General features: G+C 42.9%; 2 protein-coding genes across 2 annotated transcripts; one reads left to right on the forward strand and one right to left on the reverse strand.

The window, feature by feature from the left end:
- The first annotated feature begins 32,263 nt into the window (after positions 1–32,263).
- Positions 32,264–40,194, forward strand: PGRMC1 (progesterone receptor membrane component 1). Its single transcript, XM_029241387.1, has 3 exons — positions 32,264–32,684; positions 36,010–36,165; positions 38,897–40,194. The coding sequence occupies exons 1-3, from the start codon at positions 32,360–32,362 to the stop codon at positions 38,998–39,000; spliced, it is 585 nt and encodes a 194-aa protein (XP_029097220.1). The 5' UTR covers positions 32,264–32,359; the 3' UTR covers positions 39,001–40,194.
- Positions 40,195–44,845: 4,651 nt separating this feature from the next.
- LOC114906526 (A-kinase anchor protein 17B) lies at positions 44,846–53,800 on the reverse strand. The gene is made up of 4 exons (XM_029241357.1): positions 53,048–53,800; positions 51,452–51,579; positions 49,803–50,070; positions 44,846–46,492 (listed from the first exon to the last, which is right to left on the reverse strand). Exons 1-4 carry the CDS (start codon positions 53,798–53,800, stop codon positions 44,846–44,848), a joined length of 2,796 nt encoding a protein of 931 aa, XP_029097190.1.
- Between the last annotated feature and the right edge of the window lie 14,444 nt (positions 53,801–68,244).

Here is a 68,244-nt window from a genome sequence, read left to right on the forward strand (position 1 = left end):
CCACCCAGTCCCAGAAACTGACCTGGAGACTTTCCGGACCACCCAGTTCCAGAAACTGACCTGGGGACTTTCCACCCGGCCCAGCCTTCCCACCTTTCGAGGGACGGGACTAACCGTCCCCCACGATACCCGAAAAGACTACCAAATAAGGAATAACCTGCACCCTCCCGGATTCTCTTTCCCTTCTCCCCCTGTAAATTCTGCCCAAACCCTTGCCCGGGCTCGACTTCTCTGGCCCCTTTCTCTTGGACCAGTGAACCTCACCCTGGAGCGTACCCAAATAAAGCTTGTTTAAGCTCTCCTCCGTTTTTGGTGCCGTTCCTTACAGGAATTAGCAAGACAAAGGCTAGGCTAGGCCGGGCTGGACTAAGCTAAGGCCAGAGAGGGGTCTAGAGCAGATGGTTGAGATAGCATGGTGTGTGTGTGGAGGGTAGTAGTTACCCCAGGTTGTTGAATATTTCCCCAGCTTCAGGAGGGAAGAAATAAAAAGATGAGGGCAGAGTGGTAGGCAGGAGCCTGCTCACAAAGAGCCTTGTGTGCCAAGCTAGGAAGGGCATTCTTTATCCTGAAGGGTTGCAGGTCTTGAAACACCCCAAGAAACACCTGGGGGACTTGTTAAAATGCAGATGGCCTGTCCCTGCTCCCAAAGGTGCTGATTCACTTGGTCTGAACTTGAGGCCCAGGCATCTATATTTTCTTCTTTAGACTGTTAGTATGGTGGATTACATTGGTTGCTTTTCAAATTAGAATCTGCCTTACATTATCAGATAACTCCACTTGGTTGTGGCATATTCTTTTTCTACGTTGCTGAATTCTATTTACTAATATATTGCTGAAAATTGTTGCATCTGTATTCATGAGGAATACGGGTCTGTAGTTTGATTGATTGATTGATTTTTGGACCATCTTTATCTGGTTTTGTTATCAGGCCGATGCTGGCCTCATAAAATGAGTTGAGAAGTGTTCCTTTCTCTTCTGTTTTCTGAAAGAAATTAGGTAGAACTGGTGTTATTTCTCCTTTAAATGTTTGGTAGAATTCACCAAGGAAGCCATCTGGGACTGGGCTATTCTTGGTGGAATGTTTTAAATTAGTAATTTAATTTCTTTAATAATTATAGAACTATTCAGGCTATTTAATTCTTCTTGGGTGAGTTTCAGTGGTTTGTGATTTTCAAGGAACTGGAACATTTCATCTGAATTGTCAAATTTATGATATAGAATTGTTGGAGGTATTCCCTTATTATTCCTACGATGTCTGCAGTATCTGTATTGGTATCCCATTTCATTCCTGATGTTAGTAATTTGTCTTCTTTCTTTTTCTTTGTTAGTCTTACTGGATCCAGTCTGTCATTTTCATTGATCTTTTCAAAGAATCTGCTATTGTTGTCATTGCTTTTTCTCTGTTGTTTTTTTGTTTTCAATTTCATTTTTTATTTCCTTATTTCGCTTGTTTTGGATTATTTTGCTCTTTTTGTAGTTTCTTGAGGAGGAAGATTAGATCATTGATTTGATACCTTTCTTCTTTTCTTATATAAGAATGTGATGTAAGTTTCCCTCTCAGCACCGCTTTAGCTGCATCCCACAATTTTTGATATGTTGTACTTTCATTTTCATTCAGTTCAAAATATTTTCTAATTTTCCTTGAATCTTATTCTCTGACCCCTGGATTACTCAGAAATCTGTTGTTTAGTTTCCAAGTATTTAGAAATTTTCCTCTTTCTGTTACTGATTTCTAGTTTGATTCCATTGTCATCAGGGAACTTACTCTGTATGATTTAAATTCTTTTAAATTTACTGAGGTTTATTTATAACACAAGATACAACCCATCGTGATGCATGTTCTATGTACACTAGAAAAAATATGTGTATTTTGTGGGAGTGGGTGGAATGTTCTATATATGTCAACTAGATCAAGTTGGTTGATGATGCTGAATTCTTCTATACCCTTGCTGATTTTGCCTGAGGCATCAACATTTTAAACCAGATTTGGGGAAATGAAATGCAGCCCTCACTTAAGACCCACTGCTCTGGGGACTGAGTAGAGGATGTTGAAAATCTGATTTAAGGGCACCAGGAAAAAGAACTCCCTGACCCCAAGTCTCTCCCACACAAGTACAGAATGTAATGGTTTCACTGACCTAAAGCTCCATGTTCCCTGGGAGGAAGCACTTGGGATTAGATACATTTAGCTGATTAAGTCTTTTCCACCCACAGAGCAGGATGTAGAGATTGGTTGGCCCCTAAGAGAGTATTGATTGGGGGAAGGGACCACAAGCAGGGGAAGCATTACACTGGAGTTTCTATTATAATTGTTTCTATTACAGCTTTGCCTAAGGACTGACCCCTGGTTCTGTGGACCTGGAGGAGCCTGGTGGGAAGGCCCTCAGAATGCTGGAAGCTCCCATAGTGCAGGTGGGAATGAAGGAAACCTAGATTTTCCTCAACTGGCCTGGCCTGGCCTGGGCCTCCACCCCAGGATGGTCCTGCCCAGCCCGATGCCCATGCTCATCTGAGCACAGTTCTCTGAGGTGCAGGTAGCCTGGAAAGTCAAAGCCAAAGGATCAAAGATAGCACCTTCCTTCCTTTCTTCCCTGGGGCAGCACAAGTAAGGGCCACGATTTCCTCCTAGCATGTACTGTTTGCTTGTTCCAGCCCCAAGGAGCACACTGCCCTCTACTCCTCTCTGAGCACGGGACCCACAAGCCCCCAGCCCCACACCCCCAAATGCAGTTTTCCCTGGGAGCAGCAAGGTGGGGGCAACAGTGTGAGAAATTGTGAGGGAGAAATTGTGCATGGAGAACCCCAACTTTTAGCCAGATCTCTCCACTCCTCTTCTCCCTTCCTCCTCCCAAAATATGGCTGGAACAAAGATATGGGCTCCCAAGGAACCAGGTACAGGAAGGGGAGGTGGAGACCAGAAGAGAAAGCAATCAAAGGTAGTGGTTCTTAACCATCAATGGGTCCCAGAGTCTTTTGAAAATTTGATAAAATAGTTTTGGACTTTCTTCCCAGAAAAAAAAATGCCCCTGGGATGGACCCACAGTTATGCCTTCAGTTTTGGGGTGTTTGCAACTACCTAAGGAGTAATCCTTGGGCCCCACTCTAAGATCTTCTGGATTAGAGCAAGTGGCAACCTGTATGTTCTTCTTCCCCTTCAGGGGACAGAAAGCTTCTTTTCTCTCTGACCCCCCCAAAGCATTCTCCTCTCCATCTTCTTGAGTAGCCAAGATGTTATATCCAATGACAAAAGACAATAGGCAGAGTCTTAAGGGACTCCAAATAGCTAAAACAATCTTGAAAAAGAAAAACAAAACTGAAGACATATTTCCTGATTTCAAAACATATTAAAAAGTTACAGTAATTAAAACAATGTGGTATTGGCATAAACACTAATGGAATAAAATAGAGAGTTCAAAAATAAACCCTTGCATATAGGTTTTTTGACAAGGGTGCCAAAACCATTCAATGGGGGAAAGGACAATCTTTTCAACTAATAATGCTGAATAGTGCTGGGAAACTGGGTATCCACCTGCAAAAGAATGAAGTTGGACCCTTACCTAGCACCATATACAAAATTTAACTCAAAACAGATCAAGGACCTAAATGTAAGATCTAAAACAATAAGACTCTTAGAAGAAAGCATAAGACAAGTTTCATCACATTGGATTTGGCAATGATTTCTTGGATATGACACCAAAGGCACAGATAATAAAAGAAAATAAAAAGACAACCTGAGTTTCATGAAATTTTAAAAAGTTTGTGCATCAAGAGACACTATCAATAGAGTAAAAAGGAAACCCACAGAATGGGAGAAAATATTTGCAAATCATATATCTGATAAGGGGTTAATATCCAGAATATATAGAGAACTCCTAAAACTCAACAAAAAGAAACCCAGTGCAAAAACGGGCAGCAGATCTAAACAGACATTTTTCCAAAGAAAACATACAGGTGGCCAACAGGCAAATGAAAAGATGCTCAACACCACTAATCATCAGGGAAACACAAATCAGAACCACGATGAGATAGCACCTCACACCTGTCAGAATGGCTATTGTCAAAAACAAAACAAAACAAAACAAAACACAGAAAGCAGTTTTGGTGAGGATGTGGAGAAATTGGATCCCTTGTGCACTGTTGGTGGGAATGTAAAATGGTACAGCCACTGTGGAAAACAGTATGATATTTCCTCAGAAAATTAAAAATAAGAACTACCATATGATCCAGCAATTCTACTTTTGGTATATACCCAAAATAATTGAAAGCAGGATCTTGAAGAGATACTTGTATACCCATGTTCATAGCAGCATTAGTAACAAGCTAAAACGTGGAAACAACCCATATGTCCATTGATGGATGAAGGGATAAGAAAACTGTGGTATATACATACAATGGAATATCTTTCAAACTTTTTTTTAAAAAAGGAAATTCTGCAAGGTGCTACAATGCGGATAAACCTTGAGAACATTATACTAAGTGAAATAAGCCAATCATAAAAAGATAAATACTGTATGATTCCACTTGTGTGAGGTACTTGGAGTAGTCAAATTCATAAAGAAAGAAAATAGAATGGTGGTTGTCAGGGACTTGGGGAAGGGGAGAATTGGGAGTTATTGCTTAATGGATATAGAGTTTCAGTTTTACAAGATGAAAGGAGTTCTGGGGGTAAATGGTGGTGATGTTTGCACAACTGTGTGAATGTATTTAATACCACTGAACTCTGCACTTAAAAATGGTCAAGATGGTAAGTTTTATGTTGTGCATTTTACCACAATCTTTTTTAAAGACAGTAGGCAGACAGGAAGGCCATAGCTAGCTATTCACCTAGCATTTGATCGTGAAAGAACGATTCTCTCTCTCTTAGTTTCATGTCCTCCAGCCCACTTTTGATCTCATTGATTTGTACTTCCAGTCCTTAGCCATTTGGGTTTTAGCCATTTGAGTTGTTTCCAGGATGCAAAATCCATTGATTTTCTAGGTATCACTATGTCTGGAGACAGATGATGCCTAGGATATCTTCCATGACTTCAGATTTGTGCAAAGTAAGATATAAGGAGTAAGTTACAAGGGTGAAATGTTGCTACACACTTGAAGTTGGTCGCAGTACCAAAGGAACTTAGAAAACGTACTATATAGGGCTTGAGGGGTGAGGGGAGGAATAAAAAGGGTTTGGTGGGGCCTCTGAATCCCTGTTAACGTAACTTCTATTTATCCCACAGGGGCAATGTAATAACCCCAAGATCAAAATGCATCTTGCATCATTTTATGATGTCACTTACTTTATCTCTTTAACTGATGCATCTCAGGCTTTCTCAAACCAAGAACATCCTTTGTTTTACCAGGCGAGAGGAACAAAAGAATTGACGTGGCTCTCCTACTCCACCTCACCTCTCAGCCCAGTGAGCATTTTCTCGGGGAACATTCCAAGGATTGTGGCTAAGTGAGAACAAAGACCTGATCTGCATCTCTCTCTTCCCTTTGCCATGTTCAGATCATTCAGTAACTGTTATCCTAGTTACTGAAGTTACTGCTCCTGAAGTTACTGAAGCTCCTGCTCAGACCCAGACAAATACAAGTAGTTGTAGCCAAGGAGCTCTATCTCCTAGGGCTTGGAGGTACCTCTGAACGCGAGGAAAGAATCCATCTCCCTGAGGATTCATTGGGTATCTCATCAGATTCCTGTCTGTGTATGTATATTTCCACCACATGCTGACTTCTGTGCTCTAGTGGCCCTGAAGGATAAACAAAGACTGTGGTCAAGTTGGGGGAAGCAGTTGGATACTGTGATGACCTGGAATGTTTGGGACATACACCTTGCACCTTAGGATACTGGCCTCAGACCCTGGAGCCAGATAAGGGCTCCGTTTCACACAGTGCAGTAAATGAAACCATTTCAGGACGAGATCTGAAATACCACCCTGTATCTCACTCAGCGATGCAGTTTTTCTTTTTAAAAAATTTACATTTTCATTTGCTTTTGAAATCGTGAGGGTATTTCTATGGTTGAAAACTCAAAAGGTACAAAAGAGCATCCAGGGAGAAGCCTCTCTCCCACGTCTGTCCCACTCAGGGTCCCTCACCTGAGGCAAGCACTAGGACCAGTTTCTTCTACGTCCTTCCATTGACACTTTGCTTCGTTCTTTATTACCTCCTCTCCAAGTTCAGATTGGGATTTTTTTTTCAGCATTTCTAGTTTGTTCCTGCAAACACGGGAGGGCTTGCTCTTCACTCGTAATCAGAGGTCACAAAACAAGTCTTTCCTTTGCAAAGCACCGCTCTGCATGGCTTGCTATTGCTTGGACTGAATTTTAAGCACTTCGATTCTCTTCCACAAGAACTAACGCTTTGTACCCTGCTCTAGGCCCTGTGAAGGACCCCAAGGTGACTAAAGCCTTGGTCCTGACCCGAGGGAACTTCTTTGTTAGTTGGGGACACAAGACTACCCATCCAAAGTAAATGGCTAGAGCAGATGGGGTGCACTGGGGATTCGTGGGACTGGTATCTGGAAAGCCTCGAATACTAGGAAGAGAAGTTTGACCACAGTATTGTTGGTCTTCAGTAACTTGGTGATTAAATGTCTTTGGAGTCAGAAAAGATCTAGGCTGGAATGCCAAGTTTGGTGCTTGATCAATTCTCTTAACCTCTCAGAGGCCCAGTTTCTTTCTCTGCAATATAAGGATAATCATTTGCTACCATGGGCTTGTTTAGAGGATTAGATGAGATGGTAAAGATGCAGCACTTGGCATGCAATGGATACTCAAAAAGTGCATTGATTGTACTTATTTGTAGGAGTATCTACATGAAACTTGGGCCCACAAGGACTGTGTGTATATGTATGAGTGTGTGTGTGTGTGTGTGTGTGTGTGTGTGTGTAAGAAGTACTGACAGTTAAGATTAGGAGCATAATCATGACATGGTAAAATTAATGTTCAACGGGGGTCATTTAAGAGCAGCGTGGAGGCTGGTGTGGAAAGAGGCAGGACTAGAGGCAGAGAGTCCAGTAAAGACTGTCATCAAGGTGACAGATTCTGAGGCCTGGTGCCTTGGTGGGTATAGAGGAAAGGGATGAGTTAAGGGTGACCAAAGGGCTTCCAGCCAGGGGACCTGTGATACTGCCTTTAAGAGAAGAAGGAAAGGGACCCAGTCTGGAGGGAAAAAATAGGGTGGTACGTGCCAGCTGTGTCCTTGGGACAGCAAGACGCCAAATTGAAGCAAAACCTTCTACTGAAGTAGGTAGCTTGAGACTGATTCCTGTAAATGAAAGGAATACAACTGGAAAGGTTGCTGAGCCTTAGGGGATGCTGAGATAGGGCAGATCACACTGGGCCAGTTCCGCAGTTTTCTGATCCTCCAATGTATTCAGCAGAAGAAATCTGCCTAAAAGGAGAGAGGGAGAAGCAGAACATGTGTCATTAAATGGTGCTTTGATATTAGGGGCTGTCTGGATTGCCATGGTGACGAAGATAAGGAACATGGCTTTTACCATCAATCATATTTCAGGTTTGCGTTCCTTTGTGCTGCCTGGTAACAAAGGTTCTGAGCAGCTCTGTTTGCCTCATAGTCTGAACTAGGTGAGGGATAGACCTGGGGCTGCATCCTGACAGTTTGTGGAGAAGGATTTGGAAGGGCTCAGCTACACCACACTGCCCGGTGAGCACTGGCCTGGGGAAAGCCCCATGGTTCCACCATCCTTGGTCTCTCTGGATTGGGAAAGAGAGTGATGCTCTTCATGATACCAACTTTTCAAGTCCTCATTACTCTAGGTACATTCCTAACTCCCCTGTCGTGATGGCCTGAGTGGCATCTTCTCTTGGGCTTGTTGCCTAGAGGATGATGTGGATAAAAGTGCTCAGAGGCACATTACAGGGACGTGACATGAGACCAGAAAGGGCACATATTGTCTGATTCCATTTGTATGAAAGGTCCAGAATAGGCAAATCCATCGAGACAGAAAGTAGATTAGTGGTTGCCAGGGGCTGGGGGAGGAGGGAATAGAGAGTGACTGCCCATGGGTACAGGATTTCCTTTTAGAGTGATGAAATGTTCTGGAATTAGATAGTGGTGATGGTTGAACAGCTCTGAATATACTAAAAACCACTGAATTATATACTTTAAAGGAATGAACATTACGAGAGGTGAATTATTTCTCAATCAAGCTGTTATTTCAAAGAAATGATCTTAACCCTGGTGGTCCAGTGGTTAAGACTCCATGCCCCCAATGCAGGGGACCCTGGTTCGATCCCTTGTCAGGGAACTAAGATCCCACGTGCCACAATGAAGATCTGGCGAGCTGCAACTAAGACCCAGGGCAGCGAAAAAAAAAGACCAGATAGACGTCTGTATTCACGTCACATACGAAGCCCATAAATATGTATACACACTGAAGGGTAACTGGATTTTCACTGTCAAATTGCTCTTAAGAGTTGGTATACTATATTAATATTTAGCCGTTGCTTTTATGTTTTCTAAATGCTCCTTTGCTAAAACTAAGAAACCCTAGGGATGGGATAACGGTGGGTGGGTGGAGGACTGTTTTCTCTGATGATGAGGTTACTGGAAAAAAAAAAAAACGCCTTAAACGAAACCTATCAAAACAAAACCAAAGCCCAAGGAACCCCATGAAAGTGATTAGTGTGTACATTTCAAGTAACCTAAGGTTTCATTGGCCTTGGCAATATTGCAGAGGAATCTTGCCATAGGATCAACTGTGCTCACCCCATCTCCCCGGGATTCTAGGCATGAACACGTTTTTCCTCAACATCTGGCTGACATTTCATTCACCTCCCCATTTTGAATGTGCTGTCAAGGGTGTTTTCAATGCCCAGTCAGCATACATCCTCATCCACACTGCAATGAATATTTGCCCTCAGGGCTATATGAAATTCAGCTCAGCAAATGTTTATTGAGTGCCTGCCAAGCGCAAGGCACCTAGAACAACAAGATGGCTCCTCAGGCTATCTTCTTCCCCTGGCTGCACAATCTCTCTCCAGAGCAGTGTTTACTGGATGCCAAAATACTCCAGTGAAAAGGAAGAGGCATGATGAGCACGTGCCAAAATCAGGCTCCATTCCTGTCCCAGGCTAGCTCTGCTGCTGGGTCAGGCTGAGAGTCCTGAAACAACTCTGTGGGACAGTTCATAGTCATGCTTGACCACTGTCATGATGTGGTGGTTTTAAGTTGTACCCAGGAGATGTGCCTGGCCAGTCATTTGGACACTGCTGTCAACTCTGGCATCTGCCTCAAGAACTTATAAAACCAATGCAAGGCTGTATTTACAAAGCTCCCAGGCCCTTGGCATGGCTTTGCCACAAACCCAATGTGTGACCTTGACTAAATCACACCACTCTGCCCCTCTGGTGCGTTTCCTTTGTAAAATGAGGGAGAAGAGTGTGAGTAATTGTTATCTATGGGTCTTTCTCTTTTTAAAATTAATTAATTAATTAATATTTATTTTTGGCTGCATTGGGTCTTCGTTGCTGTACACGGGCTTTCTCTAGTTGCGGCGAGCGAGGGCTACTCTTTGTTTCGGTGCGCGGGCTTCTCATTGCTGTGGCTTCTCTTGTAACGGAGCACGGGCTCTAGGCGCATGGGCTCAGTAGCTGTGGCTCGCGGGCTCCAGAGCGCAGGCTCAGTAGCTGTGGCGCACGGGCTTAGTGCTCCGCGGCATGTGGGATCTTCCCAGACCAGGGGTTGAACCTGTGTCCCCTGCATTGGCAGGCGGGTTCTTAACCACTGCGCCACTAGGGAAGTCCCCTTTATGGGTTTTTCTAACGTGACCATCTTATGGGTTATAGAACCATAGCCAATGAGGTGTATCAACCTAGAAGGGCAGCCAGGAGGGGGTTAACGCTGAGACCAGGCTTGGGAGTCAGTGGGATACTTCCCAGAGACCAAGAAAAAAGGGGCAGGAGGCAACAGGTTGTGACAGATTCAGTTACAGGTTGATTTCCACAGAGAAATAAGCTGATGATCTGGGGCAGGAGGCAGTATTTCTGCTTGCCCTGGATTAAGAAGCAAGCCAAGGGAAATGGGGCTTGTTTGGGTGACTGGTTAGAAACTTTTCTTAAGTTCATAATGGTCAAAATAACCCCAGGGGGGTTGACCTTAGATGTTGTCTGTGTTTAGGAGTGTCGGCAACATAAAGACTCCTTTGCCCTCATCAAATACCTCTTTTCCCAGCTTACTGTTACAGAACCAAAACAAAGCAAGATGAAAAACCCACACACAATCAACAAATCTCAAGATGATAGTAACATTCATGGGGGGGAGGGGCTTACAGTGTGCCAGGCTCTTTGCTAAGAACTTTATTTCCATCCAATATCTCATTTAATCCTCCCACCCACTCTCTGAGGTAGGGGCTATTACCACAGTAATAGCAGATGAGGAAATTGAGGCCCCTAGTCCGTGTTCAGCACTCTTCCAGGGACTCTGGGGGGATACCGGATAGTAGATTCCCGAAAATCTGGAATGGTTCTGTGAACAAAAATTGTGTCGGATGTTTAGGGTAAAGTCACTGAAAGGATCTGCAAGAACTGAAGGAGAGTATGGATAGTTTGCGACTGGTAAGATTTCATTTTCTAGCTTGAGGATAAATTTTCAATGTTTAGACTAGATTGTCCCAGAAAAAAACAGAATCATAACTCATCTCTTGTAATTTACGTAGGAGACTGAATGTGCCTTCAGCTGTTTTATCGTGCTTCCTGCAATGACCATCTTTCACTCTCTGGAAAGCAGAGGGGTAGCATGTGACCTCCTGTCTCTGTGCATCTTCAATGACCGGCTTTGCCTCCAAAATGAAGAAATGGACACCTTCCCTGGGAAAAGAGAATACGTATTTCCAAACATGGAAGGAAGAAGACAGGACGGCACCCGCCCCCAGCCTCCCTGCCCCCTTGCCCCGACCCTAGCCCTGACCCCTGAGCGGGGTCAAGAGCGGACTGCCCGTGCTTCAAACACTCCGTGTTCTTTCCATGTCTGTGCCTTTGAACAGGCTGTTGTCGAGGCTTCTCACTCTCTTCCCCTTCTCCACAGACAAGTTTGAAATTCAGCTAAGATCCCGCTCAAATACTGTCGCTGCATCTTGTGAACCCCATCATCCGTGCCCCCACATACTTCAGCAGACTGGATTTCCCTCCCATCCCCCTGTGCACCAAGGAGAGGACGGGGCTATGGCAAGATACGGTCAATGCATGCAGCGCGGACTCCCCAGCTGGACCCATCTCTTCAACTGTGCACTTTCCCCAAACACACACACACACACACACACACACACACACACACATCTTACAGAGTACAGTATTGTGGTTACGTGGGTGAGCTCAGGATTCAGACGGCCTGGGTTTGAGTCCCAGCTTTGTCACTAACTAAGTGAATGACCTTCGGAAAATAACTGACCCACTCTGTGACTCAGTCACCTCATCTCTACAATGGGAATAATAACAGTACTTCTCTCACGGAGTCATTTTAAGGATCAAATGCGAGGATATATAGAAAGTGCACAGAGAGCACAGTGCCTGGCGTATAGTAATTCCTCAGTCAGTGGTACTTGGTATTATTATTACACAGGGCTTGGCACCTAAAAGGATGCCAGATACATATCTGAGTGAGTGGTTCACTCAGTAAGGCTTTCGGGGTTTAAATTAGGGATGGGTCAGGGTCAGCTGGGCTACTCAAGGAAGCTGCTTCCCCTGACCTCATTAGTCTCTCACTGCACCCTGTTCTTTTCCTTCAGTGTACACATCACAGTTGGTAATTACACATATATTTGTATATTTGTTTGGTGCCAGTCTTTCCCAAGAAACTAAACTCCATGAGGCCAGGGCCCATGTGTGTTTTCACCACCATTATATCTCCTGTACCTGGAACAGTACCGGGAAGATGGCAGGTGCTCAAGAAATAGTCTTTGAATTAATGAATAAATGAAAGAAGAATTCAGGAGCGATGTGGGATGTAGGTGGCCCCGGAAGATGGTTAAGAATTGAGTAGGTGGGCAAGAAGGCTTCCAAATGGAAGGAAATCCTGAGAAAACTGAGCTTGTATGAGGCACTTGGGGGGAATACAGCCAGTAGCTCCATTTGGCTGGAAGAGCAAGAGACTGTTCCCATAGCTCAGGTCATATACGGGGTAGCAAGATAGGAGATTAGTGGGAGGAGGTAGGGAGTGGCATTGAATGCCTGGCCGCTCAGGGATTCATTCTGTTGGCTAAGGCTTTGGCCTCTATCAACATGCAAATATTCCTGGGAATAGTATGTATTATCAGCCAAGTACAATTGAGTATAAGTTCATTTACTTACTCTTTGCATTACAGAAAACTTTGCTTAGAGGGGAACGTGATGATACCAAGAGGCCACTGGAAAGAGAAAATAGTGCCCCTGAGATGATCCAAAAGCATATGAAGAGGGAGGTGAAGACGAAATTTATCCATCTCCAGTGTTGCCTTGGTCCAAAACCTGAACCTCAAATTGTATATAAATCATTTCATTGAAAAATGACTCTTCTTTATAAAAGGTATTGATGGAGAGTAGGAGTGGCCTGTGTGATAAGAGGAAGTTTTTGATCACTGATTCAATCTCTTTACTTGTTATAGGTCTGTTCAACTTTTCTGTTTTTTCTTGAGTCAGTTTTGGTAATGTGTGTGTTTCTAAGAGCTTGTCCGTTTCGTCTAGATTGTCTAACTTATTATTGTACATTTTCCTGTGTCATTAAAAGTCCTTTGTAAGTATCATTTTTGATAGCTGCATAGTATTCTATTGTATGGCTGTCCCATTTTTTTTTTTTTTTTTTTGCGGTACGCGGGCCTCTCACTGCTGTGGCCTCCCCCGTTGCGGAGCACAGGCTCCGGACGCGCAGGCTCAGTGGCCATGGCTCACGGGCCCAGCCGCTCCGCGGCATGTGGGATCTTCCCGGACTGGGGCACGAACCCGCGTCCCCTGCATCGGCAGGCGGACTCTCAACCACTGCACCGCCAGGGAACCCCCCATGTTTTATTTAACCGTTCTCCTAATGGTTCTCCTCAGGTTATTCAGAGCTGAAATGAATGTCTTTGTACAAAATCTCTGTCTGTATTACTAGTTCCTTAAGATAAATCCCTAGACAAGGAGTTTCTGGGACAAAAGCCTGAAGTTTTCTTAAGGTTTTTAATGCATCTTGCCAATTTGCCATCCCCAAAGGTCAGACAAATTTGTTGTTCTCATCAGTGCATGCAAGTGCTTTATAATGTTAGGGGTTGTGATTTTTAAAACATCTTTGCCGATTTGATGGGTGAGAAATGCCATCTTATTTTTAGCTGTTATTTAAAAATTTCAAGTGGGGTCAAAATTTGTTAATATTTCATTACACGTTTGTATTTCTTCATATGTGATTCATCTATTCAGTTCTTTATCCATTTGTTTGTCTTTGTTCTTTTAGTGTCTTTCTTATTGATTCGTATTGTCTCTTTATCAATTATCTTCAGTATTTATTGCAAGAATTTTCAGGGGGGTTTTGCCTCTAAATTTGTATATGCTGTTTCTTGGTGTCCAGAGGCTTAATTTTTAGGTAGGCATACCAATCAGTTTCTTCCTTCATGAGCTCTTCTATCCTATGTATGCCTAAAAGTACTTCCCCACCCAGGAATCAGATGGATAATCTCATTTCCTCCCTCTTAAAAATTTATCTTTTATACATGCAGAATTGATTTCAGTGTTTGATGTGATTATTTTTCCCCAAATCGCAAGTCATCCCAGCACTGTTTATTGAATAATCCTTCCCTTTCCCAATGATTTTTGATCTTTCCTTTTACCTTATAAATTCATATATATGTATGCATACATATGTACACGCACACACATCTATTTTTGTTTCGTTTTTGTGGGCTGTCTATTCTGTTTCATTGATTTGTCTCTTCTTGCACTACAGTCACACTCTTTTAAATGCTGTGGGGTTCTTTTGTTTGTCTTTTTTTAATATATATAACAGTTATTAGAATAGATTTCTTTTTTAGTTCAAATTTTATGATGTTTACTTATAAAAGAATTCAATGAGAATGATGATGCTACTTTGACAAACAAAATTTTATTTATTTAATTCTGTGGTTTTATAATATGTTTTTGATAGCATTACTCCTCTGACTTGAACTTTTCTTAGCTATTTATGCTAGTTTTCTTTTCAGATAAATATTACATTTTGTCGGGAGGGCCGGTTCCTTCCCAGAGCCCACGTAAGTTATACGAATTGGGGGCTGCCTAATTCACCTACTTGGATCATTAAACAGCATGCTCATAATGAACAAAGCAAGAGCCCACATGAGCCAGGCTCCAGTTGTGCCTTTAGCTGTCATACCTCCTTTACCTCCTAGAGGGAGAGATCTAAAGAGGGAAGAAGATTTTGGCCACAGTTGCCTGAAGAGCTGAAATGAAAAGGAATAGTTCACCATGCCCACCACTTTCAAAGTCTACTTTTCCCTCTCTCCAAAGTGGAATTACTCTCTCAAGGGACAGATTATTTTTTATTTCATTTACCTTAATTTTACTATCCACATGATGGAACTACACATATAAAAGCTCTTGGATTTGTCTCTGTCTGTGGAACATGAACCAGTTACTCAGCCTCTCTGAACCTCAGGTCCCTGAACCATAAAATGGCAGAAAGGACCTCATTACGCAAGATGCCTGGCCCAGAATCTGACTCAGAGTAGGCAACCAGTAAATGGCAGCTATAGCATAGTTATGAGAGCTAGGAGAGCATGTGGGTTAAGACTGCAGGCTCTGCCTGCGCTCTAGGGCCCGCGAGCCACAACTACTGAAGCCCGCGTGCCACAACTACTGAAGCCCGCGTGCCTAGAGCCCGTGCTCCACGACAAGAGAAGCCACTGCAATGAGAAGCCTGCGCACTGCAACGAATAGTAGCCCCGCTCGCCGCAACTAGAGAAAGACCGTGCGCAGCAACAAAGACCCAACGCAGCCCAAAATAAATAAATAAATTTATTAAAAAAAAAAAGACTACAGACTCTAGGGCCATATTTCTTGGGTTCAAATTTTATTTTTAGCGCTAATTAATGTTCTGATCTTGGACAAGTTACTAAACCTGAACATGTTTTGGTTTCCTCTTCTGCAAAATGTGGGTAATGAACGTACTTGCTTTACTGGTTGTAAGGAATGAGTTCATTCTAGAAAACACTTAGAACAGTTTCTGGCACATATTAAGCACTCAGTTAATGTTAGCTACTCCTGTTGGCAGTGCCCTTGGTAGTGGTCTTACTGTCCTAAGCCTAGTTATTTGGCCACTTACACAATCAAGACTGTATTACCTCATAGCACCATCTAGTGCTTATCTGGGGAGACTCCACATCTATCTTTTAAGCAACAGTCATTTGCTTGAGAGAATATTTTAAAGGGAAAAAAAAAAGAAGAACCATTTTTAGGAATACAAAAAAATTTTTTTGAAATATCTTATCTTGATTTCAATATTTCTCTAGTCTATCTGGGCTTGTATTTATAACAGTCAGAATTGTTGACTGCAAACAACAGCAACAGATTGACTGAATTAAGCAAATTATTGGGCATTTCACAGAAACAACAGGAAGGCAGATGAACCAAGCTAAGGAAATGGGCAGGAAGCCAGGGAGGCTTGGCAGTGGTGATCCCAGCTAAGGTCATGCCACAGGACCAGCTTGGCTAGCATGTCACTACTGGCAACAGCTATGTCCACTGCTTCTAGATACCATCACCACAAATCTTTGGTGCCTCTGGACTCTGCTGATCCCACGTTGGTTGCTGGGGCCTCTGCTAGATGCAGTTTCTATGAATAAATTCAAAACTTCCACTTTTTGTATAAATCTCTCAGGATTCAAAGTCTTTGATGAGAGCCTGAGTCCCCTGTTGGTGCCCTAACTGCTCCAAGGCGTATGGATGAAGAGGCGATATATGCTTCCCTTGGTTTCCATGGTGGGAGTTGAGGCTTTGCTTTCCAGATTCACAATGAGGGATTACCTCAAAAAAGAAGAGGGCTTGACTAACACCACATTAGAAATCAACTATACTCCAATAAAATTTTTTTTAAAAAGAAGAAGGAGAAGAGGGCTTGGATAGTGACCTCAGGGAGGGTTGCCAGATAAAATACAAGACACCCAGTTAAATTTGAATTCAGGGGAAAAAAAGAATGCTTTTTTTATAGTATAAGTATGCAAATATTGCATACTGAGAGCAAAAACTTGAGAAGACAATCATGCCTAGTTTGAGGGAGGAGGGAGACAAGTACCCTTATTGACTGCCAGTAGGCGCGTGCATTAGCACACCCAAGTGGATTAGTCATGGGTCTCCAGAGAAACAGAACCAATGTGTATATAAGAGATTTATTATAGGAATTGGCTCACGTGACTATGGAGGCTGAGAAGTCCCACAATCTACCTTGTGCAAACTGGAGACCCAGGACAGCCAGTGGTGTAATTCCAGTCCGAGTCCAAAGGCCTGAGAACCAGGGGCACTGATGGGGTAAATCTCAGTTCAAGGGCAGAAGAAGACCAATGTCCCAGCTCAAGCAGGCAGGAAGGCGTGGGGGTGAGGAGCGAATCCTTCCTTCCTCTGTTTTGTTCTCTTCTTCAATGGATTGGATCATCAGCCCACTGCCTCTGGGGAGGGCAATCTGCTTCGAAGAGCCCACCAATTCAAATTCAATCTCATCCGGAAACACTGTCACAGATACATCCAGAAATAATGTTTAATCTGGGCACCCCTTGGCCCAGTCAAGCTGACACATAAGATCAACCGTCGCACCAAGTGCATTAAAAATATTCACAATTTCTGACCCAGTAATTCTATTTTTAGAACTCATCCTAGCCTTTGACCCAGAAGTTGAATTTTAAGGAATTTATCCTAAGGAAATGATCAGAAACAGGCAAAATAATTTGTATGCATAGTACTCATCAAAAAAAAATTGGAAATAAGCCTAAATATGCAACTAGGAGAATGGTGAAATAAATGATGGTTAATACATATGACGGTATCTTACGCAGTCAGTAAAATTATGTTTATGAAGCATTTTAGCTATGTGGAAAACTCTGACAAAGGAATGTTCAGAGATAAAAGCAGGGCAGATAATTGCAGATATAACTCACTAGCTATGTAATCTTCGGCAACCTAACCTCTATCTGCTTACTCATCAGTAAAATGGGGATAATATAACGACAGAACATAGAATGGTACCTCGCACGCACAAAGCATTAGCTGGTGTGCGTGTGTGTGCGCGCGCGCACACACGTGCATTTGAGGAGAGAGAGAGAGGAAGAGAAATGGTGGTCAAGAGAAAGTTGTAATAATGGCAACAACCCAACTCAGGGTTCCTATATCTCAGCAAGTCTCTTGGATGTTGGGAAGCAGTTTATGGTGGTGATGGCAGTGGCTCAGCTTCCCTGGATTGCAGCTACGGGGCTGTGTTCTTGAGGTAAATAGTCCTGGTAGAGGCTTCCTGATTGCCCACTTCCCTGACTGGGGCAGAGGCACCTCTGGTGGGCATATGTAGCTACAGCATCCTGGAAGTCATTCCTGCCGCCCCACTCCTCCAGCTCTTCCAGTGATTTTGTGAGTACTTAATTCCCTGTGTTGAATTCCTTCTTCAAAATAACTAAACAGTTTCTGTTTCTTACCACTGAACTCTGACTAATACAAGGATGAAATAGAAAGACTTGTTTGGGACATGGAAAGATTCTGATGCCTACTGATGTCAGGTATGCCTAACTGGATAGAAGAGTCTGAAGTCTGGGATAAAACCAGAGTAAATAGTTTAAGTATGTGAGTCGTAAGTCTATGAATCACATTTTAAGTCGTAGGACTGGATGATGGATGAAGTTATCTAGGGAGAGAGTGAGGACAGATGCTGGCCCCGGACATACCTGGTGCACTCCAACATTTAAAGATCTGCTAGGGATTTCCCTGGTGGTCCAGTGGTTAAGACTTTGCCTTCCAATGCAGAGCTAAGATCCCACATGCCTCGCAACCAAAAAAAAAAAAAAACCACCAAAATATAAAAGCAGAAGCAATATTGTAACAAATTCAATAAAGACTTTAAAAATGGTCCACATCCACATATATACAATGGATATTGCTCAGCCATAAAAAGAAACGAAATTGAGTTATTTGTAATGAGGTGGATGGACCTAGAGACTGTCATGCAGAGTGAAGTAAGTCAGAAAGAGAAAAACAAATACTGTATGCTAACACATATATATGGAATCTAAAAAAAAAAAAAGGTTCTGAAGAACCTAGGGGCAGGACAGGAATAAAGATGCAGATGTAGAGAATGGACTTGAGGACACGGGGAGGGGGAAGGGTAAGCTGGGACGAAGTGAGAAAGTAACATTGACATATATACACTACCAAACGTAAAATAGATAGCTAGTGGGAAGCAGCTGCATAGCACAGGGAGATCAGCTCGGTGCTTTGTGACCGCCAGGAGGGGTGGGATGGGGAGGGGGGGAGGGAGGGAGACGCGAGAGGGAGGAGGTATGGGGATATATGTATACATATAGCTGATTCGCTTTGTTATAAAGCAGAAACTAACACCATATTGTAAACCAATTATACTCCAATAAAGATGTTTAAAAAAATGGTTGACATCAAAAAAATCTTTTAAAAAAAATCTCGTAAGAGAGGTGGAAATCGTAAAAAGAAAAAAAAAAGGCTGAGAAGGAGTAGCCAGTGAGAAAGGAGAAAAACCATCAGAGTATGTGTATCCCAGAAACCAAGTAAGTAAGGAAAGCATCTTGAGGGGCAGAGATCAATTCTGTCAAATGCTGTTGAGAGACTAAGTCAAGGTTACAGAAATGTCCCTGGGATAGGGAGCATAGACAAGAATGGTTTTGAAGGAGTGATGGGGGCAAAAGCCCAACGGAGTGGGTGGAAGAGAGAATGGGAGGCGAGGGTGTGGAGATGGTGTGTGTGAACAGACAACCCTTGTGAGAAGTTTGGAGATCTAGGGAGCAGATAAATGGGGCAGTAGCTGGAAGGAAGATCTGGGGTCAAGGAAAGGGGTTTTATAAGAGAAGAAACACCAGAGCGTGTTTATTTGCACAGAGGTATGATCAAGTAGAGAGGATGATATGTATATGCAGGAGAGAGGGGGTGGATAACTGTGGCAGCCAAGGTCTTGAGAGTATGTGAGGGAAATGGATTCAGAGTCCAAGGGGAAGGTCCTTGATAGGAGGAAGGATACTGCACTGCACCAAGGAGGTAAACAGAGAATGTAGACAGAGATGGGGGCGGTTGGTGGTGGGAAGATGATGGAATTTCCATCTAACTGCTTCTACTTTCTTACTGAAATACAGTGCAAGGTCATAGGTGGAGAATGAGAATAGAGGGAATATGGGAGGTTTGAGGAGTGGAGGTGGTGTGAGATACTGCTCCCGGAGAATGAGAGCCAGAGCCGGAGAGAGTGAGAGAGTGGGAGAAGGAGAGTGGCAGTGACTGTAGAACATAACTGTTGGACTGCATTGTCCATTTGTGAATTATAGTCAAAAATTTTCCAGTGAGCCCCTCCCCATTCCCCACCCCCAGGCAGCTGCTGATCTGCTTTCTGTTATTACATATCAGATTGCCTTTTCTGGAGATTTGTACTGATGGAATCACATGTATGCCTTTTTGTCCCAAAATATTTCATATTTTGATGCTGTTGCAAACGATAACTTTTTCGTTTCAATTTTTGAGTGTTTGTTGCTATTATATAGAAATAAAATTGAGATTTTTTTTCATAAATTTATTTATTTTATTTATCTTTGGCTGCGTTGGGTCTTTGTTGCTGCACACGGGCTTTCTCTAGTTGCGGTGAGCGGGGGCTACTCTTCGTTGTGGTGCGCGGGCTTCTCATTGCGGTGGCTTCTCTTGTTGTGGAGCACGGGCTCTAGGCACGCAGGCTTCAGTAGTTGTGGCGCACGGGCTTAGTTGCTCCGAGGCATGTGGGATCTTCCTGGACCAGGGCTGGAACCCATGTGCCCTGCATTCAGATTCTTAACCACTGTGCCACCAGGGAAGCCCAAAATTGAGATTTATTTGTCAATTTTGTATCCTTCAACCTTGTTAAACTCACTCATAAGTTCTAGGAGCTTATTTGTAGCATCCATTGGATTTTCTATACAAATGATTGTGTCATCTGTGAATAAAAACAGTTTTACTTCTTATTTTCCAAAAAAATTTCTTTCAAGTGAGACCAGCCACTAGAGTATGATGCCTTCTGCTACAATGTCCAGTTGTTTATGTGCAATTAGGGAATAAGGGGATGATTGGGTTTAACCAGAGTTGTGCTTTCAAAAAGGTCTAGTGTGTGATCAAGAGAGAGGGTGGCTGAAGGGGGGGGGGCGGGGGGGTGTAGAGGAAAAGGTCGTTGGAGCTGAAGAACATCAAGGAAGTGGGAGGGGAGGTGTGGGATGGTTCAGCCATGTGGATGTTAAAGGCACCGCATAACCTTGGGCAGGACAACTGAGCCTGGAGGAAAAGTCTCCCTCAATACAATTTACACACCTCCCGCTGCAGGCTTCTGGGAACTGAAGGGGTCCAGGGCTTAGATCCTGGATACTCTAGGACTCTGCCTCCATGCCCAGTGTGGGGCCAAGCTGCGGGGATCTAGCACTCTCCGGGGCTGGCCTGCACTCATGCCTCCCCCCCGCCCAGAGCCCTCCACCCTCAGACAATCCGGCTCTAAGCTCTCAATAACCTAGACTTTTTGAAAACAAATGCCTGTTCACTCTCCTCCTGAGGCAAGTAAGGTCCAGACCTCCATGTCACAGGCCTTGGCCGCTCTTTGTGGCAAGATTGAGTAAGGGAGAGAAAAACAAATTTTACTTAGTGATGAAGCTACAGCAGAGAAAACAGGCAACAGTTAGATTATGCTGCCGCACAGAAAAAAAAATCAAAGAAGGAATAATTCCCACATTTTAACACTATATATTTCTGGTTGGTGGTATAGTGGAATCACACCTATACGCATGCAGAGGTATGGAGTGTGTGTATGTATGTGTGTGTGTGTGTGTCGGTAGACACACACAAGCACAAGGAAATAAAGGAAATTTGTCTTTGACACCTACTGTCTGCCACTTATTTGATGATTCCTCCCATTTTATTGGAGTCTCTTGTCCCAGGGCCACTCCTGCCCCTCTACATTCCCTTAGCTACAGAGGATGCCCACTGTGTGCTCTGTGAAGCAGAACTCTCCCTGTTTCTACCCCTACTCACCAGTTCTCTTTTAAGTGACAATGGATGCGAATGGGTTAACGAGATTAAAAACAACCTACTGTTGCTTTAGCAAACCACTGAGTTTCCTAGGCAACATAATGCCTGGATGTCTCCTGTTTCTTCCTGTTTCTAAAAACCCCTATGGAAGGAATGGTGAAAATATTAATCTTGGCTAACACTCAAGTCCCTGCTCTTCCCCCCAACTACTCCCCACTTTACTCCCCCAGCAGTTGACCTTGCCTCCTGCTTCATGGAAAACATTGAGGCTGTCAGGTGTGAATTCCCTCTGCCTTGAGGTCCCCGCACCTTTCTCCCCCTCCTCTTAAAGGATGAAGTACAATCCCTGCCTCCGATCCCTACCCCTGTTGCCTTGGATTTCATCCTCTTCTGCTTCACTTCCTGCCACAGGGTTGATTAATATCCCCTCTCTTCTGTATTTTCCAACCTCTAAACACCTACTAGCTCTGTGACTACAGCCTGAGTCTATCACAGCTCTCAGAAAAACAAATCAAACCAAGAAATCCAACTGCCCTCTGTCCTCCATCTCCCTCCCTTTAGTCAAGCTCCTCAAGCTTATTGTTTGAGAGCTGGATCTCCTCAATCCTCACATCCCACTCACTCCCTAGGCCCCTGGAACCAGGCTTTGGTCTTTCTCACGCTCCCACACTCACAGGACTGTGGCACAGGTAAACTGGGACTTCCAAGTGGCCTAGTCCAGTTTACTCTTGAATCTTCATTTTTCTTGATCCCTCTGCAGCACTGTGAACCTCTCCCTCCAGGAAACTGTCTCCCCTCCCTTTGCTTCTGTCAGACCACACTCTCCTAGTCATCTGTCAGTCACTGGGAGTTTGTTTGGGTTTTTTAAAAAATATATTTATTTATTTACTTATTTATTGATTGATTTATCGTTGCAGCACGCAGGGTCTTTTCGTTGTGGCGCGCAGGCTCTTGAGTTGTGGCTCACAAGCTCTAGAGCATGCGGGGTCAGTAGTTGAAGTGCACAGGCTTAGTTGCTCCGCGGCATGTGGGATCTTAGTTCCCCAACTTAGTTCCCCAACCGCGTCCCCTGCATTGAAAGGCGGATTCTTAACCACTGGATCACCAGGGAAGTCCCCCATTACTGGGAGTTTTTAATCTCAATCTCCTTGGTGGGTCCTTCTTCCTGTACCTCTTCCTAAAATGGCAGTCTTCCCCCAAGATTCTGCCTTGGCCCTCAGTTTCTTTCTACAACTGGCTAACAACCTATAGATGTCAGGCAAGTAATTTGAATGAGTCATGCGAGGATGGTGGATACGTGACAATGTAGTACACGCCGGAATTCACAAAGAAACCTGCTCTCTCTTTTTTTTTTTTTTTGAAGCAATAGTAACAACCCTCTTCCCCTCTTCTCTATCTTTCCCCTTCCATTTTCAATGGAGTCATGGGTACAAAAAACATTTGACTCCTCTTTACTATTAAGAAAAACAGAGCAAATATGCTAAAAGACGACTGATACTTGGTCTCGGCATTGGGGATACAGTAGGGAGCAGCTGGCTTCCTGTAGGTGCGCCCTCTGAGGGAGGCAGCTGCCAATTGGCTCTGTCAACTGTTGCACACGCGGATCTAATGCCACATCGTCCAACTTTTGCTTTTTTTAACATCTTTATTGGAGTATAATTGCTTTACAATGGTGTGTTAGTTTCTGCTGTATAACAAAGTGAATCAGCTATACATATACATATATCCCCATACCCCCTCCCTCTTGCGTCTCCCTCCCACTCTCCCTATCCCACCCCTCTAGGTGGACACAAAGCACCGAGCTGATCTCCCTGTGCTATGCGGCTGCTTCCCACTAGGTAGCTATTTTATGTTTGGTAGTCTATACATGTCCATGCCACTCTCTCACCCCGTCACAGTTCATCCCTCCCCCTCCACATATCCGCAAGTCCATTCTCTAGTATGTCTGTGTCTTTATTCCTGTCTTACCCCTAGGTTCTTCATGACATATTTTTTCTTAGATTCCATATATATGTGTTAGCATATGGTATTTATCTTTCGCTTTCTGACTTACTTCACTCTGTATGACACACTCTAGGTCCATCCACCTCACTACAAATAACTCAATTTCGTTTCTTTTTATGGCTGAGTAATATTCCATTGTATATATGTGCCACATCTTCTTTATCCATTCATCTGTCGACGGACACTTAGGTTGCTTCCATGTCCTGCGTATTGTAAATAGAGCTGCAATGAACACTGTGGTCCATGACTCTTTTTGAATTATGGTTTTCTCAGGGTATATGCCCAGTAGTGGGATTGCTGGGTCGTATGGTACTTCTATTTTCAGTTTTTTAAAGAAATCTCCAGATCGTCCAACTTTTTAAGAGAAGTCAGAAATATGGGTTTTATGTAAAAATCTTTCGGTTAAGTGTTTACATCTAATATTTTTTAAAGTAACATAAATGCGAGGGTCAAATAAGCATGGATTGGAGCCAGTTCTTGTCACAGGGACAACAATTTTCAGCCTTGGGTTAGCACACTGTGCATTGAACCTTGGCAGCACCTCTGCCCTATGTTCTCCCTGGTGATCCGATTCAACGCCAGTGATTTATTTCAACTCCCACTCGCAGTCTGATCCCTCCTGCCTTTATCTCTCCAGTCCAGACCCCTAGCGTGAGCCCCAAGCCCCAGTACTCCACTGGCTACATTACTACATCTCTCCAGCATGTTCCTTCTGCCTGTGCTTTTCTCTTTTTTGTATATTTTAGAATTTTAAAATTTTATATTGGAGCATAGTTGATTAACAATGTTGTGTTAGTTTCAGGTGTACAGCAAAGTGATTCACTTATACACATACATGTATGTATTCTTTTTCAAATTCTTTTCCCATTTAGGTTATTACAGAATACTGAGCAGCATTCCCTGTGCTATACAGTAGGTCCTTGTTGGTTATCTATTTTAAATATATCTGCCGGTGCTTTTCAAACATTAATGTGCAGGTGACTCATGTGGGGTCTTGTTAAAATGGAGATTCTGATTCGGTGGGTCTGGGATACTGCCCAAGATCGTGCATTTCTAACAGGCTCCCGGCCAACGCTGCTGGTCCATGAACCACACTTTAAGACACAGCCCCCATCTGAAGACAAGGTCCTTTCTGCAAGTTTGCTCTCCCCCCGCATACCTCCTCTTGGCGGATGATAGAGCTTCTGTGCACACACCCAGCCAAGGGTTTGGGACGTAAATTGGATGTAGAGAGAGTAGGAGAAGTAGAGGAGGAATCCTAAGCTCTGTCCCATCCAACTCCTTAACATCGATCCTGTTCATCCCTGCACGTGTGCCCACACTGTCACAGCCTTGATTGACGCCCTCGTGCTCTCCTGCGGCTAGGCCCCTCACTGGTGTCCCTGCTCTAGCATTCGCCCCTCCAGTGCATCCTCAATTGTCCTACCGGTATGATATTTCTAAAAAGTGAAATGATCTCATGGAAAGCCTGGGCCAGACTTGTGGGTTTAAATCCCAGCTCTGCCTCTTAACTAACTGTGTGACTTTGGGCAGGTAACTTCACCTCTATGTATATCGGTTTCCTCATCTATAAAAAGAGAATGATAGTAGAACCTAATTCGTTGTGAGATCAATGAGGCAATACTTGTAAAGTGTTTGTAGCACTCAATAAATGCACGTGTGAGCTGTGATGTTGGCTATGTCACTCCTATAGCTTCAGTAAAGTTGGAGTGTTGAGGGTAAGCAGGAAGTAGAAAGACATAAAGCAGGAGGTAGGTATGCTGAGGTCAGATCACGGAAGGTTAGAGCCTCAAGTTGGGGTCCCTGGGAAAACAGGCTCCGTGATGGAGGTTAGTGCAAAGGAAATTTATTCGTGAGTGTTCTTGGGTTCTGTGCCTGAATGGTCAGGCCAAGAAGCAGGATCAGGCAGAGGGAGAAGTTGAGCTGAGGTGAGGTCACAATACAGCCTCAGTCACTCCCGCAGGGAGTGCCCCACACGCCATCTGCCTCAGAGTGTTTTATGCAAAGCCCAAGAGTTATCCAACCACTAAAAAGAAATGATAATTAGGTAACGAGATAGAGGTGCTAATTATCGCTACAATGGCAAATATATTACAATATATAAATGTATCAAATTGACGTTGCTGTATACCTTAAATTTACACGAGGTTATAAGTCAAATATATTTCAATAAAAAAAGGAGCACAAGCGTTATTCCATACAAAGGGTTTAGAACATTGCCTGGCACATAATAAGTGCTCAAATAAGTGCCCAAGTAATGTTAGCTATTACTAACGATGCAGATTCTCAGACTTTACTTTAGACCTACTGACTCAGAATCTTTGAGGGCTGATCCTAGGAATAGACATTTTATAAGTACCTTCTCCCCTCTCCAGATTATTCCAATGCTCACCGAAGCTTGAGAACCACTGGTTTCCCTAGAAAAATCATCAATTTCCTTGTCCATCTGGAGAACATTTTCAAGACTCAGCTCAAATGTCACCTCTTGTACAAAACCTTCCTGGATCAGACCTCCCATCCCTCCTTTGCCTGCCTCCCTCTTACCGTGTGTAGACCACGATCACAGCATCTATGACACTTTGACTGTCTGTCTCCCCTTACTAGACAGTGAGCTCCTTCCTTGGGGGCAAAGACTTTGAATCCCCAGCACCTACCACAGAGCCTAGCATGAAACAGGAATTCAAGAGAGGATGGTCAAGAGGATGTGACGGCGTGAGCCATGGCCGCTGAGCCTGCGCGTCCGGAGTCTGTGCTCCGCAACGGGAGAGGCCACAACAGTGAGAGGCCCGCGTAACGCAAAAAAAAAAAAAAAAAGAGGATGTGACGGGCAGACCCATTTTGGGTCTCTTTAGAATCTCAGCACCAAGTGCTGCCTACTCTAGTCTCTGAAATTGAAAGTGTGGCATCCATATACTCCTGTTAAGACATAGTTGGCAACTTTGGAATTTTTAAAAATTTTATTGACGTATAGTTGATTTGGAATTTTGTATTTATCCCTTAAAAGTTTGAACTTTGTATTGCTTTTTATAATAATAAAAGAAATTTATGCTCACTATATAAAAAAGTAAGCAAAAATTACCCATAATCTCACAACCCAGAGATAACTGTTACTAACTTTTATGTGTATTTCCTTCATATTTTTCTCTATACATGTATATTTAACATAATGGGTTGCCATGTTCAAATCAAGTCCACAAAAGAAAAGGGAACCCTCCTACACTGTTGGTGGGAATGTAAGTTGGTGCAGCCACTATGGAAAACAGTATGGAGGTTCCTCAGAAAACTAAAAATAAAGCTACGATATGATCCAGCAATCCCACTCCTGGCATATACCTGGACAAAACTATAATTCAAAAAGATACATGCACCCCTATGTTCATAGCGGCACTATTCACAATAGCCAAGACATGGAAATAGCCTAAATGTCCACCGATAGATGAATGGATAAAGAAGATGTGGTACATATATACAATGGAATATTACTCGGCCATAAAAAAGGACAAAGTAATGCCATTTGCAGCAACCTGGATGCAACTAGAGATTATCATACTAAGTGAAATAAGTCAAAGAGAAAGACAAATACCATATGATATCACTCATATGTGGAATCTAAAATATGACACAAATGAACCTATCTACAAAACAGAAACAGACTCACGGACATATAGAACAGACTTGTAGTTGCCAAAGGGGAGGGAGGAGGGAAAGGGATGGACTGAGAGTTTGGGGTTAGGAGATGCAAACTATTACATTTAAAATGGATAAACAACAAGGTCCTACTCTACAGCACAGGGAACTATACCCAATCTCTTGGGATAAACCATAATGGAAAAGAATATTTAAAAGTAATGTATATATGTGTATACCTGAGCCACTTTGCTGTACAGCAGAAATTAGCACAACATTGTAAATCAACTATACTTCAATGAAAAGAAATTTTAAAAAGACAAATCAAGTCCACAAATATTTATTGAGCTCCTACTATATGCCAGCCACTAGTCTAAGCACAGGGGATACAGCAGCGAAGGAAATAAACAAAATCTCTGTTCTCATGTAACTCACAGTCACGTTGGAGGAGATGACCAAAAAAGTGAGTAAACGATACTGCGATGGAGAAAAATAAATTTGAGAAGGAAGGAAGGAGAGTTGGGGGAGGGTGTTTTGAGATTTGAAAGCGGTGAGGGAATGATCCATGAGGCTATCTGGGGAGGAACAGTCCAGCAAAAGGAATCATAAGTACGGAGGAATTGGAATATGCCCGATTGTTCAAGGGCCAGCGAGGTGGCCACTGTGGCTGGAGCACAGTGACCAGGGAAGGAAGTGGGAATGAGGTCCCAAAGCCTTAAAGGTAAAGGCAGGGTGGGGCGGTGCAAACCCTGTAGGGCCTTTAGGCGGCTGTAAGAACTTTGGGCTTTTATTCTGAGTGAGATGGAGAGCATCTCTGGATACTTAACATGGTTTCCAGTTCTCTGCTACCATGTATTGGGCTTTGTGATTTTTCTGTACAAATCACTACTCATATCTCTGAGTACTTCCCTAGGAAAAATTTCTAGAAGATAAATTCTTTGGTCACAGGGTACAAATACTTTGAGGCTCTTGTTGCATATTGCCAAGACTGCTTTCTAGAAAGTCTGCATCCACTTACAATGTAATTTATTTTTTTGATCTTTAAAATCAGTTTTTTTAATTGGAGTAGAGTTGCTTTACACTGCTGTGCTAGTTTCTGCTGTACAGCAAAGTGAATCAGCCATACGTATACATACATCCCCTCTTTTTTGGATTTCCTTCCCATTTAGGTCACCACAGAGCACCGAGTAGAGGCCCCTGTGCTATACAGTAGGTTCTCATTAGTTATCTATTTTATTACAATATAATCGAATTCAACAAACATTTATTGATCACCCTACTACATGGCAGACAGGAAATACACTGGTGAACAAGATGACTCTTTCATCCTAGCAATTTCACTCTGGCCAGCATTGTGTCAGAGCGCTTGCCAACACTGAGTTCTTAAAAAGCTTCAAGCAACAAAAGGTAGAAAAGAATGCTCCAATAATTTGAATGATGAGAAATGATATGTTGCTATTACGTTCCTTTGGGTTTATTTGATTATGAGTGAGGTTGAATTCCTTCCTACACCTTTTCTAGCTAATAGCCAATTGTCCTATTTTTCTTTAAGAGTTCTTTAAAACCTTTGAAAATAATTTAAAGGAGGCAAGAGGTTTGGAAACATTAAAAGATTTAACATATATCTTGGGAAATAAGTAGTTCTCAGGTCAAATACATAGGCTTTAGACACTGATTTGAAGAAAAGAATATCTATAATGCGACTCTCATGTTCTGGAGAGGGCTTTTTAGTCAGGAGCACCTGGCTTATTTCCAGAGAACTTGAGAATTGTCACTCTGTACGAGACCTTCCCACTGAGCGCTGTGACATGAGCTGGAATGGTAGGAGGCTTGCCTTCAACAATCTCAACATCTCAGTGTTTACCTAATAGCCCGCTTTATTGAACATCAAATCTGCTTGGAAAGCATTTATATTTTCAAGCTGTATCACTTCTTGAGGTTTTCAATGGCACAAATTTTCTAACCTCTGTATGAAGTAGGACTTTAATCCATTAACCCTCCGAGGGTGTACCCTGCTACGGAGGTATAGCAGGAAGGACACTGGACTGTGATAAGTGAGAATTTTTAACCCCCCTAGCCCTCCATAAAAACATTTCCCCCCACTTTTTATTGAGATATAAGTGACATATAGCATTGTGTAAGTTTAAGGTGCATGACATATTGATTTGTTACATTCATATTGTTATAGATTGCCACTGTCGTGTTAGCTAAAACCTCTGTCACCTCACATAATTATCATTTCTTCTAGTGGTGGGAACAATTAAGATCTAGTCTCTTAGCAAGTTTAACGTTTATAATATGATTTTGTTGTCTACGATCACTGTACTGCATATTAGATCTCCAGGACTTATTTATCTACTAGTTGCAAATATGTGTCCTTAAACATCTCTCCTATCTCCCCACCCCCAGCCCCTGGTAACCATCATTCCACAATCTGTTTTTTTAAGTTTAGTTTAGTTTTGTTATTTTTTTTTCAGATTCCACATATCAGTGATATCACACAGTATTTGTCTTTCTCTGTCTGACATTTTCCCCACTTTTAATAGCGGTTACCTTTGAGGAGAGAACCAGGGGTGAGAAGAGGGGATTTAATTTACCTTTTGTATCTTTCCATAGTTTGAATTTTATAAACTTAAACAAATATAACTTTCAAAACTGTCCAACATGGTTTATCTGGGTGGGAGCTAATGGCCTGTTCTTATTTTTTACTTTGTATCTCTGTTTGTCAGGAAAAAAACCCCCTGAAGAATCATTTATTATTTTAAAAATTTCCGTAGTTTTGTAAAACAAAATCTGTGTGTCTCATATGTCTGCAGGCATATAGACCAAACTGCTAATGTGTGGGCCGGATTTAAAGATTGTTTGGGGAGCTGGGAGGGGGAGAAACGAGTTTCACTTTTTACTTTATACACTTACATACTGTTTAGGTTTGTTGTAGTGAACATGTATTATAATACATTCTACATTTTTTCAGAGAAGAAATAATAAACCATTTTCCCCCCTGAGGCTAAAAGGGACATGTGCTCATTCTGGAAAATGTAGACTAATATAAAGAAGAAGCTAACAATCACAACAGTTAACATTTGAGCATGTTTCCTTTCGGGCTTCCTTTTATGCATTTTTTTTTACATAGTTGAGTGCATGCTGTGTATAGCTTTGTATCCTGTTTTTCTCTCTTAAGACTAAAACACAAGCACTTTCCTGTGTCATGCATGATAACATTTGGATGGCTACATCATACACCATTTTATGGTTTTGTCACAATCCAAGTGGATTAGTCAGCTATTTCTTGAAGTTGAACATTTAGGTTGTTTTCAGTATTTCCATATTACAAATGATTCTTTGATGAGCATCTTAGCAATGAAATCTTCATTTGCATTTCTAAATGTGTCCTTGGGATAGATTCCTAGCGGTGGAATTACTGAACCAAAGAGTAGATTTCCAGAAGTGGGATCAGTGGATTGAAAATATTTTTATGGATAACAAAAGGTTATACCAATTTCTACTCCCCCCAACAGTGTACAAGAGTCTAGCGCACAGCTCTCTGGCCAGCATTGTATATCACCCCAACCTTTTTTTTATTGTATATCACCACAACGTTTTTTGTGTGTGTGTCTTTTATCCTTTCTATAGGAACGTGGTAGGTGACAGTGTCATCTCCATTTTTCATTGCTATTGAGACTGAACATTTTTCATATGCTTATCCATCATTGGTATCCCTTCTTCCGTGAACTCCCTATTTCAATTTTTGCCCATTCATTGACTAGACTCTTAGGTTTTTCTTGTCAATCGAAATGAGCTCTTAAAAGATATTAACCCTTTGCCATATTTGCTGCAAATGTAAATATTTTTCACAAGTTTTTTGGTTTTTTAAATGTCTTGGCCATACACAGTTTTTTTTTTTTAAAGATAATTAGGTTCTAACTACAGCCGAGTGCCCCCAGTTTCAGCCTGTTTCCCCTTGATTAAATTGAAGAGGTTTTACGGAAGATCTGGAAAGGCCATTTCAGCTAATCCTAAATTTAGATCTGTGAATAAAAGTGTGTGGGCCCGATTTAAAGATTGTTCAGTTCATATGCACTTTTTAAACGATTTAAGAAGATGGGGTGGGGGCAGGGATGGAAGCAGTTTGTGCCAGAAATTTTTCAAATTCTGAGGTAAGAAGCCAATTCTCTCCAGTCTCCTGCCTGTTGGGAGGGGGAGTAAATTTTGTGCAAGAACTCTTGATGGAAAAGTACTGCTCTGGGCTGCAGATGTGTACATGGCTTGGTTTTAATTATTTTTTCCCCCTTCTCTCTATCCTTGCTTCCGCTCCCCTCCCCCTGCCACCATAAAGAGGGCGGCCAGATTAGGGCTCTGAAGGGTATAGATTCTGCTTCCTCCGTAAGGCCGCTCCTGTGCAGCCGGTTAGCACATCAAAGGCCGGATGAAATACCGAGGAAACGAAGGGACCAAACCTAGGATCCTTCCAAACTCCCACCTTCCTCTGGGCTCCAGCACAGGGCTATTGTGACTGCCAAGGACAGCTCGACCGACTTCAAATAGAAGAACGCTGCCAAACAAAGAAACTCTGGTCATTATTCTGAGCAAAACAAACAAAAACAAACAAACAAAAAAACACAACAGAACGTTGCTTGCTGATGCAAGAGCAAATCAGTGATTGCAATGAGATTGAGCAAATCAGTGACTACAAAAGGATTTAGTGTTCCAAAAACGAACCCAAAGCAAATCGGACGATCCGATCTGTTTTCCCCAGATATTGGGAGAGCTGTCAGATGAGGCCTGTGCACTGACTTTAGCTATCCCGGGGGTGTCTTCCCCACAGCATCTGGTGGGGGGAGGATTGGAGAAAGGTCGTCAAGGGCAGCGAATGGGGATTCCCAAGGTGAAAATGGGTAGTCTGGGTCTCTAGGGTGGGAAAGGAGCTCAAGGAGTGAGTTTCCCGTCTCCTAAGAGAGCCTCGTGGTCCCGAGGGTTGGCCGGGGAAAGATGAGTCTTCGGATTGGAAGGCGGGGAGAAGCTTAAAGCAGGGGAAATGGAGTTGAAGTGTTTGGCTCGCATCAGGTGGCGGACGGGGCCTCACACAGAACCTGGCAAGGCCGAGCGGGTCGGTGTGCGACGAGCAACTGGGGGTGCGGAGGAGGGCAGCGTGCTGCGTCGCGGTTAGCTAGAGGATGGCGTGGGGATGGCGTGAGGCTGGGGCCAGGCCTCGCAGGTATTGCTGAGGGGTGTGTTCCGCAATCTCGGCGGCTGGGTATGCAGGATCCGGCTGGGGGAGGGGAGCCACCATCCCGAGGTAAGGTGGGGGGCCTGACCTAGGCGGGGCCCGACTGAGCAGCGCCGGGAGCTTCGGAGCCCGTGGGGAGGCGGGGCTGAGAGGCTCCGCCCATCCGGCCCCGCCACCGCCTGGCTCCGCCTCCTCCGCTGGCTAGTCCCTGTCCGCCGGGCCCCGCGCGCCACTAGCTCGCGGAGAGGGAGGAGAAAGCCAGTTCCGGAGCCCTCCCTGTCCCGGCCCAACCTTTGCTCTAGCGATAATGGCTGCCGAGGATGTGGCGGCGACCGGCGCCGACCCGAGCGAGCTAGAGGGCGGCGGGCTGCTGCACGAGATTTTCACGTCGCCGCTCAACCTGCTGCTGCTCGGCCTCTGCATCTTCCTGCTTTACAAGATCGTGCGCGGGGACCAGCCGACGGCCAGCGACAGCGACGACGACGAGCCGCCCCCGCTGCCCCGCCTTAAGCGGCGCGACTTCACCCCTGCCGAGCTGCGGCGCTTCGACGGCGTCCAGGACCCGCGTATACTCATGGCCATCAACGGCAAGGTGTTCGACGTGACCAAAGGCCGCAAGTTCTACGGGCCTGGTACGGCGGCCGGCCGGGGGCCCCAAAGACAAAAGAAGGGGCCCCGGCACGGGGCTGGGTCCCGGAGAGGCGAGGGGGAGAGGGGCGCCCCGGGGAGGTGGGGGCGGAATGGCGGCAAGCCGGGGAGGGCGGGGCAGGGCGGCTCCCCGGGCGGGCAGGGGACAAGAGGCGTCCTAGAAGGGCTGCGGGCCAGTGGGGGACGCAGAATTCCCGGTCCGCGCCGCCAGCCCCGGCGTGGGCTGGAGGAAGACGGCTGAAGCGCTTAAGCCGGGGGCGGGTGGGTGAGGTCGCCGCGAGGCTGGAAGGCGGAGGCCGGGGGTGGTGGCACAGCAGAGCGCAGTGTTGGGGGGTTTCGAAGGTATCGGGTTTGAGGGTTCCTGGAAGGAGGGGATGGTGTCCGGCTGGAGAAAGGAAATGAGGGTGTCTCGAGGGAAACCTGACGGGGGGGAGGGCGGGAGGAGGTAGGGAGGTCCAGCCTTGGAGGGGACGCGAAGGCCGATGACGCCAGGACTAGCCATGGTGGAATGTGAGGTTCTGGGAGAAGGGAATCGGAGATGGGATTAGCAGCAGGTAGGAGCATTGTGCGTGGCGGTGAGTGATGTGTGTGTGCGTATTCAGTGTATGCGGCTTGTCAGTCGTGTGAGTGTGTGTGCGTGAGCGCGCGTGCGCTAGGAATGTGGCATGTGTCAGGTATGTGTGTGGCATGTGTTTGGTATGTGTGTGCGCGCGTGCTGTGTGTGGCAGACGGGGAAAGCTGGGAAGTGAACAAGGGAGGCTCCATGGGGGAAGGGAGCTGGATGAGGAAGGCTGAGTGTAGCGGACGACAGGAATGTGGCAAGACGAGAAGGTAGCACAGTATTATACTCCGTAGCAGGAGAGAAAGGACTAGAAGCCAAAAAAAAAAAAAATTAAAATGGAGGGAGGGAGAAATGGGAGGATCCGGAGAAACAAGAGGGGTAGGGCTATGACGGCCGCTGGGTGTGGGGATTTCAGGAAAAGCCAACCGGAGGGGAAATGAGGGGTGGGTGACTGCTGAGCTGTTGGAGGGGGACAGGCTTGACGGGGCCTTGGAGATGAGGCTTTTCCAAGCTTGGTTGCGGATCAGAATCACCTGATGCGCTTGAGGTACAATACAGATTCCTGGCCTAATCTCCATAACCGCGGGAGGGGGGGGGAAGATCGAGGAATCTGCATTTTAACAACCCACCCCCAGGCAAATTCGAGAAGAATCCAAGTTTGCAAAGTTCTGCTTTATAGAATGTTTGGATCAGAGGAGGAAGAAGAGATTTTAGCTCCTCCAATATGGATGCCTCTAAAAATAAGGGGGCTCAGGGAGTATGGCCACAGGTCTGGAGATGAGGGAGAGGATAGCAGACAGTGACCTGCCTTCATTCCCGCTCCTGGTCTGTTTTACTTTCCCAGTCCAGCTCATCAAAATCAGATGTGCTAAGGTTCTTAAGGAACTCTCCCACTTAGCAGTTTTTCCTCGTGGAGGATTTTAGAAGACCTGCTTTCTGTAGGCATGTAAAGGTCAAGATAATTTGAAAACCACACCTACATTATTTGTCACTTAAAGTGGCACACCTAAAGGCATTATCAGTCAGCATAATCGTGTTAATATCTGTTCTTACTGAGCTACACCGTAAAGCGGTTGAAACGTGTGCCTGGAGCATCATCATATGATTGTAGTCTGCAAAGTCACTGAGAGGAACGTAGGCCTGTGTACGGAGCCCAAAACTGGGAGTCAGGCAACCTGGGTTCTCCGCCTGGTTGGATCACTGACCAGCTGTGTGACCTGGAGCAAAGCATTGTTCCCATAGCCCATAGTTCCCCCTCTTTAAAATGATAAGGATGGCCCATTGTGAGAACTCTCGGTCTCTACCTACACTATTGTCCAGTGAGGCCATGAATATGTGACAACATCATTTGGAAATTATACTTGATGTTATAAAGGATTCCTAAAAATTATTCATTGTTTTTAATGATATTATTGTATGCCTGGCACTTTTGTGGGTGCTGGGAATATAGCAGTGAACAAAACAGGCACAAATCTGCTGGAGCTTACATTCTAGTGACTATACATTCTGGTGAATAATATATATACTCCAAAGACTTTCAATGCTCCCCTCAGATTAAGTATTCTGTGACCATAATTTCTGAAATGGTGAGGTCCAAACCCGTACACTTGGCCTGTTTACCTTCTCTAGTGGAAATGGTAGTATGTAATGATGATTAAAAATAACCATTTTTCTTTGGCATTTTAAAGTTGATCATACATTTCATCTAATTTGTAAAAATAAAAGAATCCTGGTGGATTGAGGTTTCAGGTGGCCAGGTCGTAATGAAACTTGCTCTGTTCTCATACTTGGCATGGTGGTTACCTACAAACTTTTCCATGTCAGACTTGCTACTCAGTCCACCTTTGGGGAAACAACACATTGTTTAAAGTACACTGGCTTCTCTTCATTTACTTGTGCAATATTTACATGTCTAAAAATCCACTTTAAGTACCTACAGAATGATTCACTGCTCTCTTAGACAAAAATTTAGTATCATATATAATAGCATAATACTACATATAATAGCATTCAGCTATCGTATAGAATTTTCACAGTCTTCAAGCCCACCCAAAACAGGGTGACAGACCTGAGCCCCGTGCCATCTCTTCTTTGTTGACACTGAAGATTATGTAACCTGTGGATAGATTTCTGAACCACTGATATTCATGAAATGATTTCTCCTGCAGATGCCACATGTTAATGTTTAACACGGTCTAGTCTTGCAACCAAAGATCTCTATAAGACGCTCTTGACTCATTAAATCGTATCAGAGTATGTTTATAAGAAGATGTTTTCATTTACACTTTAGTGTTTCTTATCTTCAGAATCCGTAACTTTCACTGATGCAGCCCAAGTGCCTAGAACAGAGCCAGGCTCCAGGTTCAATATCCAGAAGTTGAATTCTGACCCACGAACTCACTATTATCTTGGATCATTCCCTACTAACACCTTCCCCCCCCAGGAGATAATCATTTATGGCTTTTTTATTAGCTGTTTGAAAATCACAAGAAATGAATGCTAACGTATAGCATTTTGATGTAGTTTTAGTTGTTTAAAAGTTTAATGACAACAGGTCTTTCAGTATCCACTAGGTAATGATCAAAGGATCAACATCACTTATGGTTTCCAAATGGAATCTGTCATTCAAAAAGCAGGCTCTCCATGTTAATGGGTAAGGAAGCCATTTTCTGTGTGTGAACCACAGAGAAATTGACTGCCTAATAAATAATCGACTTTGGTTTTGTTTTGTTGTTTTGTTTTTAAAGAGGGGCCATACGGGGTCTTTGCCGGAAGAGACGCATCCAGGGGCCTTGCCACATTTTGCCTGGATAAGGAAGCACTGAAGGACGAGTACGATGACCTTTCTGACCTCACTCCTGCCCAGCAGGAGACCCTGAATGACTGGGACTCTCAGTTCACTTGTAAGCGGTTGTTTTTTGTTTCTTTAATTGTGCCTGGATCAAATTTCTACCAGTAATGGGATTCACGGCAGTACAATAGTTATTACTAAGCAGGCTACAACTGGGAAGCATTTTGATAGGCTCCTGAATCTTGGACGGATCAAGTTCATGGCTTGAAGTAATTGCAGCAGTGCTGAGTCACTTGCCGTGATTGCATACCAATTTCTAGCTAGTTCTCTGTGGAAACCTGGGTTTCTGTTTTTTTAAATTTTTGAGAGGTTTGCATAGATTTCACAATAGGATTTGGTGCTTGGTGTGCAGGGGAAAGGAGAGTGGCCGTCTTGGCTACAGAAAGAGGGAATTTTCATAAGCCCTCACTTGTAGAACTTGCCGTTTAAAAGCAGCCCACATTTCTGTTAAAGAATGAGAGACTTGTATTCTACAAAACAGCTTCTCTTTGAATCTAATTGAGCCCAACTATAGGCCTCATCTACAAATGATGCTTATAATCTGCCCAGCAACAATGGTGTCCGCGTTTTTAAGAAGAAAGCAAAAAGGAGACACTTGTTTCCTAGCTTATGGTATGGGCTGAGGTCTTTGGGGGGAAGTAAGGATGGGGGTTAAGTTGATATTTTGAGATTTGGGGAAGTGGCTTTTGTCCAACCCAAGTGTTTGATGATCACTTTAGCAATATTTCACTGCTAAGAATTTGAATGATAATTTTTCCCAGCTTTGAAACAGTATATAAAGACAGTGACCACTTCCTTGAGGGGGATTTTTCATTGTAAATGTCATTTTCTATTTGCCATTCTCTATAATCTGTTAAATATTATTGGCTTTTTTGGCTAAGCCCAACCATTTTCTTTGAAAACAATGCTGACTTCAGAGAGTTCTGGATTAATAATTAGCCAGGTATGGCTCTACCTTTAGAGTCTGGATCCCAAGCAGACTAATAGCTTTCAAGTCCAGAGGCAAGTCTTTTTACTCTGAAAACATAATTCAGCTATCTAACAGTCCCTCATTTTTTGCATCTTCAGGATGCCTTTGTAACAATAGATTCTTCTATATGAAACCAATGAGTCGTAATTCATAACTTACAAAGCTCCATTTTCTAGGGCTTGCCTTCATCAGTGGGGTAAAAAGTGTGGTTCCCCCAACCCCTTAAACTAAGGCTAGCCCCAAATACTGTTGTGACACTTCAGCTACACTCAGAGCTGGCGTGGATTCCCCTTAAGGCGGGTCTCTGAGGCGCCACCCGGCTTTTATTTGTCTTGCACAGTCCCAAGCATCCTAGGGACTTTTATAAAATGTTCAAATAGGGAAGTTCCAATTGTTCCTGACGATTATTTCACACCAAAGTAGCTCCGGTTGCCTGGTTAAACAGATTGGTTACCCCTCTAATTCCTACCGATACTCAGAAAGAGGAGTTCTTTTGGCCTCTGACACTGAGATGATTAACCCTACGTTAGCTTGGCCCTAATAATACAGGCAATATGGTGGTTGTCTGCTGACTCCATCCCTTCTCAGGTCCCTTACGTTCTGGTTGCCCTCTTAAATCTATTTTCTCCAACGTCTCCAGTGCTCTCTGGCCTCTGTTAGCACTTCCCTTTAACCACGTATAGCTGTTGCCCCGTGTTGGGGGAGAATTCCGTCTCCTGCTCGCCCCTTCACCCACTAGACTGTTATCACTCCTTCCCTTCACTGTCAGACAGCCATCTAGTAATCCGCGGTTGTCCCTAACCATTGCTCCATCCCTCCTTGCTCCCTGCAGTATGGTTTCTACCCCCACGATTCCATTGAACCTTCTTTCTCAAACGTTTCCAGGGACCTGCTTCTTGCCAATGCTAATTTCACTTCTCCGGTCCCTGTTGTCAGTCTCCAGTCACGTGCCCCTCCAGAGTGGCTCCCTCTCCAGAGTCCCCATTTCGGTCCACGGAATCTCCAGTTTTCACTTCATTTACTCATGTTTCCAGCTTCCTTTACGTGTCTCATATCCTTCCCTTCCCATCCCCACGGACACCCCCTCCTCCTGGCTCTTGTTCCTCCGCATGTGGATCCACCCGCTGGCCTCCTGGTCACCCTGCTCCTGGGCTCTCCTAACCATAATCTGCCGTGCCCTCTATACACAGTGATACCGTAGTGGCCACAGCACTGTTTTACCCTGTCATTCCTTTGTCGTAAACTTTCAACGCCCTTTGCCACACCTGTGGGACAAGTCCGGACTCCTCAGGCTGGCTTTCCACATCTGTCTCAGGATTTCCCCACCCTGTTTGGCTAGCGCTACTCCCAGTCTACTCCTGCCAACTTGGTCTCTTTATTGCTCCCCCAGATACATTCGGGCGCACCTGCATGCCTTTGTGTGTGGTACTTGAAATTTCTGGAAACCCCTCCCTCCCCAAGTCCTTCTACACATTTTCCAAAGCATATCCTTCTCCCACAAAGTGTTCTGCAACCCTTCCACCTAACTCATAACAAGCCCTTGCTCTGCTAAACCTCCTATGCACTAACACAACTCATTCTGACATTACCTTGCACATTCGTTGTCAGGCATCGCTACCTGTTCTATATTTCTGTCTGCTGCACAAAACTCTAACTCCCTGGGACTTGGCTGGGACTGTGGTATAAAGCACCTTCAGGAAGCCCAACGTGCTATTGTGTCATTCGTAGGCCTCTCACAAATGCTTTCAAATGAAATGTCATGATTTTCTCGAAAGCGTGAGAGTGACCGCTGTGTCTTCCTCTCTCCTTCCAGTCAAGTATCATCACGTGGGCAAACTGCTGAAGGAGGGGGAGGAGCCCGCTGTGTACTCAGATGAGGAGGAGCCAAAGGATGAGAGTGCGCGGAAAAGTGATTAAAAGCCTGCAGTGGACGCATATCTATTTTTGTATTTTGCAGAATCATTTGTAACATTCCAGTCTGTCTTTAAAACACGGTGATTTCAATATTTAGAAAAGTTTTGAACTTGCTGTACATTTTTTAAATTAACATCACTAGTGACACTGATAAAGCTAACTTCTGTCTTAGAATGCATGATATGTTTGTGTGTCACAAATCCAGAAAGTGAACTGCAGTGCTGTAATACAAATGTTATTACTGTTTTTCTTCTATCTGTAGTCAGTACAGGCTGCATTTGAATTTGTTTTTTCCTGAGAGACAGGTAAGATGTGGGTATTTGCCCCAAACAGGTAAAAATGTTAAATGTGCAAAGTCCTTCAAGCATCAAGGAACAAAGGATCAACTTTTAGTCATGATGTTCTCTGAAGACAGCAAATCCCTTATTTCTCAATTGACTTAACTGCATGATTTCTGTTTTATCTACCTCTAAAGCAAATCTGCAGTGTTCCACAGGCTTTGGTATTGATTAAAGAGAGGTGTCCAGTAACAAAACGAAATCTCAAAGCTGGGCTCAATTGCAAGAAATCTACTTTCTTTGTTTCCAGTCTGCATCACTGTCCTTGTCCTCCTTGGGACCCTCAGATGCCCTCACTAACATAGTAATCTACAGTGAGGATTAAAACAGGATGTGAACATTCAAAAGCAAGCTTTGGAAAAAATCAGCTGGCTTGCCTAAAAACCTAAAACACATGAATAAGACTGTAGGACTATCTTCCCAGTCCCCACGTTCATGGTTATTTTACATGGTTGGACGTGAGAGAGGGGCATGCAGAACAGGAACAGGTGATTGCTCTCCTAAGAGCCTTCACACCCCTGAAGAATAAGGAAACCGAATACATCACTAGCCAAGTGGTTTTTAAAGTGTATTCATAAAGTAACAGTTATTCTTCTCTTGTTACAAAACTATAGCCACTGCAAGAGTAGTAGTCAAGTGTCTTGGTCTTTGATATTGGTCTTTTGGTTAACAATAAACTTAGCTTAAGTAGACTGTACAGTTGTGTGAGTTTGTAAAAGTATTATATGAACAATTAGTGAGGTTTCTTGTAGTTGAATAGTCATTGTATTTTCTTGTGAACTGTGTTTAATGGTTTTACCTCAAATCAGAAAACAAAACGAAGTGCTTTGGTCAGTTAATAAAATGGTTTTACCCAGTATAGTGTGGTGGGTTGCCCTGTTTTTTTAAACCTTAATCTGAGTAACCAGCTTCAAGAGTTTCACTTTTGAGTGACTTTTTTTGTATTCCGAAAGAGACAAGTAAAGGGGCAGAACTTTACAGAGGCCTCACACCACAAACCAAATACCAGCTTGTCCTGTTAAAAAAATAGTGAATTGAATTTATTTTTTGTGACTTGTCAAATTCTGCCTCTTTAAGTCAGAACTTAATAAACTCAGAGGCAGACTTCCACCTTGAGGTCTACGGCAAGGTCACTAAGGAGTAACTCTAGTGAAGACTGTTACCGAGTGCCAAGGCAGGTTTTGTTTTTGCTGTCATCGGATTAGTAAAGTGTTCAGAAATCCTTATAGTAGTAAAGTTGATTCACTTTGTGCCGAAAGAAAGATATCAGATTTGCACGTGCAGCTGGTTGTATAAACACAGACAACCTATTACCCTGAATATTAGTGTTCTGCCATTTTAGTGTTAAAATTGGCAGACTTTTCTTACAAAGGAGGTACTCCCTGAATCAAAGAGGGCTCAAAAGCTTTCCAGCTTTTACGTTCTCAAACCATATTGCCTGTTTTTGTTGTCTTTAAATGTGTCCTTTTCCCCAACTAGTTTTCATTCAACAAATATTCGAGTTGCCTGTTTTGTGCCAAGCAACCTGTTAGGCCATATGCTATGGGGGAAGGGGAGGGAGAGAGGAATTGGGCCACCTTTGCAGCCTGAAATCTCATTTAGATGTGAAGATTAGGCTGTTCCCTTTACTAAGTTAAACAGTTGTCTGATGCCAGGAGGAAAACATCCAGAGCCTGGTTAAAAGCTTCAATCCCAAATAGCCGGATTCCCCTCCATTCAGAACTAAATCAACATTGTATTGATTACAGGTAAAGTGATATTACCATCAGGCAGGACTTTGATCTAAAAACTCAAATCCAGTTCGCATAGTCGTAAGCCATACTATGTAAAAGGCGCCATTTAAGAAGATGAGGGAGTGGTGATTTCAGCAGGGGAAGGGTCCGCTGTTTGCTCCCCACCTGCTTGCTTCTGGCCCCTGCCCAGTACACTGTTCTCAGTCCCAGCATCTATGGGTCAGAAGCAGCATTCACTATGCGTTTGTGGTATCTGTGGCCTCTCTACACAATGTCCTGTTCACCTTACCTCAGAGGGCCAAACTTCATGCAAATCTTCAATCCAGAACAAGCAAGAACAGCCCTTGCTGTCTCAGAAAGAGCTCTTTGAACCCAACAAGAACCCTTTCAGCTCTAAAGTGCCCAGTTGTTCTCTAAGGTACAGTCTGCCTTTGTTAGGGATGCTTAGAGGCGGTTTGCTGTACATTTCATGTGAAAATACAGCTAAAGCTTGCAGGGTCAAAGACTGATCACTGAAGCCCCTCGTGTCTCTGACTTGTTTCTGGATGTTGAGTAACTTCAACACTTCTACCAAGGCAAGGCCTGAAGGGATGAGATGAAATTCTGTGGAGTCCATTTTGCTACCTTTATAAAGAACTGATAAAACCTTTGCTGAAGGGAGAATAGTCTTGAGTCCAAATACCATGATTTTAATTTATCCAAGATGAAAACACAACTGTGGTTTCATGAGCTCTGACAGGCAATTACCATAAACTGGGGAAGTTGCCTCGAAACCATTGAAACCAGACATATATTTTCAGAGAATGTTACTGCAGGTGTGCAACCTTCTAGCCAGTACATGCGGTCAATGAACAAAGACTCTATGACAACTTTATTTTTAATATATCTGAAAATCAAGTATGTATTATTTCTCTACCAATGCAAATGACAAAAAGGATCAACAACGTTAGTGCAAAGCAGCATACCACGGGTAGAAATCCCAACCCCCCAAAGTGGAATTATCAGCATTTAAGAGTTAACATTTTGAACAGTCTTGCAACAAGTGAAAATACATTTATTTGGTTCTTATTTTCCAAATTACCAGGTTACATGGCTTTCTACCCTGAGAAATTCAAACAAATTGAACAAAAACGCACTGACAGATTTTTAGCTTTCTTAAAGCACTATTAGCAGCACGTACAAGAAAAAACATCTATTTTAAAAGACAGCTTAAAGTTCAGGCCCTCACTTAATGGGACATAGGAAAAAGATATGAGAAAATACTTCTGCACCACTTAAACAACAGCACAACAAAGAATAACAATGTTAACAGAAAGTGATTACAACATTTTCGGCTCTGTTTCATTCCTTACTAAGCCAATTCATTTGAAAAGTTCAGGATAAATTGTTCTCTTCCTTGTTTAAGGCCTACACCCCCCCAAAAAAAAGAGGTTTACTCAAATCTAGAATGCATTACCACGAGACATAAAAATGCAAGGTTGTACGGAAAGTAAACATAAAACCAGTAATTTTACTTTCTTCTAGGTCCCAGGATGGTATTTAGCAAACAAAACAAGACCAAAATATTATATAGAAGTGACTTAGCACCAGTTCTATTATACAAAAAAAATTTTTAATTGCACATGCTGTATTCTGCAATTTATTTTTTTATGTCTGGTTACTGAGCAGCAAATTGTTTTCACGCCTAAAATCTCTGCAAAGAAAAATTATCAAATGACAGAAGAGATTGAGTTGGGGTTTTTTCTTTTTCAAAACAAGCATAGCTGCTTTCCATTACAAACCCATAATGCTCTTTGTTTCAAGGGCACAAAACATGAAAAAATAAGGAGGTGGGGTCTCATTGGAGGAGAATAATACCTGGTTACCAAAAGTTGTCTGACAAAATACAAGCTGTTAGTAGTTTAAAAGCCTACTCCGGACAACAGTCCTCTGAACGTTAATAATCACTGCTAGCCCTCAGAGGAGAAAAGGCACTCGCCCTAGGAGCAATGTTTCAGATTGGACAAGCCAAGCCTGGTTTTGATGGCAGAGTCACTGGCTTGCAAGTGGAATTGAATATAAGGGAGCCAACAAATCATTCATTGATAATAAGTATAATCAATCTGCTATGTTACATTCATGTCTGAACTTTTGCTTGTACTGGCATACCTCTATTAAATGCTATTAGAGGAGATCAATGAAACAACTTGTGGCTCTTACTTTAGATCAATTAGAAGATTTTATAGCCATTTCAGATATCAGGTTGCTCAAGAGGGTGGTTATGAGCACACATCGTGCCTCGTCATTCTGGGCAACCACAAGGACTGGCATCCTACCTTGGCTTTACCAGCCTGGTACTTTTCTATGGACTATCAAGTTAGGACTATTTGAAATGAATCATGTCATATGAAAATGTTGCCTTCCACTACTTCAGTGGATTAAAATCACCTTTTCCCCACTGCAGGCAATCTAATCTCATTGAGGTCTTCAATTGCCATGTCAGCTATAGCTTCGTTGGAAGAAAAAAAGTCATCTACTGCCCCCTGAGGTCCTAAATCCAATATAAGGCAGAATGAATCAGCCGAGCTTTCAATAGAACATGCACTGCATTAAGATGTATGTCTTTACGAATCTATAAAATATCTCAATTTAAAAACATATTCAAGGAGTCCAAAACCAGTAGGTAAAAAGATAAATTGCTTATGTTAAGAGTTTACAAATCCGGCACACGTACAATTTTTCCCCCGCTAGAAAACTATGGGCTTTACCCATGACTCTTCCTAACTCCATGGCATTATTGAGGATTGAGGAGGCACTTGTTACTGTTTTATAAAAGTCAGTTTTGGGATATTCAGTGGCTTTTTACAAACTGATGTCACCCAACCCTGAGTGAAAGGATTACATAACCTGAAATGGAATACTGTCACGTCCTCTCTTCCCAAGTGCCATTACTGGTGCCCCAGGATCGTTCAGTATTTCCTTTCGCAAATCCCACGTTATATCGCCTCAATCCTGTTGCTTTTCTAGGATGGAATGACATGGGGTTCTTCCAAAAAAACAACTCTGCTAATGGTCCACTATCTGTGTAAACCTCAAAGGACGATCTGAGCCCCTTTTAGATTCTTCTTCCAAGGCTTTGTTTCTAAAAGGACAACTCTTTAAGTCCTATGAACATATTAATAAGATTAATTTCTTTCTAGTAGATGCTCATGGAACTGTCTAATGTCATGAAGAAGTCTATCATATGTTCTAGGTGTCACCTCTCCTCTTATCTATAGGTATTTCTAGATAAAAGTCAGGAAAGTTTGTTGCTGCACATGGTGTTCTGACCAAATTAAAGAACAAGTAAAAAGATCATTATTCATTCACTGCCATTCCCTCTGAAGATAAATGATGCTAAATGATAACGTTATGACAGCTGAAGAGCCACAGAGGGCTATCTTAACTCCTCTCGACGTTAATTTGCTCCTTTGATGGCACCGAATTGAAGTTGCAATCGAACTGTAGAAATGTCTGTCCTTGGATAAGGAAGTTTTGCAAGCACATTGTTTTACGAACCTTCAGAATCTGGATGTTTTGTGTTTCCAAAGTTTGCCAACACACCTGCAACACACACACACACCTAGATCTATGCTTTATCCTTTGGCAAGAGAAACAAGGTTTTGCATTTGACCTTGCTCGTGCTCCTAAGTGTTGCTCTCTTGCTCTGTAGTTGCTAACTACATAGCTACATTTGGTCTGAAATTTTCTTCTTGCACATTTTTATTGTGAGTAAGAGTTTCCTGATCTAAGAGACCTTCAAAACATTTGAAAATATAAAGAACTAGCGTGGTTGTTTCCTAAATAGCTTCCGTAGTCAATGTGCTCCTGACTGTTATGTCTGGTATAGTAATTATCAGAATTCAGCATGAAATCTTCAGAATTCTCATATCTTTTAAACCTCCTTGCATCCTGGTTATATTCTGACTTCCGTGGAGCCTCTCTTCTTTTGGGAAAATCCCCCAAACAGGAAGCATTAGCACTTTTTGATGATGTTATTGGCACATGAAAGGGCCTATAGTTCACTTTCTGGTTAAATGTACTATCACTAAACTGCATCCTCTTTCTTGTGACAGTGTCTAATTGATCACTGGCACTGGATTCGTGGTGGTAGCTTTTATCAAATAAGTATTTGGGGGCCAATATTCCCCTCTTTTTGCTGTTGCTCTTCTCATCTCTAATAGAATTGTTTTCACCCTCAAGCCATGAACATCTCAGTTCATAATTGGACCTCTTGCCTGGTTTCCTAAGCTCGTATTTAGAGTATTTTTCCTCCTCATGTTTCCACTCTGAATACAAGGTTTGCTGACTTGACCTAATTTCTGGATCGTAAGTGATGATTTCATCAGTGTCAAGAGATCCCTTTTCTGGGGAGCTATCATATGTGGCCACAGATTTCTCTTTCTCCTCTTTGTTTATACTAAGGATTTCACTGAAACATTCAGAATCACTGCTAATTTCCTCTAAGAAATCTGTCAACCTCAAATCAAAGTCTGCTGACCTGTTGGGCGAGGAAACTTGGCTTTGACTTGTGGATATGGAATCTTGGACCTGGTAAGCATGAGTCTGTTCCAACAGATGGCTCTTTCCAAAAGCTGGGGATGGCCGATCACCAGCTTCACATACTGTGTCCTTGCAATGATGTTTAAACCCCTTAAACATTCTACATTCTTTGGCATAATCCACTTTTCCGCTCTTTTGTGGTTTATGCTCAGGATCCTGAGTACAAATCTTTGTGCAGGAATCGTCTTCTTGCACCTGTTCTCTCCTATCTAGGTTTTGCGTTTGGCTCAAACTGGTTAAATGACGCTTATGTTTTCTCAAATTGATTTGAAATCCACTTCCTTTCGCATGGACGGCCCTGTGCCACTGACATGTGCTTGTTATGTGACTTGGTTCTAGGCAGATACGGGCATATTTTGGAGTGTGATAATAGTTAAGAAGATAGTCAATAAATTCATCTGTTTCATAGATCTTCTGTTTCCTGCCATGGTCTCTCTCAACTAATCTGGAAGAATAGGATTTATTAGAACCATGGTAGTCTTCTTTCGCAAGAGATTGACCTTGAATCATTGCAATTTGCAAAGAATTCCCATCAGGGAGCAAACTGTGATTGTATTCACTGGTTAATAATTTTCCAGTTCTCTCTTTTCTAGCTGAATATCTTAATTTTTTTCCCCCAAGGTAGTGGGAAGATTTACGTAAGTGAGCAGTAGCTCTTTCCTTCATTTTTTGTTTTCGCTTGTTATCTGACTTGGAAACCTGATATCTTGGCATTTCCTCCTGATTTTGAAGATACTGAGTGTTTAACTCTTCTTTCTTCAGAGCTCCCAGTGTGGTCCCCGGAGCACGATTAGCTTTGGAGACTGCAACATCTACCTCCCGTGGGTTAAATTGTATAGACCCCTTCAAAGAAAAAGGTTAAAAATCTCACATGAAAAACTAAACAGACTAAAATTTTCAAAGAAAATTGGGCTTTCTAGCATTGTTCTGAAGAGGTTTCTAACTACACCTAGGATAGACTGAAATTAGGAACAATATCACACTGAAGAAACAGGAGGTACTAAATTAAATGTCTCGGTCTAACAGGAGCTGCTTTCATTAGGTCTGTGCCCGTCTTTATGTTAGAAGGCACCCCGGTTTACATACCTTCAAAAGCACATGACCCTTCGTATACCCAGACAAAACTATAATTCAAAAAGATACATGCACCCCTATGTTCATAGCAGCACCATTTACAAAGCCAAATCATGGAAACAACCTAAATGTCCATCGACAGATGAATGGATAAAGAAGATGTGGTACATATATACAATGGAATACCACTCGGCCACAAAAAAGAACAAAATAATGCCATTTGCAGCAACACGGATGCAACTAGAGATTTTCATACCAAGTGAAGTCAGTCAGAAAGAGAGACAAATACCATATGATATCACTCATATGTGGAATCTAAAATACAGCACAAACAAACCATCTACAAAACAGAAAGAGACTCACAGACATAGAGGACAGACTTGTGGTTGCCAAGGGGGCGGGGGGGGTGGAGGAGGGAAGGACTGGGAATGTGGGCTAAGCAGATAGGAAATATTATATATAGGATGGATAAACAACAAGGTCCCACTGTATAGCACAGGGAACTAGATTCAATATCATGTGATAAACCATAATGGAAAAGAATATTTAAAAAAAGAACATCTGTATGTATATAACTGAGTCCCTTTGCTGCACAGCAGAGATTACCACAACATTGTAAATCAGCTATACTTCAATTTAAAAAAATTTTTTTTAAAAGCACATGACCCTTTTTCCTTTGTTCACAGATGGATGAGTCTACTTACTGTTCCAGGTATTGTGCTAGCGGCTGGGGACATGAAGAGGATTAAGAAATGCTCTAGAGCCCTCCCTGGGGCTACAATCCTAGAACAAGAAAAGACTGATGGGTGAAATGTGTGTCTAAAAGGGTCAGCTGCCTTTGAAAAAGATAAACAAAGGGCTTTCTGGGCTATAGTCCAGCCTCTTCCCATGGATTGCAGAGGGACGTGACCCTGAGCTGCCCACCTCACCCGCCCCAGTTGGAAACAAGACAGCAAGTAGAAAATATGGCTGTGACAGTGGTTCTCTCTGTGGTGCTCTCTGCTCTGCACGACTGCAGGGCAGGTGAAAGGTCCTGCACATGGGCCCTACCTCGCTGGGAGAGCTTGTACTGAGCTCCCACTGACACCTGGCACAAATCAGGGCACAGAGCTTACCCAGGACTTGGAATTAGAACCTGCGGACTGCATAATCAGTGTAAGGTATTGATGAGGCCAAGAATTAGGCACCACACATATTTAAAGAGAGAAATTCTTCAAGAGGAGTCACCCTTGGCAGTCATTAAGGTAAACTAAAAAAGATCGAGCTCACCTTATTGTAAAGGGAAATGTGAGGTTTTTCTGATCCTGATTTCATGCAGTTTGATTGGCCACACCAATGAGAACAAAAAGCTGAGATGGCAAATACACATAAAATTAACTCTATCTAAAATGAATGCCACGGGACCTCCCTGGTGGTGCAGTGGTTAAGAATCCGCCTGCCAATGCAGGGGACACGGGTTCGAGTCCTGGTCTGGGAAGATCCCATATGCCACGGAGCAACTAAGCCCACGTGCCACAACTACTGAGCCTGTGCTCTAGAGCCCGAGAGCCACAACTACTGAGCCTGCGTGCCACAACTCCTGAAGCCCGCACGCCTAGAGCCCGTGCTCCGCAACAAGAGAAGCCACTGCAATGAGAAGCACACGCACCACAACGAAGAGCAGCCCCCGCTCGCCGCAACTAGAGAAAGCCCGTGTGCAGCAACAAAGACCCAACTCAGCCAAAAATAAATAAATTAAATAAATAAATTTAAAAAAAATAAAACGAATGCCATTCACTTTTCATATTCAAGAACACTGAATATGGCTTTTTAAATTAACACTCTGGGAGGGCTTTCTGGCCTTTACTCTGGGACATCTGCTGCGTGGTTATCTTTAGGAGGCCAGTAAGTGGGAGAACAAAAAACTTCCGAAACTGAAACTCTCCAAGCAAGACAATTGGCCTGTGATGTGAGACATTCCTTAGCAAGTAGTTTAAGACTAGACTAAGGGACTTCCCTGGTGGTGCAGTGGTTAAGAATACACCTGCCAATGCAGGAGACACGGGTTCGAGCCCTGGTCCGGGAAGATCCCACATGCCACGGAGCAACTAAGCCCATGTGCCACAACTACTGAGCCTGCGCTCTAGAGCCTGCGAGCCACAACTACTGAGCCTATGCGCCACAACTACTGAGCCTGAGCTCTAGAGCCCACAAGCCACAACTACTGAGCCTGCGTGACACAACTACTGAAGCCCACATGCATGGAGCCCGTGCTCTGCAACAAGAGAAGCCACCACGATGAGAAGCCCGCACACCACAACACAGTCATCCCCACTCGCGACAACTAGAGAAAGCCCGCACACAGCAACAAAGACCCAACACAGCCATAAATAAATAAATAGTTTTAAAAAGGACTAGACTAACAGGAGCTTGCTCCACCAAGGTCTCTGTTCAAGGTTCTCCCTTCGCATCCAAACCTGTCACAGATGAATGGCCAATGAAAATTAATGGAGGACTACAAACCCAACACCCCCACCACCCATTTCTTCCCCCGTGCATTTTTTGTTACCTCAATTAGGAACTTACAAAAGTAGATGCATGAGCTATATCGCCCCGGGTGAAACCATCCTAAAGTTTAGAAACACAAAGTGTGTGTGTGCCAGATGGTTGGGGGGGGCGGGGAAGGGGGGGGTGAGACCCAACGCCTTCAGAAAATCTGGGTATCCCTTTGGTAAATGCACAATTGGGGTTATTAGAGAACAGCCTATTGAAAATAAACCCCAATGAATACAGTGAGCCTTCCACGTGTGCTGTTCAAAGGATAGGCCATTGTTTAAAAGTAAAGGTCGTGGGCTTCCCTGGTGGTGCAGTGGTTGGGAGTCCGCCTGCCGATGCAGGGGACACGGGTTCGTGCCCCGGCCCGGGAGGATCCCACATGCCGCGGAGCGGCTGGGCCCGTGAGCCGTGGCCGCTGAGCCTGCGCGTCCGGAGCCTGTGCTCCGCAGCGGGAGAGGCCACAACAGTGAGAGGCCCGTGTACTGCAAAAAAAAAAAAAAAGAAAAAAAAGTAAAGGTCGTGTCTCAGAAAGGTCAGTACCTACCCAAAGCGAAGAACAATGGGGCAAGAGCCTTATTGCGATTTTCCTCAGGAGCGCCCGCAGCAGGTGGAGGGCCTCCAGCCGCCTCCTGGCCAGCAGGCCCTTCCTCTCTTCCCAGTCCTCGGAAGAGCTGGGCCCCTGACGGGCCTCCGCTTTGGCACTGTCCTTCTGTCTCCTTTGCCGGTGTCTGTCTCTTTCCTTCAGGGCGCGCCTCCTGACTCTGGCCTTTCTCCTCTTTTCCTGGGCTTTCCTCTCCTCCTCTTTTCTCTTTCTGGATAATGATTAACAGAGTCAACCCTTCAGAAGGTATTTATCAGTCATTTGCTGCCCTTCCCACTCCCGTCCCCCTGCCAGGGCCCGACAACGCATAACTAAGTTGATGAGTTAGAAACATGTATAGGAGACCTCATGCAGAGAGTATTAAAAAAAAAAAAAAAAAAAAAAAGAAGGCAACTGAATTCAAAGGAGGGGCCTCTAGCCTCCACCTTCTCAAACCATCAGCAGGGGCTACTGGATCCAGCTTTCACAGCGAAGATTCCTTTTCTCTTGAGATCAAAGCCTTCCGTGAGTTGGTGGCACAGGGGCAAATGACAGTAAGTCAAGGCACTCAGAAAATAAAGGTGAGAACTGGTCTTTGGTGCACACTACTTAACAGAGTACCCACCATAAAAAGAGACTGGCTTACAAGCATACGGCCTTATTGTTCTGCCGCTTTCTGAAAATTTCAGCTGTTTTGGGTAGGCCCTCATGGAAACATGGAAAAGGGGGGAAAAAAGGACAGTGGCCTGAGGGAGGGCTTAGCCAAAAACTGGAGGATTAGCTAAACTGCATGGTCAATCTGGAAATTTGGGGGGAATCGTTACCTTGACTGGGCTCAGCTTCTGGCCAGGTTTCACAGACGTGACCTCAAGTAACTCCTGGCACTCCGCCAGCCAAAAAAAGTGAGAGGAAGATGGAAGGGTACTCTTAAACTCCTCTTTTGAATGGCTATAATTTGCATAAAAGACTGGAAGAATAAACATGCAAGGGGAGGAGCCGGGAGGTAAAACTGGTTTTGGGAGCCCTGTGGTTCTGGACCATTTGTCCCTTCTTAGCAAACCTTTGGCGATCCAATAGCCCTTTCTAGTCTCAAGCTCCTAAACTGGGAAACAATGATAAACTCAAAGAAGTAAATACAGAGGCTCCTCAAATTCACAGAAAGAACTTAGGCCCACGAGAAAAATAGTCTCAACAAATCCATGCCTTCTGGCCTATGGGTTAGATTGATTATTGATCATTTTATGGAAGAGAATCTTTTCCAGACCCAAAAAGAAATTTTCCCCAAAATTTCAATTGATAGGCAAGGTAAAATTTGGTAAATTTAGGTAAACTGCTAGAATTTTCACTCTAAAATTTCCTGTTTTTTTTTTTTTTAATGACCATTTCCTCCCAGACATCTTAATCTGGCTGGTCCCACAATTCTTCATTACTTGTTCTTCCTGACAAGCATACTTTTTAAGTCTCTTGCTTTCAACTGCTTTCTCTTTTGGTTTTGTAACAGCACAGTGGAAAGACTGTACCAATTTCTCCTCCCCGCAGCCATTCACCTGAAGGGATTAATCCATAAATCAAAAGTTTAAAAAAACCCTCTTCATTGAAGTTGGTCTCCTCACCTTTCAGCCTCTTCCTCTTCTCTCTTCTTTTTTTTCCTTTCTTCCTCCAGCTCTTGTAATTTCAGCCTTTCTTGATTTCTCCTCCTTATAGCTCCTTCACTGAAGTGTTTGGTTGTATCAAACATAACCTGCCCCCAAACAATTCAAAGTTTCATTAGAAAAGTTTGCCCACTGGCTGGGTGTGTCGAAGGCCAGAGAGATAAAACTAATTTGTACGTGGCAGTGCCAAACCAAATGAATTAAAAATGCCTTCTCTGCATCCCAGCACCCAGACTGTTCCACTGCTTCTCAGTTACCTGCCAAACAGTCCTTGTGGGGCTCTAGAATTTTCTTTGGCAGAACCCTTGAGGAGCTCACTTGACAGCCATAGGCGGCATTACAGTGCCATGATGGATGCAAGTTCTAAGGGATGTGAGTATATTGCCTCCGGTTTGTTATAGTGATTAACTGAGTTAACGTATTTTTTTAATCACCAGAGACAAAAAGAGTCCAAAAATGGGTGAGAGGAGGGTGGGAGAGCAAAGATGTAAGAAAACTGACCAAATGAGATACAAGATCTGACTACAGTGATTATTAAACAACTTTGCAAATCTCTATATAAAGTGGAAGTCAGATTGAGGTGCTACAAATAAACTTGCCTAAAAAATAAATGGAGGCAGAAGTAGCTATTTAAATATGCATGAGTGATAAACACCAAATTCACCATCATGGTTACCTTTGAGGGGAGGGAGGGGCCTGAGACTGAGGATGGTACACAGAGGGGAGCATGTTCTCATATCACTGGTAATGCTTTATTTTTTAAGCTGGGCAGTGGTACATGGGCGGTCATTATAGTATTTGCTATATCTTTTGTCGGACTGAATAGCTCATAATTTTCAAATATGTATTTTAACCCACATACACACACACACACACACACACACACACACACACACACACACACACACGAAGCTACCGAAGCTGAAAGTCCAAATTCACACTAAAGACTGATTTAGAGAAAAAGGAGGGTTTAGCTGCATCTTTTCTTCTGCTGGATTAAGGCTTCAAGAAGGAGGTGACCAGGCATTCAGACAGTGATGAAGTGACATGCCTGGATAGACAGGCTGACTCTGAAAGGAAAGGATCCAGGTTTGTTGGGATTTTGTTTCAGCGATTTACCTGACAGACAACAGGAACGTATAATAAATTGTGACCCCAGTAGCAAAGAGGGAGTAAACTGCTCTCCTCGTGGTTTCAAGCTGCATGTTGCCCTCTCTCCCGGCAACTTGTCAAATGGAATAAGTATATGAGATACTTCCATAAGGACCATGAAGAATCCTTTGGTGCCCCCGAGAAGCTGGGGCAGAGCCCCAGACTATAACAACCATCGTTTTCAAACCACAGCTGGCAGCATGGCTGATAGCAGAAGAATGTTCAAATCAGGATATTTTCCCCTAATCATCCATTGATTAACGATAACACAAATCTTTACATTAGCTATTGATCAGAGCCTACTGGGGTCTAAGGAAATTTGTCGCAGATGCTTCCTCCTAGCTTTTACTCAGGACCACCTGAACAGTGGGAAATTTTGTTTAAAAACCCCTGGCTGTTCCTTACCTTAATGTTACATGCCAGAGCTTTCCCATCATCTCCTTTAAGCATCAGCTTCATCCCGCGGAGGGACTCCATGGCCTTTACAAAGTCAGTTGACTCCTGGTACTGTATAAAGGCCTCGAACGTCTGCAAGCCAAAGCTGAACCCCCCAAAGCTCCCACCAGTCATGACTTCTCGGTAGGGGTCGAGCATCGGAATATCCACATTCTTGATCTTCCCAAAACTTTCAAAGACCACCCGAAGGATCTCTTCACACGGCTTCTCCCCGCTGGAACCTTTAGGTGCAAACCACTTGCAGGGCAGGCCTTCGAAGTATATGGAATCTGGGCTCTTATCGTGGTCCTGCTCTTCAGACCCGTCAGCCAACGGCGCCCCCTTTTCTTTGGGGAAGTGTTCCCACTCCCCCTGGGCATCTGTGGCCACTACTCTTAAGTCTGTTTTCAAACCGCTTAGCTTGATGATCTTCCCGTGTAACTTGGCCTTCAGGATCTGAACCAAACTTCGAGTTTCAGCCTCCCCCTCAAATCGGATGAAGTCCTTAGTGCTCTTGGAGAGCCGCACTGTGGTGAACTGGTCAGGACAAATCAGGCTCTTCAGCTGGTCAAGAACTTCCCAGTTAGAGAAGGGCCTCATGGGTTCCGTGCTCTCAGGGAGCAATACATTGATCATCAACTTTGCTATGGGCTTGAGGTAGAGGTGCTGAGCCGCACAGAGCTCCGTTGCCTCTGAATTATCATACACCATCGTGACCGTCATGGTATCTGCGGGAAACCTTAGAGGGCGAAAGGGAACATTTTGATACAAATGGAGCAAAACGCAGATTTAGATTTTGAATGCTGCCATTTGCTGGACTTAGGTCAAATTGATAGGGGAAGGTATACTATCGGGAGAATTAAGACAATAGCTTACATTTGTTTAATGTGTTTTAGAGGTTTCAAAGAGTTTCCAAAGACTGTGTCTCAGTTCCCCTAACTGTAAAATAGAAATAATAGGATTTCAGGAAGGAGTAAATGAGTGAGTACAGGAAATCCTTAGAATAGTGCCCAGCACACAGGAAGTTCTCAATCAACATAAGCTATGGCTATTATTTTTTTATTTTTATTTTTTTGCAGTACGCAGGCCTCTCACTGTTGTGGCCTCTCCCGTTGCGGAGCACAGGCTCCGGACGCGCAGGCTCAGCAGCCATGGCTCACGGGCCCAGCCGCTCCGCGGCACGTGGGATCTTCCCAGACCGGGGCACGAACCCGTGTCCCCTGCATCGGCAGGCGGACTCTTAACCACTGCGCCACCAGGGAAGCCCTACGGCTATTACTTATACTACTTTGTCTCATTTGGTTCCTGAAGCAACCTGTGAGTAGGTATTTTCATGCCTGTTTTAGAGATGGGGAAATTCAGATGGATTCAGGAAAATTAAACGACTTGCCCATATATTGACACTCCAAGATTCCAAATCTCCAGTCTATTGTACAACTGAGCTCAAATGTAAAGTCCCAGAAAAACCTGCTGGGGATGGCACAGAAACAGGGCCGGGGTAAAATACATGTAGCACATTCATGAACACACACCCAGCCGACAGTTCTAACCCAGGTACCTGATCTAGCATCCTTCGTCCAGGTTGCTTTCCAAGTCTCACACGGACATATCTACTCTCATTCCTCCAGTCTGTCGACTTTCACTAAATTGAACTCTAAGATCAAGGGAAGAGAAGACAGCCTCTCCTAGTGAGTGACAAAGAGAATCTGCCCTCTACTTCGGGACTGGAGTACTGCAAAAAAAAAAAAAAAAAAAAGGCCACCAAAAGCAGTATCTTATATTAGGTTCTAGAAATCCTTATGTTAGCAACACTGAACTGGGATGATATGAGAATAAACATGTGCTCCTTCTCCAAAAACATTATCTAAAGAGCATAATGAAGACAAAATCCAGTCCATTTGCTGCAATTTGCAACACAAATAAGAGTCAACACTAAACTCCTTTAGGAGAAAAATTAATTTGATATTCAATTAAGATATACTGAACCCCCAAATTTATCTGTAATCAAGAGGTATTTATTTATACAACCTAATTTAAAGCAAGGCTTTAAAAAATATTCCAGAAAAAATATTCACAAAATAGTTAATCACTTCAAAGTAACCAGTTTGTCATGCTCTCCATTTATTCCAGTGACACTGCTTTTGTTTTAAACACTTTGGAATGCTTCGCTTGGATTGATTTCAAAGTCTGAGCTACATTCTTTTAAATAGCCTTGATGGAGGTCAATTTTGAAATTCTTTTATCGTGTATTTGATATTTCAAAATCATCAAAAATTATCTAGAATCAAGAATGCTGGATAAAATGAACGACTATAAAGAATAAACTGACTTTTTAATTGGTTTATAAGTCCCCTTACAAGGAGATTCTGAGAAAGGCTCTAATTATTTTTTTTTAATTAGTGCGTACATTGCTGGAACAGGTATAAGGCTTTGAAAGATGGCAAGTTTGAAGGACAATATTGACTGTTGTAGTATAACAGTTGCAAAAATGATCCTAATATTCCACCCCTCCCTGTATCCACACCCTTTGTAACGTGACTTTGAGTTGTTGCTATCAAGAAATAGAGTCTATTTTTCCCCAGCCCTTGAATTTGAGACGGCCTTTTTTTTTCCCTAACAGAATGTGGCAGAAGTGTCCAAGTGCCAGTTCTAAGACGAGGTGTCAAGTGGCCCTCACTCTCCTGGAATCCTGCCATACCATGAGGACAATCCTGGGCTAGCCTGCTTGAGGATGAAAGGCCACATGAAAAAGCTCTCTTGTGACAGATGAGCTATCCTAGACCAGCCAGCCCCCAGCCAACCCACCAACTGATGGCTGACACATGAGCAAACCCTGTCAAGATCAGATGCAGCCATCACAGATCAGCAGAACAGTCCTGAGAACCTATAGGCTTGTAAGAAATAATAAATGGTTTTTGTTTAAGCCACTAAGTTTGGGGATGGTTTATTATACGACAACAGCTAACTGATACAAACATCTAAATTTTAATTAGTTTCAAGATACACAATCCCATTTAATAGTTTTTACACAAATAAATAAAAATTACAAAAACCCATTCCTGGGAGAGTTTTGGGAAGAAAGAAAAACTAGGCACCTTCATATCTTGCTAGAGATAGTGAAAATTAATTATATCTTTTTTTAGAATAACTTGGCAAAACAAACCAAGAACCATAAAATATGTTCATCCCCTTTGGTCCAGTAACCTGCTCTAGAAACTCATGCTAAGGAAAGAATTAAAAATAAGAAAAGAACATGTTCAAAGCTGCTTATTGCAGTGTCATTTTAGACACAATTTTGTCACAACTATGTATACACAGGAATGAAGTTCAGAATTGCATTATGATTTTTTGCAAAGTGGTTTTAATAAAACTTTTTGCTGACTTACAGTGTTAACAGATGCATTTGTAGTCATTCATTTAAAATTATGGTCAATATAAATGGATTTTATTAAAAACTTCAATTTTTCCTTCTACTTCAGATTAACCTCACAAAGCCCACTAAAAATCATCAACTTCTTGAGGTTAAATATATGCCTCATATCCTTCACAAGGGTGATTTCCACACAGTGAAACAGTTTCTATATTTTAGCCAGATCTCTCCGCTTTCCTGAAGTATAATAAAGGTTCTCCTCAAATTTGGAGGGAAAACAGTCAGATGGTATTTTATAGTGCTTGATGTGCTGTATTTTTCACATGAAAAAACAAAACAAAACTGGCTATCACTTCCATCTCACACCGAAGCAAAAATAAGCAGTAAATTCTACAGCAGAGGTTACAACTCAGATGATCACAGTGGACAGCAAGACAGTCTCAGCGAGCCAAAAACACTGAACAGAGGCGGAGGCCAGTGCCTCATCTGAACCCCCAGTGAGGGAAGGAGGGCCTGGGGTGGCCGCATCCTCCTATTAATCCAGAGAGGCCAGAAACTGAGGTTCTTATGCGAAATCTGCTTTTTCAGACGCTGGCAATCAAGGAAAACAATTTATAAGCACTGCGAAGAGCAAATAAACAGACCTGCAGGCCTTGCTGCCTTGCCTGCCCACAGCCTCTGCTCTAGGGTCGATGTTTGCTCACCCGGCCCTCCAGTGACAGGACTCTACACCTCAATTCGGAAGCATTTATTTTCTGACTTTCTCAAGAGGACCCAATTGGTTTTCAAAAAAAAAAAAAACTGGCCTCCTTTAAAAACCTCAATTCCAATTCCTCTTTCCCAACTTCAGCAACAGCAGCAAATTAGACATTGCTTCTCCTCTCTTCCCCTGCTGGTCACAGGCTTTAAAATGAAATGTTTGTGAATATTTCATCTTTGAATACTCTCCCAGAATAGGGAGCTAACCTTCCAATCTTATTTTTTTTTAAATATTGAGGACCTACTGTGTACCAAGAAGTAAGCTTTTTACATATGCCATGGCTTCAATGCTACAGCAATGTCATTGGCAATTTCTGCCAGATCGCTGAAAATTAACCAGATGGTGCCTGGCGCATAGGTGCACGATAATTATGAATTCCTATTGCGATGCTATTTCCTTAAAGAGGCCTCAAGCCAAAACTAACAAAAAATGAAGGAGGAAGAGGAGGGGGAGGGGGAGGAGACTTCCTACCAGGAAGACAGGTAGAAGGGGGAGAGGAAGGGGGGAGGGGGAGAGAAAGAAGGAAGAAAGGGAGGAAGGGAGGGAGGGAGGCATAGGTGTGTACTTATTGACATGGAAGGACGCCCATGATACTTTTTAGAGGAAAAAATAAAAAGCAAGTTGCAGGATAATAATGTGCAATGTGATCTTGTTTTTGTAAACGTAATATAAAGTAATAAAAGTAATATAAACACACATGCATGGTGGGCGCACGTGCACGCGCACACATACAGACCTCTCTATAAAGTCTGGAAGGATGTACATCAAATTGTCAACATTTCATCTGGGAAATGGATTAGGAGTATTCTTGCTTCAATTTTTGAATGTTTATAATAAATGTGCTAATTTTGTATTAAAATTTTTTATTAAAAAGAGGAAACTCACATGATAATAACAAACTATTGAAAGGAAGCAGTTCACAGTTGCTGATACAAACTGGCCCAGAAAAGAATCAAAACAGAGTAATACAGAAGCAACTCCCTTTTCCCATCAAAGACACCCCTCTGTCTGCCATCACTGTAAATGCCCACAGGCATCTGGACCCATGACCCAAGTTTGTGTGAGTCCTGACTGAAGCCTGGGAGATCAGACTAGGACTTTGGGTGATGACGGAGCACTTGACCACTTCAATACTAGCTGTACCACAGGCTGCAGAAGTTATTTTTAAAAACTGCCTTATTGAAGCGTAACTGATATATGATAAACCACATTTCGTATCGAAAATGTACATTTTGATGAGTTTTGACATATCTTTACACACTTATGAACCCATCACCACAATCAAGAGAGTGAAAATGCCCATCAACCCCTTCAGTTTCCTCGTGCCCCTTTGTAATCCTCCCCCCACCTCCAGTGACCACTGATTTGGCTGCAGAATGTTTAAGTCTTAACTGATTTATTTTATAGCAAAAGCAGACAGGTGTTTCTGGAAAATACTCATAGTTACAATCCAATATTCAACTTTCACAGGTGCTTTCTTCTAAATCAGGATAGTTTCTCAACTCTAAGCTTAAATGTGCCAATCCTTCAATCTAGTTAAAGTTATACGAGGCCCTCCCTTGCTCTTGAAAAACAGGTTGAAAAAGGTTTGTGCTTTTCTCCCCATACAATCCCTGTTTTTAACCCTGTTTAAACATGTTCAAAAAGTAATCTGTTGCTCACCATTGCTAATTATTAGAGAAATGCACATCAAAACTACAATGAAGTATCACCTCACACCAGTCAGAATGACCATCATCAAAGAATCTACAAACAATAAATGCTGGAGAGGGTGTGGAGAAAAGGGAACCCTCTGGCACTGTTGGTGGGAATGTAAATTGGTACAGCCACTATGGAGAACAGTATGGAGGCTCCTTAAAAAACTAAAAATAGAACAACCATATGACCCAGCAATCCCACTACTGGGCATATATCCGGAAAAGACAAAAACTCTAATTCGAAAAGACACATGCATCCCAATGTTCACAGCAGCACCATTTATAATAGCCAAGACATGGAAGCAACCTAAATGTCCATCAACAGCTGAATGGATAAAGGAGCTGTGGTATATATTTATATATATATATAATATATGTATATATTATATATGTGTGTGTATATATATATATATATATATATGACTCAGCCATAAAAAAGAATGAAGTAATGTCATCTGCAGCAACATGGATGGACCTAGAGACTGTCATACAGAGTGAAGTCAGACAGAAACAAATATTATATATCACTTATATGTGGAATCTAAGAAAAAATGATACAAGTGAACTTATTTACAAGACAGAAACAGACTCAGGGACATAGAAAACAAACTTATGGTTACCAAAGGGGAAGGGGGGGTGATAAATTAGGAGTTTGGGATTAACAGATACATACTACTATATATAAAATAGATAAACAACAAAGACCTACTGTATAGCACAGGGAACTATACTCATTATCTTATAATAACCTATAATGGAAAAGAATCAGTTATACATATATATATGTGTATATATGTATATATATATATGTATATATAGATATAACTGAATCACTTTGCTGTACACCTGAAACTAATACAACATTGTAAACCAACTATACTTCAATTTAAAAAGGTAATCTACTTAGATATATTATTTAGTAGATATAGCTATACATTTTATGTATATTTATACATATTAATAAAAATATATCTACCCAAATAGGTGGAATCACTGAGATCAAGTTATTAGGATATGATTTTAAATTGATTCCTTTTTTAAAATTTATTTTTGGCTGTGCTGGGTCTTCGTTGCTGTGCGCGGGCTTTCTCTAGTTGTGGCTCGTGGGCTCTAGAGCACAGGCTCGGTAGTTGTGGCGTGTGGGCTTAGTTGCTCCGTGGCATGTGGGATCTTCCCAGACCAGGGCTTGAACCCGTGTCCCCTGCATTGGCAGGAGGATTCTTAACCACTGCACCATCAGGGAAGCCCTAAAATTGATTCTTTAGAATGACCTAATTTGCCCTCTAAATACCCTTTATAAAAAATTGAGGTAAATTGGTTTATAGCATTATATAAATTCCATGCGTATAACATCATATTTCTACTTTTTTTTTTTTTTTGGCCGCAGCACGCACCTTGCAGCATCTTAGTTCCCCAACCAGGGATTGAACCCCAGCCCTGAAAGTGCTGCATCCTAACCATTGGACCACCGGGGAACTCCCTTATATTCCCACTTCTGTATACACTACAGTGTGCTCACCACCAAAAATTTAGTTTCTATCTATCACCATACAGTTGACCCCCTTTACCCATCTCACCCTCCTGGCTGCGCCTTCCCCTCTGGTAACCACTACTCTGTTCTCTGTATCTACGTGTTTGTTTTGTTTAGTTTGCTAATTTATTTGGGGGGTTTCTGTTTGCTTGTGTTTTATATTCTACATGTGAGTGAAATCATATAGTATCTATCTTTCTCTGTCTGACTTATTTTATATAGCATAACACCCTATTAAAAAAAAGATGAAATCTTGCCATTTGTGACAACATGGATGGACCTTGAGAGTATTATGCTAAATTCCCTTTTAATATGTCTGTGGTTCAACTGACAGTAATGGTAGAATTCATTAACAATTTTCCCATCATTTTTACCAATCACTGTCATATGCAAAGGTTTAAGAGCCTAATATAAACTGAGCCCTGATGGCAAGGAGTGCCATAAGTACAGCCACCATAAATTATCAAAAAGTTGAATTTTAATAAAGATTTTTCAACTAGTTCCATGTTCTAGTATGTTCCACCATGACCTCCCCAGCCCCCTCACACATACACACATCTTTCTTCTAGTCTTGTGATTAAAAGCAACACTACTGAGATCACTTACTCTTTAACGCCTTTGCAGAGGCAAATGAGAGCTCCTCTAACCTTCAAAAATTAGAGTTATTCAATAATGTTTACACAGTGCGCATTCCAGCAGTATCTTGTGTACATAGCTCTACCAAAGCATTTCACTCAACCAGCTCTCAATGCCAGAACATTTCTAGCAGCTTCTCAGAGAAACGTGGCTGCTTTCTCTAGTCATGGGTCCGCCTCATCTTCCTGCCTCTATACCTAATAGCAAAGCTGACTGAATAGCAGTAGAATAAGAGATTAGAGAAAAGGAAACAGTTTTGGGATATTTCCACAGGCCTAAAACAGTTGTTTGAACCTGCAGTGAAAATTCAATAAATTCTACGGGCTCTGCATCCAAAGTTCCTCCAATACCTTATCTCATTTCAGAAGATACTAGAGAGATTCCTCTGCTACACCTTCAAGTGTTTTAGATCAGAACTATGACTTTAAAACTCTAAAAGCACTTGAGTCATGAGCAAAGTATCCCTCGTCCATTTTCTTTCCCTTTTTCTCACTCTCAAATATTTGCTGTCAGAGTGCTAGCAAGGGCATTTGAGTCACGTTTTTTAAAAACAGGGGGAAAAAAACAGGACCATCTGCACAACTCCGTATCCTCTTTCGAAGTAGTCCTTTGCTGCCTTTCTTTTTTCAGGCTTTTGAACCTCAAAGTTAAGTCATTTTGAAAGCATTTAAGATGTATAAAGTTATATCGACATATTTATTGTCAGCGGGACAGCCAAAATGTATTTGGGTCAAATCAACATAGCCAATTTCCAAACCTCCCAACTAGTACAGAATCCCCGTAAGTCTTGACCAAACAGAAGTCTTCCCTGCTTTTTCAGTCAAGAGGTCATGGATGAACTTTCATGTGTTCTGGTACATCATTAGCGCAAACAACAATTTTAAAACTGAGGCTGACCATATGCTCTGATCTTGAAAAATCTTTAAATCACATCATTAAAATAAGCAGCACGCAGTGTTGCAACAAGTGGAATACAACCAATATAGGACCCCCCAAATGATGAAATTCCCAAATTAAGATGGTCCTAAAGGGCTTATTGTGGCACTGGGGGCTTTCAGGGCAGAAAGGCAGTGACTTTTGGAGACCTGCTGGAATGATAAATTTGTGGCCATGAAATACTGGAGTCCTACTGAGAGAGAATCTCTTCTACCAGCACTCAAAAAAAAATCTGCTCTAAGGTAGAGTTAGTATGGGGAATTTTGATCTTGAAATGAAGAAAACTGGATTTGTGTTAATTCACCTCTTTGGGCAACTTAATTTCCTGTTTTTGTTTCCCTATTTTAAAAGATCATACGAGCCCACGGGGACCCGGCCTGAGGAGCAGTGGCGGGAGCTTCGAGACTAGGGCAGCGCGAAAGAGGTGTTATAGAGACAGTAAATGTGTCCAAATTTTTGAGAAATTGGAACAATCAAGAGTTACCTGTATGGGGAGCCTCCAGGAAGATGGCGGAAGAGTAGGATGCGGAGATCGCCTTCCTCCCCACAGATACACCAGAAATACATCTACACGTGGATCAACTCCTACAGAACACCTACTGGACGCTGGCAGAAGACCTCAGACCTCCCCAAAGGCAAGAAACTCCCCACGTACCTGGGTCGGGAAAAAGAATAAAGAATAAACAGAGACAAAAGGATAGGGACGGGACCTGCACCAGTGGGAGGGAGCTGTGAAGGAGGAAAGGTTGCCACACACTAGGAAGCCCCGTCACGGGCAGAGAAGGGGGGTGGCGGAGGGGGGAAGCTTAGGAGCCGCGGAGGAGAGCACAGCAACAGGGGTGCGGAGGGCAAAGCGGGGAGATTCCCGCACAGAGGATCGGTGCCGACCGGCACTCACCAGCCCGAGAGGCTTGTCTGCTCACCCGCCGGGGCGGGCGGGGCTGGGAGCTGAGGCTCGGGCTTCGGTCAGAGCGCGCAGGGAGAGGACTGGGGTTGGCGGCGTGAGGTGCACCGCGGCGAGCCGGGAGGGAGTCCGGGGAAAAGTCTGGACCTGCCGAAGAGGCAAGAGACCTTTTTCTTCCCTTTTTGTTTCCTGGTGCGCGAGGAGAGGGGATTAAGGGCGCTGCTTAAAGGAGCTCCAAAGACGGGCGCGAGCCGCGGCTAAAAGCGCGGACCCCAGAGACGGGAATGAGACGCTAAGGCTGCCGCTGCCGCCACCAGCGGTCCTCCGTGCGAGCACAGGTCACTATCCACACTTCCTCTTCCGGGGAGCCTGTGAAGCCCGCCACCGCCAGGGTCCCGGGATCCAGGGACAACTTCCCCGGAAGAACGCACGGCACGCCTCAGGCTGGTGCAACGTCATGCCGTCACGCCGGCCTCTGCCACCGCAGGCCCGCCCCGCACTCCGTGCCCCTCCCTCCCCCCGGCCTGAGTGAGCCAGAGCCCCCGAATCAGCGGCTCCTTTAACCCCGTCCTGTCTGAGCGAAGAACAGATGCCCTCTGGCGACCTACAAGCAGAGGCGGGGCCAAATCCAAAGCTGAGCCCCTGGGAGCTGTGAGAACAAAGAAGAGAAAGGAAATCTCTCCCAGCAACCTCAGAAGCAGCGGATTAAAGCTCCACAATCAACTTGATGTACCTGCATCTGTGGAATACATGAATAGACAAGGAATCATCCCAAATTGAGGAGGCGGACTTTGAGAGGAAGATTTATGATTTTTTCCCCATTTCCTCTTTTTGTGAGTGTGTACGTGTATGCTTCTGTGTGAGATTTTGTCTGTATAGCTTTCCTTCCACCATTTGTCCTAGGGTTCTATCCGTCCTTTTTCTTTTTTTAATTTTTTTTCTTTTTTTTCTCTTAATAAATATTTTTAATTTAAATAACATTATTATATTTTATCTTACTTTATTTTCTTTCACTTTATCTTCTTTCTTTCTATTTTTCCTTCCCTCCTTCCTTCCTTCCTTCCTCCCTCCCTCCCCCCTCCCTCCTTTCTTTCTTTCTACTTCTACTAATTCTTTCTTTCTACTTTTTCTCCCTTTTATTCTGAGCCGTGTGGATGAAAGGCAGGAGTCAGTGCTGTGCCTCTGAGATGGGAGAGCCAACTTCAGGACACTGGTCCACAAGAGACCGCCCAGCTCCACATACTATCAAATGGCAAAAATCTCCCACAGATCTCCATCTCAACACCAGCACCCAGCTTCAGTCAACGACCAGCAAGCTACAGTGCTGGACATCCTATGCCAAACAACTAGCAAGACAGGAACACAACCCCACCCATTAGCAGAAAGGCTGCCTAAAATCATAATAAGTCCACAGACACCCCAAAACACACCACCAGACGTGGACCTGCCCACCAGAAAGACAAGATCCAGCCTCATCCACCTGAACACAGGCACTAGTCCCCTCTACCAGGAAGCCTACACAACCCACTGAACCAACTTTAGGCAATGGGGACAGACACCAAACACAATGGGAACTACGAACCTCCAGCCTGCAAAAAGGAGACCCCAAACACAGTAAGATAAGCAAAATGAGAAGACAGAAAAACACACAGCAGATGAAGGAGCAAGATAAAAACCCACCAGACCTAACAAATGAAGAGGAAATAGGCAGTCTACCTGAAAAAGAATTCAGAATAATGATAGTAAAGATAATCCAAAATATTGGAAATAGAATAGACAAAATGCAAGAAACATTTAACAAGGACCTAGAAGAACTAAAGAGGAAACAAGCAATGATGAATAACACAATAAATGACACTAAAAATACTCTAGATGGGATCAATAGCAGAATAACTGAGGGAGAAGAACGGATAAGTGACCTGGAAGATAAAGTAGTGGAAATACCTACTGCAGAGCAGAATAAAGAAAAAAGAATGAAAAGAACTGAGGACAGTCTCAGAGACCTCTGGGTCAACATTAAATGCACCAACATTCGAATTATAGGGGTTCTAGAAGAAGAAGAGAAAAAGAAAGGGACTGAGAAAATATTTGAAGAGATTATAGTTGAAAATTTCCCTAATATGGGAAAGGAAATAGTTAATCAAGTCCAGGAAGCACAGAGAGTCCCATACAGGATAAATCCAAGGAGAAATACGCCAAGACACATATTAATCAAACTGTCAAAACTTAAATACAAAGAAAACATATTAAAAGCAGCAAGGGAAAAACAACAAATAACACAAAAGGGAATCCCCATAAGGTTAACAGCTGATCTTTCAGCAGAAACTCTGCAAGCCAGAAGGGACTGGCAGGACATATTTAAAGTGATGAAAGAGAAAAACCTGCAACCAAGATTACTCTACCCAGCAAGGATCTCATTCACATTTGATGGAGAAATTAAAACCTTTACAGACAAGCAAAAGCTGAGAGAGTTCAGCACCACCAAACCAGCTTTACAACAACTGCTAAAGGAACTTCTCTAGGCAAGAAACACAAGAGAAGGAAAAGGCCTAAAATAACGAACCCAAAACAATTAAGAAAATGGGAATAGGAACATACATACCAATAATTACCTTAAATGTAAATGGACTAAATGCTCCCACTAAAAGACACAGATTGGCTGAATGGATACAAAAACAGGACCCATATATTTGCTGTCTACAAAAGACCCATTTCAGACCTAGAGACACATACAGACTGAAAGTAAGGGGATGGAAAAAGATATTTCATGCAAATGGAAACCAAAAGAAAGCTGGAGTAGCAATTCTCAGATCAGACAAAATAGATTTTAAAATAAAGACTACTAGAAGAGACAAAGAAGGACACTACATAATGATCAAGGGATCGATCCAAGAAGAAGATATAACAATTGTAAATATTTATGCACCCAACATAGGAGCACCTCAATACATGAGGCAAATACTAACAGACATAAAAGGGGAAATCGACAGTAACACATTCATAGTAGGGGACTTTAACACCCCACTTTCAGCAATGGACAGATCATCCAAAATTAAAATAACTAAGGAAACACAAGCTTTAAATGATACATTAAACAAGATGGACTTAATTGATATTTATAGGACATTCCATCCAAAAACAACAGAATACACATTCTTCTCAAGTGCTCATGGAACATTCTCCAGGATAGATCATATCTTGGGTCACAAATCAAGCCTTGGTAAATTTAAGAAAATTGAAATTGTATGAAGTATCTTTCCTGACCACAACGCTATGAGACTAGATATCAATTACAGGAAAGGATCTGTAAAAAATACAAACACATGGAGGCTAAACAATACACTACTTAATAACGAAGTGATCACTGAAGAAATCAAAGAGGAAATCAAAAAATACCTAGAAACAAATGACAATGGAGACACGACGACCCAAAATCTGTGGGATGCAGCAAAAGCAGTTCTAAGAGGGAAGTTTATAGCAATACAATCCTACCTTAAGAAACAGGAAACATCTCAAATAAACAACCTAACCTTGCACCTAAAGCAATTAGAGAAAGAAGAACAAAAAAAACCCAAAGTTAGCAGAAGGAAAGAAATCATAAAAATCAGATCAGAAATAAATGAAAAAGAAATGAAGGAAACGATAGCAAAGATCAATAAAACTAAAAGCTGGTTCTTTGAGAAGATAAACAAAATTGATAAACCATTACCCAGACTCATCAAGAAAAAAAGGGAGAAGACTCAAATCAATAGAATTAGAAATGAGAAAGGAGAAGTAACAACTGACACTACAGAAATACAAAAGATCATGAGAGATTACCACAAGCAACTCTATGCCAATGAAATGGACAACCTGGAAGAAATGGACAAATTCTTAGAAATGCACAACCTGCTAAGACTGAATCAGGAAGAAATAGAAAATATGAACAGACCAATCACAAGCACTGAAATTGAAACTGTGATTAAAAATCTTCCAACAAACAAAAGCCCAGGCCCAGATGGCTTCACAGGCGAATTCTATCAAACATTTAGAGAAGAGCTAACACCTATCCTTCTCAAGCTCTTCCAGAATATAGCAGAGGGAGGAACACTCCCAAACTCATTCTACGAGGCCACCATCACCCTGATACCAAAACCAGACAAGGATGTCACAAAGAAAGAAACCTACACGCCAATATCACTGATGAACATAGATGCAAAAATCCTCAACAAAATACTAGCAAACAGAATCCAACAGCACGTTAAAAGGATCATACATCATGATCAAGTGGGGTTTATTCCAGGAATGCAAGGATTCTTCAATATACGCAAATCAGTCAACGTGATACACCATATTAACAAATTGAAGGAGAAAAACCATATGATCATCTCAATAGATGCAGAGAAAGCTTTTGATAAAATTCAACACCCATTTATGATAAAAACCCTGCAGAAAGTAGGCATAGAGGGAACTTTCCTCAACATAATAAAGGCCATATATGACAAACCCATAGCCAACATCGTCCTCAATGGTGAAAAACTGAAAGCATTTCCACTAAGATCAGGAACAAGACAAGGTTGCCCACTCTCACCACTCTTATTCAACACAGTTTTGGAAGTTTTAGCCACAGCAATCAGAGAAGAAAAGGAAATAAAAGGAATCCAAATCGAAAAAGAAGAGTAAAGCTGTCACTGTTTGCAGGTGACATGATACTATACATAGAGAATCCTAAAGATGCTACCAGAAAACTCCTAGAGCTAATCAATGAATTTGGTAAAGTAGCAGGATACAAAATTAATGCACAGAAATCTCTGGCGTTCCTATACACTAATGATGAAAAATCTGAAAGTGAAATCAAGAAAACACTCCCATTTACCACTGCAACAAAAAGAATAAAATATCTAGGCATAAACCTACCTAAGGAGACAAAAGACTTGTATGCAGAAAATTATAAGACACTGATGAAAGAAATTAAAGATGATACAAATAGATGGAGAGATATACCATGTTCTTGGATTGGAAGAACCAACATCGTGAAAATGACTCTACTACCCAAAGCAATCTACAGATTCAATGCAATCCCTATCAAACTACCGCTGGCATTTTTTACAGAACTAGAACCAAAAATTTCACAATTTGTATGGAAACACAAAAGACCCCGAATAGCCAAAGCAATCTTGAGAACGAAAAACAGAGCTGGAGGAATCAGGCTCCCTGACTTCAGACTATACTACAAAGGTACAGTAATCAAGACAGTATGGTGCTGGCACAAAAACAGACAGATAGATCAATGGAACAGGATAGAAAGCCCAGAGATAAACCCACACACATATGGTCACCTTATCTTTGATAAA

The sequence above is a fragment of the Monodon monoceros genome, unplaced genomic scaffold (genome assembly GCF_005190385.1).
Source record: "Monodon monoceros isolate NGI ecotype Baffin Bay Population unplaced genomic scaffold, NGI_Narwhal_1 Super_Scaffold_22, whole genome shotgun sequence".
NCBI lineage: Eukaryota > Metazoa > Chordata > Mammalia > Artiodactyla > Monodontidae > Monodon > Monodon monoceros.

What these genes read in the sequence shown, in the direction of transcription:
- PGRMC1 (XM_029241387.1), top strand. Translation starts at nt 32,360, where the DNA reads ATGGCTGCCGAGGATGTGGCGGCGACCGGCGCCGACCCGAGCGAGCTA. An exon ending in CCGCAAGTTCTACGGGCCTG is followed by an intron (nt 32,685 to 36,009) that starts GTACGGCGGCCG and finishes TTGTTTTTAAAG; the next exon opens with AGGGGCCATACGGGGTCTTT. An exon ending in CTGGGACTCTCAGTTCACTT is followed by an intron (nt 36,166 to 38,896) that starts GTAAGCGGTTGT and finishes CTCTCCTTCCAG; the next exon opens with TCAAGTATCATCACGTGGGC.
- LOC114906526 (XM_029241357.1), bottom strand. Translation starts at nt 53,800, where the DNA reads ATGACGGTCACGATGGTGTATGATAATTCAGAGGCAACGGAGCTCTGT. An exon ending in GAAGAGGAAGAGGCTGAAAG is followed by an intron (nt 50,071 to 51,451) that starts GTGAGGAGACCA and finishes ATCATTATCCAG; the next exon opens with AAAGAGAAAAGAGGAGGAGA. An exon ending in CCCATTGTTCTTCGCTTTGG is followed by an intron (nt 46,493 to 49,802) that starts GTAGGTACTGAC and finishes TTTTCTTTGAAG; the next exon opens with GGGTCTATACAATTTAACCC.